Below are 72089 nucleotides of genomic sequence, written 5' to 3'. Positions count from 1 at the left end.
GGTGAGTTGAACAGTCCTAGAGAAGCAATCAATTTGGGCATGATGAGCTGACATCCAGTCCATACCCAGAATGATATTAATATCTGAAGATTTAAGGGCTATCAAAGACGCAAGGAAAACAAGTCTGTCGACTTGGATCTCATTTCCATAACTTACCCTAGAGGTCTGCCATCTAGACCCAGGGGTAGAGATTTCCATAGTGGACGGCAAGTCACAGAATGCAACGTTATGCAAATGAGCATAATTTTCAGATATAAAGGAATGAGAGGCTCCTGTATCGAAAAGAACAGATGCCGGGTGGCAATTAACAAGAAGCGTCCCGAGGACGACGTTGGGATCCTCTTGAGCTTCTTCGGCAGAGACACAGTTGACATGGCCACGTGAAGCGGTGACCGGCTTAGCATGAAACACTTTCCCTGTCGGCTTGCCACGGCCAACAACTTTAGCAGATTGATTGGGGTTGGTCTGGGGACACTCACGCATATAGTGACCAGATTCCCCACATTTGAAACAAGTCACGGAACTGGTACGTGGAGGAGCATTATTGGTTGGACCCCCATAGGGCTTGGCTGGAGCAGACTGTTGAGCGGGGCGAGGCGCCAGGAAAGATGGCCTCGGTGTGAACCTGGGTGGCAGGGCGGTGTTGGGTACCCACACGCGGCGCTTCTGAGGACCAGCACCGGACGAGGAACCCATGTCACGTCCATGCTTGCGTGTTGCGTCATAGTCAGTCTGACCAGTTTCAGCACTGATGGCTTTGTTGACAAGTTTCGAAAAAGATGTGCACTCATGCAGACGGAGGTCGCGGCGAAGCTCAGGACTAAGGCCCTTACGGAACCTTGCTTGCTTCTTGGCGTCAGTAGACACTTCCTCAGTTGCATATCGGGCGAGCTTACCAAACTCCCTGCTATAGGCATCCACAGAAAGTCGGACTTGGATGAAATTGCAAAATTCTTCACGTTTACGGTCCATGAGACCCTCCGGAATGTGATGTTCACGGAAAGCCTCGCTGAACTCAGCCCAAGTGGTGACATGGCCCGCTGGGCGCATAGCTCCATAATTCTCCCACCATAGACTGGCGGGGCCTTCAAGATGATATGCAGCAAAGGTGACCTTGTCAGCCTCCGCTACCAGCGCGGAACGCAGTTTGTGAGAGATACTGCGAAGCCAGTCATCAGCGTCGAGAGGCTCGACGGAGTGGTGGAACGTGGGTGGATGCAATTTGATAAAATCACTGAGTGACACCACGTTAGCCCTCTGATGGTGTGCTGTATTCTGTTCAATACGCTCCAACAAACGGTTTGTCTCCCGCTTGTTTCTCTCAGCTTCCATCATCACCTCGGCTAGTGAAGGAGGATGAGGCAGATTTTCATTCCTGGCTTCACTGCCTTCGGCCTGCTCTTGGGAAGCAGGGTTAGCGCGCGTGTTGACCATCCTAGGTAACAAGACAATGATTTAGTCAGAATGGTAAAATTCCGACATAGGATATAGAAGGTAAGGAATAACTCGAAATGCAAGATGATCATCCGTATGACATGGTAGATACAGAAACTGCTTCTTTTATTCCATCGTCATACACACCATACAGGGTTTAGTACAAGACCAAACAAGTACTATTACGGTGAAAAGAGGATTACATCTCATCGGAGGCATTCCAAGCTCCTATACATTATTTTTCTACACCTCCGGAAGAGTACAACTAAGTCATATCCCACGAGTCACGCGGGACGATAGACGACACAACTAGTGTGAACTAGTGATACTACTACTAACTCAGACCGATCCGTAGTAGTCCTCGTAGAAGTCACCTCCATAGCCTGGAAGTTCAACATGATCATCCGGAAACAGACGGTCTCGCGGAGCTTGTGGACCATAGGGGCTAGGATGAGGCCTTGGACCAGCAAACGGTGGCCTGCGGGGACCGCGAGGTGGGGTGATGCCTCCTACATCACGCCAAACCATCACGTCTGGCAGAGCAGATCTCACAGGATAGAGATCGCGCCTATCTGAATATCCAGCTTGCACCGCCGGTGCGAACCGAGTCAAAGTGGCCCAGTGGTCAGCACGGGTATTGAAGAGCTCTAACCTTAAGGCCCGATTTTCACGGTCCTTATCCTCGAGCATCTCAGCAGTGGTGCGAGTCCGTGAATCCTCCTGAGTGGAGTCAGCATAGATAGCCTGGAGATACCCTTGTGCTCCCGGAAGTGATCCTGGCATATACCGGAAGTCAGAGTCCCGAAATAGACCAGATCTGACTCGCATAATGGTCATCATAGAGTAGGCGGCATCCTGCACAGCCATCTCGATAGTAACCCCGAGTCCATAGGAGCAGTGAAGAGGCTCAGTGGATCCAGGATAAGATGGAAATATCCTGACAGTGCAGAGATACTGGCTTTGATTAAAATCTCGGAATTGTTCTTCGACCGTGTACTCAGGATACCAGCGGTATCCAGCCTCAGTCATTACCCTGACCAACTTAGCAGTATGGCCGGGTACATCTAGGCATCGAGTCAGGCGAACCACTTGATTGAGGTCGCGAGTGGCCATCTGAAAGCACAATTATAATGCAAAGGCATTAGAATTTCTAGCAAAATTTCGGCAGCATAACAGCTGTAAATGCTCAAAAAGGATTTTGAGACATTTGACAAAGGATTTCGTACACACTCAACATCATCATATCAAGTTCTGAAACCATTCCAACAACATAAGGTGGTAGTAGAACTGAACTAGGCTGATAACCATCCAACTTATAAGGTACTACGGATTAGTAACACGTGATCCTGATAGAAAGAATAGATCCTAATTCCTTATCCCCCGGTGGAAGAATGGACTGACTCAGATCAGAAAGTCATAAGGTATAAGGAGTAAAAAGAGCCTTACGTTCCAACCCACAAACAATTCCCCTACATATAACTAAGAATTTCTAGACTCAACATCGACCAGTTTGGCTTGGAGAACCTACAGGCAGTCCGGCTCTGATGCCAACGCTGTCAGGACCCCGACTCGATGTCACATCGATCTAGCTGGTAACACCTCATATCACTTTGCGGCCTCACGCACGGTATCCCCACGGGTGTCGTCTTACCTTTTCCCGGGACCGTTTGCGCCTTTTGGCTCACGTATATGATAGTGTCGCTAGCATCCATATGATAAAGAGCCCGGGCTGACATGACTAGTCGTAAACCCAAAGTGGCACAGACTTACAGGGACAGGCATCCATGACCCAGCTTCGAACGTGTCGGTCATCAGCAAGTGGGTCCGGGCTGTAGCACTGGGCTAGCAGGACTCCGGTAAACCGGGCTGTAGCGGGCTAACAGGACTCCGGTACTCAAAGCGTGACATTTCCCCGAAGGGACAGACACAGGAACGAAGAAGGACACATGCCGGCCAGCCTAAGTGTTCCAGAGCAGTAGCAAGCTACCATGGCTCAGCGGTAACACTAGGAGACATTTCCCGGTAAGAGAGGCTACTAAAGATAAACAACTAGATAGTCAGATCCCACACATACCAAGCATTTCAATCATACACACAATATGCTCGATATGTGCAAATACAACGAAGCATCACAACATGACTCTATGACACAAGTACTTTATTTAAGGCTCAGTGAGCCATACATAACATACACAAAGGTACGGGTCTCACGACCCCACATACAAGTCATACAGTCATACAAACCAGCAGCGGAAGTAACTTGTCTGAGTACAGACAACTAGTAAAATAAAAGAGGCTTGGAAAGCCTAGCTATACTACGTGGTCCTTCACAAGCTCAGGGTCACCACCTGGGTCTTTAGCCTACTCGTTGATGTCAACGTCTACATAGAACCCATCAGAAGGGGTTGCAGCGTCTTCTGTAAAAATGTAGATTATAGCAACATGAGTACAAAGGTACTCAGCAAGACTTACATCAGATCCTACATACATGCATAGTATCAAGAAGGGTTGGTGGAGTTATTGCAGCAAGCCAGCTTTGACTCTTGGCTAGACTATCCTACGATACTCCAACTTGAAATGGTTTTGCGCACACGAGTCCACTACTCACCACTTCAATACACTACCGAGGATCCACCTCCGTCTTCCTACGGAAGAGCCATCCTCGGCACTCACACTTATCTTGAGGCTTTTAGTAGTTTCCATTTACTTGTCTATGAACTGTATAGGCAACCAAGTAGTCCTTTACCGCGGACGCGGCTATTCGAATAGATCATGTTAACCCTGCAGGGGGTACTTCTTCATACACGCTCTCACCACTTACCGTCGTTTACACGACATGTACTCGGCAACCTTCAAGCGGAAGCCCAACGTGGGTGTCGGCCACGACCTACCTAATCACCTAAGCCTCCAGTCCAGGTTTATCGCCTATTCAGGTTCCATCCGCAGGGAGTCCGGCCGAGGTTTCCCATACGGCCCCGAACGATGTGAACAGGGTTCCCGAGATACCTAACGGGTATTCGGTACACCCGGCCACGTACCTACCGCATCACAGCCCACCCCTACGGTCAGCGCTGTCCACGGCCTCCAGTAGGCTACAAACACCAGAAACTACTTGCAACTCCTGGACGGAGAACTAGGGTGAATAAGAAGCCGAGAGGGTCCATTGGTTTCGGGCCCAATGCATGGTAGTAGCTGATTCTTAAATCACACATACAGATCTCAGTGCTTAAGGTCGGCTTCAATGAAACAACCCACCATGTACTCCTACATGGCCTCTCATCGATACCTTTACCAAATCGTGTTCACCACACCACTCTCATTACCAACATAATCATTCCACTCCAGCCCATCACCCCGATGAACCAGACCTGACACGACTCTAAGCATAGCAGGCATAGCAAGGTAGGAACAACACATACATATGGCTCAATCAACTCCTACACATGCTAGTGGGTTTCATCTAGTTACTGTGGCAATGACAGGTCATGCAGAGGAAATGGGTTCAACTACCGTAGCACACAGCAGTTTGAATCGCGTTGTCTTAATGCAGTAAAAGAGAGCAGGAGCGAGAACATGGGATTGTATCGATATGATCAAATGGTTGGTTGCTTGCCTGATGGTTCGATGCACGGATACGGTTCTTCGTTAGGGTAATCACGGTACTCCTCGGGGACAGAACCTGTCGCAAAGGACATCGATACACAAGCATCACCAAACAATGTGCAACAATATGATGCATGCATGAAACATGGCAATATGAGTGTGTTGGGCTAATGCAACTAAAGCCAGAAGGGTTTGAACAAATTTGAATCAAGGATTCAAATTTCAAATTCAAATATGGCCTTTTAAAGTGCCTTTTCTTGTTCTGCTTAAAACATCAATTTAACTTGTTTGATCATGCATGAAAATGGTACAGATGGATAGATTGGATTTTTCTGATCATTTTTCATATATAATTTGTCCAATTTGGAGTTACAGAATAAAAGTTATGAATTTTTGAAGTTTAATTAATATTCTGGAATTTCCTGATTTAATTTAAATCCAGAAATTCAATTACTGCGTCAGCCTGACGTCAGTGTGACGTCAGCAGGTCAACGGAACAGGTCTGGGTCAAACCTGACAGTGGGTCCCGCATGTCAGGGTGATTATTTTAATTAAAACTTAATTAAAACTAATCCTGTTTAATTAACAGGGCTGGGCCCCACCTGTCATTGACTCAGGGGAGTCAACCAGGGCCCACCCGTGGTCAAAGTCAGTGTCGGCTGCCGGCGTTTAGTCGCCGGCGAGCCCGACACGGCGGCGGAAGTGATTTTGGTCGTTTCGGCCACCAAATGGACCGCGGAGGCCACCGGAGTGGAGCTGAGGACAACCCGCAGCTCTTGGCGGAGCCCGTTGGGGTCGGGGTGGCTGGAGTCGACGGCGGCGAGCTCGGCTGCGGCCGCCGGGGTTCGGTCGTGCACGGGAACGGTGCTGGAGCTCGAAGTCGAGCAAAGCGAGGCGCTAGGGATGCTCTACGGGGTTCTGTGAACTCGTTGGACTCGCCGGGGTGACCAAATGGTCACCGGAGCTGCGTCGACGGCGAGCTCGGCGACGGCGGAGGTTCGGCCGTGGTGGGGAGGAAGCTACGGTGAGGGAACGAGGGGAAGGAGAGGGGGAAACGGTGGCGTAGCTCACCGCGGTTGCAGTGGGCGTCGAAGCGGGCTCGGGGACGCGCTGGAGACGGCGAATTCGACGGCGGCGGTGGTCGGAGCCCGAAGAGGGGAACGGCGACGTGGCGGCGATGCAGGGCTTCCGGGGAGCTGTGGAGCGGTGGGGAGGAAGAGGGAGTCGAGGCGGAGCTCCTGAGCTAGTCGGGGGAGCGAGGGGTGGCCGGAGACGGCTGCTGTGGCGAACGGCGGCGACGGTGGTGTTCGGCCGTGTGAGAGAGAGAGCGAGGGAGAGCCGGGGGAGAGTGAGAGAGAGCAGGGAGGAGGCGTGGTGTCGTCCAGGGACACCGAGGCGAGGAGGGGAGGGCAGGCAGGCAGGGAGAGAGGTGGCGTGGCGCGGTGGCCGTGCGCGCGCGCCGGCCACACGCCTGGCCGACTGGCGCCAGGAGGACGACGGCGGTGGTGGGCTGGGCTGGCTAGCTGGGCCGGCCAGCTGGCTGGGCCGCACAGGTAAGTTTTCCCCTTTTTTTCTATTTCTGTTTTTATTTAATATATCTGCAACTTTGTTGAATTAAATAAAATACCTAGGCAACTCCAAAAATCACCAAACTACTCCTGGTCCATAGTTGGATTATTTCCAACATGAAACATTTTAGTTTGGAGATATTTGAGCATTTAAATATTTTATATTATTTTAAATGCCCAAATTCAAATATTTATGATTTAAATCAAAAACCTTAGGATGGCCTAGGAAAATGTGCACCACTTTTGGCAGAGGTTCTGAACCAAGGCAAAAATGATGGGCATTTTAGAAGGGCATTTCAGGTTCATTGAAAAATTATTTTAGTAACCCTAGTTGGTTTCAGAGGGGACTGGGGGTTCTGTCATCCCCATTTCAAGTTTCTGATGAAAGAGTAAACATGATGCAACACTCTAATGCATGACTAGCTAGGGTGTGACATTACCATCCCTGATGTCGGATGTGCCCGGGTCGCTGCTGCCTCTGCGGGCCAACCAGCTGTCTTCACCCGTGCAGAAGCGGGTCATAAGGCTTGTTAAGGCTGTCATTGTCCTCGGCTTTTATTGGCCGAGGTGTCTGGTGAGCCACTTGTCTCGGATACTATGCTTGAAGGGTGCTAGGGATTCGGCATCCGGACAATCGACAATTTGATTTTTCTAGTGAGGAATCTATTCCAAAGCTTGCGTGCGGACTCTCCGGGCTGTTGTATTATGTGACTTAAATCATCAGCGTCCGGAGGTCGGACATAGGTCCCTTTAAAGTTGGCCCTGAAAGCGTCCTCAAGTTCCTCCCAACTTCCGATCGAATTTTCGGGGAGGCTTTGCAACCAGTGCCGAGCTGGTCCCTTCAACTTGAGGTGAAGGTATTTGATGGCGTGGAGGTCGTCCCCACGAGCCATGTGGACATGAAGTATAAAATCCTCAATCCAGACCCCAGGGTCTGTCATTCCATCGTATGCCTCTATGTTCACGGGTTTGAATCCCTGTGGAAATTCGTGATCCAGTACCTCTTCGGTGAAGCACACAGGGTCCGCAGCCCCTCTGTATCTGGACATGTTGTGGTATGCTGTCGACTTTTGTTGTGTCCGGTGTTGATTCCGAACTGGTATTCGATCAATCTAATTGTTTTGGTGACCATAATCCTGCGCCGGAGCATATCCTCTAGATCCATTGATGGACCTGGTCGCGCCAGCCTTTTTGTCCAGGAGCTCACGTAAATCATGTGTGGTGTCAGTAGCTGCTCTATTGCGGTCATGGAGTGGTTGGTATGGCCTACTGTCCATATTGTTCTTTGGCGGAATGGCCTCATCGTCGAATTCTGGTAGCAGCTTGCGCTTTGGGTAGCTCTTCATGTGGCGATCGTCGCCATATCTTTCTTCAGTGTCTAGCACTTTATTCCATCTACGATTGAGCGTTTCCTGCGTGGCCTTAAGCCTTTGCTTCTGCTTCTTTAGGCTTCTCGCAGTGGCCATAAGCCTTCTGTGGAGGTTATCTCATTCCGGACATTTTTCCGGGAGGATGAATGCATCGTCGTCCGGACTGTGCTCTTCTCCCGAGGAAGGTTGATGAGTTCGACCCTCGTGATTGCTGTGATTGGGTGTCTTCTATGGACTGTGTTCAGCGTGGCCTGGCTCTTCCTGATCCATCGCTTGGTCCATATGGTCGTTGTTGTCTTTGGAGTTGACTGGGGTGTCGATTTCTCTAGCGCTGTTATCGCTATTTTTACTGTGGCTGAACTTAGAGCAGCGTCTGCGCCGTCGTTTTGCCTTTTGTCCCAGGGTTTTATCCTCCGTTGTGTCCTTTTTGTCGCCACTGTCCTCCTTAGGCGTGTCCACAATGTATATATCATATGATGAGGTGGCCATCCAGCGCCCCGTGGGCGGTGGTTCCAAATCATCCCCTGCGCCAACGTCCATACCGTCGGTATCGTCGGAGTCGAAGTCAAGCATGTCTGTTACGTCATTGACAGTGGCTATGAAGTGGGTGGTGGGTGGGCGACTAATTTCTTCATCGCCTGCTTCCCACTCGAGATGGACATAGTTCGGCCAAGAGTCTCCTGACAAAGAGAGAGACTTTAATGAATTCAGCATGTTGCCAAAAGGCGAGTGCTGGAAGATATCCGCAGCGGTGAACACCATTACCAGAGCCCAACCAGATTCAGTGGGCTCGAGGGTGCGCGGTCTGGAACCTACAGCCGGATACAAGTCCGCGGGTCCAGTGACACAGACTTCCTTGGGGATGGAGTCCGTGTTCGGCTCTACCGCCAGTGAGTATGCGGCCTCCGGGGCGGGGTCCATCCACCCGTCCTCGGACGACCCGATATGCCGCGGATTTAGGTCCAGAGCTCTTGCAGGTGCGACATCCCGAGTATTGTCCGGCAACAGATCTAAGCCGTGCTCATCGTGACTGTTCGGCGCTCCTGGCGTAGGCCCTAATCCGTCGAAGATCAAGTCTCCGCGGATATCGGCCGTGTAGTTCAGGTTTCCAAACCTGACCTGATGGCCAGGGGCGTAGCTGTCGATCTGCTCCAGAATGCCAAGCGAATTGGCCCGCAGTGCGAAGCCCCCGAACATGAAGATCTGTCCGGAAAGAAAAGTCTCACCCTGGACCGCGTTGTTGTTGATGATTGAAGGAGCCATCGAGCCTTCCAGCGACGACACAGAGGAACTCTCAAGGAAAGCACCAATGTCGGTGTCAAAATCGGTGGATCTCAGGTAGCGTGTCCCGAACTGTGCGTCTAAGGCTAATAGTAACAGGAGGCAAGGGACACGATGTTTTACCCAGGTTCGGGCCCTCTCGATGGAGGTAATACAACTTCCTGCTTGATTAATCTTGATGATATGTGTATTACAAGAGTAGATCTACCACGAGATCGTAGAGGCTAAACTCTAGAAGCTAGCCTATGATTCTAATTGTTGTCGTCCTACGGACTAAACCCTCCGGTTTATATAGACACCGGAGGGGCTAGGGTGACACAGAGTTGATAACAAAGAAGGAGATCTAACATCCGAATTGCCAAGCTTGTCTTCCACGCAAAGGAGAGTCCCATCCGGACATGAGTCTTGTATCTTCACGGTCCAACAGTCCGACCAAAGTATATAGTCCGGCTGTCCGGATACCCCCTTATCCAGGACTCTCACAGCAGGGCCCGACCCCGCGCATGCCTCAGCCGCCGTTGGGTCGTCCGGATTACCAGGATGAGCCCAAGGGGTGAGGGCATACATGGCCAGTTAAGCTCCTAAGACGCGATGCTCAGGAGTCCCCCTTGACGTACGAACTGACCATCATACCTTCTCCTCGCCGAGCTCTCGCTTGGGAGGGGTGCGTGAAGACCAGACCCGTGAGGCTTGACAAGGTGGGGTACGCCTGGTGTGACTTGAGCGTAACCCCTATGCCCAGCTCCCTCGCGCTACCCTCCTAAGGGAGGGTGGCGCGGTGAGGCAGGTCATTGAGCCCGGAGGCTCCCTGAGTTTAATGCGGCTGCAAGGCCACCCAAAGTTGTTTATCACCAGCACGGAGCATAGCGCTTCCACTCTTGCACGGGCATAGCCGCTCCTCAGCAGTGTCAACAGCCTGCACAGAGCATGGTGCTTGCACTGGTGCGTGGGAGGGGGCTCCCTCTAAGGAGAACCCCCGGGGAGTGTACACCCCGCCCTGACACGTGGCTTGCATGGCAGGGCTGGAGGAGGTGTGTATGGGTACCCATGAGCCAGAGCAGGACTCACGAGGCCCTACCTCAAGGTGGGTTGCGCCTAGTCTTGATTTGGGATGCTTGTGTTAATCCTGCGAGATGGTTAGGCAACCTGCGCCGAATGAGTCTCCTGAGGTTATTGCATGAGAAGGCCAGACACCTATGACCCCAGGAGGTGATGTGAACAGGGCCGGCCCAACATACAGAGCTCAACCATTTGGTTTATCGATGCTGCAGGGACGGACTGATGCACATACGCCGTGCCAAGTCTTCTCATGAAAAGATAGTGAAGAAAAACAACCAGCGCACGGTTCTTGTGGCCACTTGGGCACCAGGTCGCGCACCCTTACTCCTCGGCCCGTGATTAGCTCATGCGAGAACAAGGCACCAAGTTCCATGGGAGGTGACGTACACGGGGACTGGCCCATGAGCTAGAGCTCAGCCTCTTTGATTTAGCGATGCTACAGGGACGGACCCGAGCACAGACGTCGTGCCAGTCCTTAATCATGAGGCGGTCGCAGGAGGGTTCATAAGGGCGCGAGGCGTTCTTAGCGACGAAGCATCGGTCAGGCAGTTAATAACTTAAAAGTACCTTGCGAGGGATTGTAAACTTGTTATGATAGATGCAGAAGGAATACATGCCATAGGGACGGACCCACACGACCTGGGGATGATGCAGCCCGAGGGGCGCCCCAAGACTGAACGAACTAGAGAGATGTCACCTGCTATCGTCGCTGAAGAGGTGTTGAAGTAGCCAAAAAATGTGCGCCGCCGGAGTCGTTCCTCAGGAGCCGCTCTCATGTCGAGCCTCAAGAGGCCAAGAGGGACCGGGAGGCTCCTGGAGGTGCTCCTCCATCTCCACAAGGATCGCCTGATGCCTAGCCTCGCAAGCCATCAGGCCGTCCCTCATGCAGCGTTGGAACACCTCAGCCGCGCCCGGCAGGACGAAGGGCATGCGAACGTAGCTGTGAGGTGGACCCTCGCACAGGCCGACACGAGACGACTAGAGGAGCTTCCAAGACACGGCCCTGTTGAGCCCGGGGATGTCGATGCAGACACGGAACCCCTTACCCTCACCGGGGCAGTGAGTTGCGGCTCGCGGCAGGCGATGATAGCCTTGCGGAACCCTTGCTTCTTGAATCTTCTCGATTGCCTTGCTGATGAACTCCTAAATGAATGGTGCCTCACGCCTGCTACCTTCTCCTGGGAAGCATGCTCTGAAGAGCACTTCCACATGGTGCCCGAGCACCCCCCCCTCGTGACCCTGGCTAGGTCTGAGGCCCTCCCGAGGAGAGCCCCCGAGCCCAGCCTGAGAGGGATGCCGAGGGCGACTTCCTATGTGATGGGTGAAGGTGCCGCGTCCGAGGACATGAGGCTCAATGCCACGTCCTCGAGTGATGCTACTTCATGAGACCCCTGTCCTAGATGCAATATCTTCATCTTGGGGGCGACCTCAGGAGGGAGGTCGCCACCCTCGTCTTCAGGGTTCTCGACCGCTGCAGCCTGGAAGGTGCGCTCAAGGGAGCACACCGCATCCGTCTCTTGGCACGCGACCGTGATGACGCCACCGCTTCCTGGCATCGTCAGGATGTTGTAGCCGTGGTGCGTAGCTGCCATGAACTTGGCCAGTGCTGGGTACCCTAGGATGGCATTGTAGGGCAGATGGATGTCGGCGACGTTGAAGTCGATGAGCTCGGTGCGGTAGTTGTTGCGCTCGCCGAAGGTGACAGGGAGGCGGACCTGCCCTATCGGGTGTGTAGAACCGTCGGTAACTCCTTAAAATGGCTTGGTTGGGTGAAGCTGGTAGTATGGCACTTGGAGCCCGTCGAACGTCTGAACAGACAGGACATTGAGTCCTGCTCCGCCATCGATGATAGTCTTGGTGACGACCACGTTGCTGATAATGGGGGAGCAGAGCATAGGGAGCGCACAAGCAATGGCTGCACACTTGAGCTAGTCTGAGGAGCTGAAGGTGATGGCGCACTTGGACCACCTGAGAGGGCGAGTTGCTTCGGGCTTGGGGAGCACCGTGTTCACCTCGCGCGCGAACTGCTTGAAGATGCGATGGGAAGCTGGGGCTTGTGAGCTGCCCAAGATTTAGACGATGGCTCAAGGCTCTTGGAAGTCCCCAGCCCCCTCGTCCTGGTGGTGATCTTCATTCCTTCTTGGTGGTGGAGGTAGAGGAGGCAGAGCCGCGTTAACCTGAGGGCGCTCCTCACAAGGTTGCTCCCTCCAGGCACCCTCGCGAGGCTGGCCCTGCCATTGGTCTTCACGAGGCTGGTCGCGCCACTCCTGACGATGGGCGCGTTCGTCCTAGCGTCCTCCACCTCGGCCGCCTCCACGACCATAGGGTGTCGATCGAGGCGCCCGTCACGGAGGGCCCAGAGCTCCTGACCGTCGTTGGTGTTGTGGTTATGAACGTTGTGGAAGACGCAGAACAGCCGGTTGCTCTTGGATGACTTGAGGTGGTCACAGCCATGCTTCGTGTCTGGTTCAACCCCAAGCATGGTTGGCCCCTTGCGCTTCACGTCCTTGTTCTTGGCCTTCTTGTCTTCTAGATCAGCATCGGGGAGCTCGAGGAGGGAGAGGCGTCCCTCCTCAGCCCTTGCGCACTTGTTCGCAATGTTGAACATCTCCAGAGCTGTGTAGAGATCCTCGTGGATGGCGAGCTTCTCCTTCATCTTGACATCGCAGACGCCATCAGTGAACGCTGAAATGATGGCCTCGTCCGACACCTTGGGGATCTTGAGGTGAATGTTATTGATGCGTTGGATATACTTCTGCAGGGTCTCTCCAGATTGATGCTTGATGCGACGCAGGTCACCCGCGGTCGGCGGACGGTCGTGAGTACCCTGGAAGTTGGCAATGAAGCGGCCACGCATCTCCTCCCAAGAAGAAACTGACCCCTCGGGTAGGTTCAAGAGCCAAGAACGCGCGCCATCCTTGAGGGCCATTGGGAACCAGTTTGCCATGATCTCCTCGTTGCCGCTGGCCGCCTCAGTGCTCAACTAGTAGATCTGCAAGCACTCGGCCGGGTCGGCGGTGCCATCGTAGTGCGGAGGCAGGTCAGGCATGAACTTTCTTGGCCAAACGACATTGCAGAGCTCCGGGGTGAACGCATGGCACCCTGCCATGGCCAATGGTGGTCGTTGAGGGGGTGGAAAAAGGTCCTGGTGCACGCGCACCGCCACCTCCTATGGCGGTACGCGGGCCTGGTGCTGGGGTGCTGGAAGCACACACACTTCTCCTTGAGATCGCTGCAACACCTGGCAGCTCACATCCTCCCGAGCCAGTGCAGGGAGAGGCGGGTCGCACCGTGGCGCCACACGCCTTGGCACGATGATGACGCCCTGTGCCGGAGGCGGTGGAGGAGCCCCGTGCGCCATATCGCCCGCGGCAGGTGGCTCTTGAGGTAGCGAGCGAGCCGGATCGGTGGAGCCCCCGTGCGCCATGCTGACGAGCTCAGCGATCCGCTCGAGCCACTCCTCGTAGAGGTCAGCGACTGGGCGGTACCGAAGGATCTCTCACGCCATGAGCAGAGCGGCCTGCACGTCCGCCTGGCCGCGATGTCCGTGGGATGACGAAGCTGCTAGGGTTAGTGATGGAGTAATGGTGCGCCCGTCGTGACGCATCGACGGGTGCAGTGATGAAGCTTGTTGTTCATGGCCGGTAGGGCCCGTGGCTGCGTTGGCCACCGGAGACGGAGCGTGATGGGCACAACCATCACCTGCCAGAGCCGGCTGAGCGACGCGGGCGGCGACTGCGGCCCGACGCTCTGCGCGAGCTTGGCGTGCATCGGCCATGGAGGTGTCAGAGTAGCAGGAGACACCCTTGAGAGGTTCGAACTCTGAGGTGCGTGCAGAGATCTCAACCTACCCAGCCTGCCTACAGGAGGTCGGGCCACCTAGCGTTGTAATACCCTACTCCAGTGTTTTGGTGGATTACCTCGAGGGCTGAGGATGAACTAGTATAGTGCACAAACTAGCCTCAGGAGGTGAGGTGTTCTTGAGATCAAGGGAGCTGGTGTGGTGTGAGCTAGTTCGACTTGACTTGTCCTTATGGCGGAGGCTAGTCCTATTTATAGTGGCCTTGGTCCTCTTCCCAAATGTTGGCGGGAAGGGATCCCACAATAGCCGGATTTCAAAGGGGACAAGTAGTACAGCTTATCCTGACAAAAGTAGTCTTCGCCTGCGAAAAGTCTCTGGTCGTGACGCAGAGGTGGGCTCATCGATGACCTCCATCCTACCATCCTGGCGGTCTTGGTCTCGTTGCACTAGAATGGAAACCTTTGGCTGATCCCTCGGCACTCCGCGCTTGTGGCTTGCCTCCTTTGCACTGAAGAGGAAACCCGCGCTCTGCGCCCACCTAGCGCCCGCCTGGCCTTGGTCGTCATGGCTCATGTCAGCCGAGCCTCATGAGGAAAACCTTGAATAGAACTCTCCGCCCCTCGGGATCCATCCCGAGGAGGCCGATCCCCTCTGGGGTGTTGACATCGTCCGCTTGGCGGGGCTTGGCCCCTCGTGAGGGTCTTGAGTTGTTGATGTTGGAGCTGGGCCATACCAAGCCGTCGATGGAGCCACGTGGTGGGCCACATGCAGGCAGGGCTGGATACCCCCATATCCAGGACGCAGACAGCTGATGGTTACAACCATGTACGTGACTCATGCTAATGTTTTATGTTCTCCTGTGTACTGAAGAAAGATGCATGCCTTATGTAAACTTATTGTACTCATGAACTAGAACTGTCATATTTATTTGCAAGTAAGGAAGGTGGGAATGAACTTCAGTAGCCTGTCATTTTTTCCCCGTACTTTGTAATGATGCGTGCTCTTATTTTAAGGTGAACTTATTGTAGCAAGAAAGTCGAACTAGTGTGTTTCTTACAAGTTTGGGCAGTGGATATAAACTTGAGTCCCTTCTTTTGTACTGAGTTGCTTACTCAATTAGAACTTATGATTGTCTTATCTGTTTGGACTTCTCTATTTCAATTTTGTCCCTTTTATTTATGGTTTTGGAGGCTTAATATTTTTGTTTCATTATAATTCTTGAATTCGTTTTTCTTCGGCGATTTTTTTGTCAGCTTATTTTCCCTACTTTTGATCTGCCGTCATTTGTGGGTGCCATGAAGCCTGGTGAACATGCTGGTCATTGGTGCTTCGTTGTTGTGAATTTGAGGTTCTGTCATTTCGAGTGTCTTGATTCACTCCGTGATGAAACCAAGAGTGATGCAGTTAGATTCTTAAGGACTATGACAAATAATATAAAGAAGCATTGGAGGGAGTCCAGTGTAGACATGGCCAAACCATTCTCATTAGTGCATGTTGATGGTTTCTCTTGCGAGTTTGTGCATGTGCCGCAGCAGGAAAAAATGTGAGTATATGTTTTTAATGAATTTATTAGTTGTTTTTGTTGCTGGAATGCGTTGTTTTCAATTTTTTTGTTCTATTCATGTATTTTGAATTTGTAATGTACCCTTTGTTTTTTCTTTTGTTAACAAGCATGATTGTGGCTTCTTTATCCTAAAACCTTCAAGACCTATCATTGCCGGAAGGATAGTGTGATTGAAATGTTGGATTACAGCCATGAAGACATTCTTGACATTAGAAAGACTTTGTTCTACACATGCGCGACTAGTGATGTGTTTGATGTTGACTTCCGAGATTTGTTTAGCATCGAACCCTATACGTATGCATGAACTTTCGTATTTCTTTCCAGCTTGGACTTCTTGACTTGTACTGTCATGAATTACGTATTTGAAGTTACCCTTTTTGCACTCCTCCTTTTTTATTGCAGGTGAGTGGCTAGATCTTGGTGAGCCTGACAACATGATCTTTCGCAGCCAGTTCTTTGAGCTCGAGCGTGTTGCTATTGATTTGAGCCAGGGGTGTTCTCCCGAAAAGATAAGATCTGGTGTAATGAAGGGGCGGTCGGGAGCTCTCAAAGGTTCTACAGCTGCTTGTGCAGAGAGCCCCTCTACACCCAAGAAACCCATTGTGCAATTGATAGACAGTGACAATGACATGGTTGACAAGATCGCTGACATGGGAAGAGTCACAAGGAGTTCTGCTGCCAAGGGTGTATCTCCCCTTGCTGTAATAGTGGGCCGTAGAGCTGGTGTTGCTAGGAAGGATCCTGGTTTGAAGTCTGGAAATGTTGCAAGCACGAAGCGGGCACCCAGAGGTCCGATTAAGTTTTGCTCCCCTGTGCAGCAGCTTTACCCTCATAAATTCCTTCACCTAGACAAGGCTCGGAAGTTATATAATCTGTTGATTAGGGATGAAGGTCATGAGAAGTACGCAAAGTGAGTATCTCTCATTTGTGTTTCCTCTTCTTTTGTTTTGGTTGTTTCCAACTGCTAGATAAATATGATCTGCAAGATTCCGGATGTTGACATGTGAGTCCCCTGCTTATGTTTCATGGATCAGGATAAGCTTTCCGATCTGGCTAATATAGATTTCATAAGAAGAGGCAATGCAGATCCAAGTACTTGGGTGTTTGGGAAGCTTCTAGTGAGTTTTATTTCTGTCCTGTCTTGCGAACCTTTTATTTTTTTAGGTTTTTTAGGAATGAACATGTGTACTGTAGAGTTAGTTGTTTAGATTTGTCTATTCTTAAGCTTGTGAGATTCTATGTATGATCTTTAGTATAGTTGTGTCATATGTGGTTGAACTGAATCTCTTGTTCATCTGACATGTTTGAAAATTGGCACTAACAATGAAAGCTTGTTAGTACTGAGGATTTAAATATGTTAATTTAATGTTATTTTTCCCTTTGTGTTGCATTGATTAATTAACTCTTTTCCCCTTGTTCATAGTGGAAAACTCAAGAGGAAGTTGTCTTTTTCTGGGTGTATAAACGTCTAGTCATGGAGATGCCATCTCAAGTTCCCAAGATTTCATCTCGGCAGGATAAGTTGAGAGATGGTCGTAGTGTTGAGTCTGCTGGTTATGTTCCCCTGGCCTTAGTAAGGTTAGTACCTCACAGAGGTAGGATTTTGGTATTGATGTAGTTGTTTCTGTGTTGGAGCGCACTGAGCATATTTTTATTAATGTGCGTTCTGAGCTAGAAAAGGTCCCAACGACAATTGAGCGTCTAAGGTGTATTACTTGTATCCTTCCTAACGGTCATCAATTTAATGCTGAGGAAGTAGTGGACTATATTGATATGGAGAGAAGTATAATTAGTGATATGTGTGATGTTGCTGCTTAACTAACTCAGAGCTCGGTGCGTCTATTGAACAACATGAAGCGTTTCAAAACTTTGCAAGGCTGTTGTTGCAAGCCATATGAAGAAGGTGCCAATGTTGTTATCAAGTAGATGGAGCAGGATGAGGCTGCTACCACTGCCAGCAGGGCTGGTGATGGTACTGAGGCTAATGTTTCTGAACACCATACGAATGATGTCGGTTTGGAGCCCCCTGTGCTTGAGGTGAGTTAGACCTTGATCTTTACATTTTTGCTATGTTCTTCTACTGTCAGCATTGTAGTTGAACTTGCTCATGTTCATTTGTTATTACTATTTTTTAATGCAGGAGACCAGTCATGGTGTTGAGGTAGCTGTTGACTGTGGAGTTAATGATCCATTTACTGATAAGAGCAAGGTTATTTTTATTTGTTTATTGTGTTTTTATATATTCTTGAATTTTTCATAGGCACCACTATGCCTTACATGTTCATTTTTCTATCCCACACCATTAAGAATTGTATGTGATATCTACCTTTTGTCAGTGTAGTTTAACTTTTTGTGTGTTGTTGCTAATAAGAGCATTGTTTTTGCTTCATTACTATGAATCAGGATCCTGTTGTTGGTGATGAGCCTTTTTCTGTCGGATTAAGGGTTAATTAAACAAACCCTTGAGAGGTTGGAACTCTGGGGTGCGTGCGGAGATCTCGACCTGCCCAGCCTGCCTACTCGCGATCCTCCTAGGCCTAGCGCGTCAAGCTCGAAAGGACAAAGAGATGCAATAGTTTATACTGGTTCGGGCCACCGTTGTGGTGTAATACCCTAATCCATTGTGGCGTGGTGGATTGCCACAAATGGCTGAGGATAAACTAGTACAATGGTTGAACAAGCCTTAAGAGGTGAGGTGTGTCTTGAGCTGGTGTGGTGTATGCTAGTTCTGCTTGTCTTTGTCTTGTTGTTTCGCCCCCTCCTATGGTGGTGGCTAGTCCTATTTATAGTGGCCTTGGTCCTCTTCCCAAATATGAGCGGGAAGGGATCTCACAATGGCCAGATTTGAAAGGGGACAAGTAGTACAGCCTATCCTGACAAAAGTAGTCTTCGCCTGCGAAAAGCCTCTAGTCATGACGCTTCGGTGGGCTCGTTGATGACCTCCGTCCTGCCGTCCTGGTGGTCTTGGTCTTGTTGCAACAGAATGGAAATCTTTGGCGTATTTCTCGGGACTCCGCCCCTGTGGCTTGCCTCCTTTACACCGAAGAGGAAACCTGCGCTTTGTGACCGCCTAGCGCCCACCTGGCCTTGGTCGTCATGGCTCACGTCAGCTGAGCCCGGTGAGGTAACCTGCATAGAACTCTCCGCCCCTCAGGAGCCCTCCTAAGGAGGCCGATTCCTTTGGGGGTCTTGGGGTCGGCAGCCTCGCGAGGCATGGCCCCTCACGTGGGTCTCGCGGTGTTGGTGTTGAAGCTGGGCCGTACCAGGCCATCGATAAAGCCATGTGGTGGGCCGTAGGTAGGCACGGCTAGATACCCCCAAATCCAGGACACCGATAGTAGCCCCTGGGCCCAAGGCGCACTCGGACTTGGATTCCACGCAAAGCCAAACGGCATGTGCGGAGCACCACGGGCCCTAACAGCCTGTGACCTTGATGACGCATGGCGATTGATAGGACGTGGGCGACTCCGCTTGCCCATGCTATGTCGGCAATTTCTTGACTTGACTGGTCGATGCGGCATGCAGAAGGTCTTGATGGTGCAAGGTCGTGGAGGCCGGCGGTTGGCCTCTCTTGGCTATAAATGTGAGCCCCTCACCCATCTTTCCTTTGTCTTGCTCCCGCCTGCTTTTCTCCTCTCGGTCTTGCTCCGATGGCGTCGCCGAAGAGGTTTTCAGCGGATGAGAAGGGGAAGGCCTCCAAGGAGGGGCCAGCCTCTCCTCCTCCCAAGAGGGGTCGTGGCCATACCCGCAAGCACCCCGCGGTCCCTCCGGCAGCTTCCAGAGGGCACGGGCATGCGCCCCCTAGAGGCAACGTTGCTCTAGGTGCCCGCAATGGCACCTCTTCCCGTGGCGGGGGTCACCGGCTTCGGAGCAGCCCCCATGATGAAGGGAGGCGCGCTGTGATCGTGCGCCCGCGTCGGCCGTGTTTTTCCTCACTAGACGTGCTCCTTGAGTTCATGGTGTGGTCGGAGAGCCCAGCTGGCACCTCGCTCTAGCTCCCACGCTTCTTCTCCGGCGAGCTTCCTTCTTTGGGGCTTGATGGCCTCTGGCTATAGGCTAACGGGTGTTGCAGCAGAGCTTCGTGGGCTGGTACCGAGGTCACCGCCTCCAGCAGCGTGGTCCTGACTCACGGCTGGCAGACCTTCGCCCGCGGGCGTGGCTAGGGCGGACGGTGCACCCTCCACTTCAAGTACGATGGCCTTGCGACAGTCTACGTGAGGGTGTTCAGGGAGGACGGCCGTCGTGTGGGGTGCTGCCCGGAGGATGGCAGCGACGACGATGGTGGCGACGGCGAGCTTGGTCTCGACGGCGCGCGCTCCTCCTCCCGCGAGGACAGCTCTTCCTCGGACGAGAGCTCGAGCAGCAGTGGCTATGACCGGCTTCCATGTCGTCGTGCTCGTGTCGAGGACGATGGTGGTTCACCCTGCCATGGTGCCATAGTGAAGCTCGAGAGGAGCCAAGCGTGAGGCTGGGGGCTGGCAAACTTGGGCTCAAGGAAAGCACCTTGAGGCGCTACTTGAGGATGCGGCGCTGGTGCCGGGTTCGCACGCTTTCGAGGCCCCCTTGTTTAGCTTTTCCTTTCTCCTGTAATTCAAAATTAGAAGATGGTGTACCCCACAGGAGTGTGTAAAGAATCGTGGCAGGTATGCCCTTATGCTATGCTTGTTGCCTTAATGATGCGTCGCAATGTTTGTGCTCTGGGTATGCAAGGGTAGGATGAGTTAGCTTGGTATGTACATAGTAGTTAGCGGCCTCACGAGGCTTGGCCTCAGGCACTCGACGGGGACCCCTTGTCGTGGGGTCTCGAGAGCTGCTGTGGAGCCGCTGCAGGGCTGCTCTCGAAGAAAAAGAAAAAGCTATCGAGTGGCTCACTCCCTCTTACCCGAGGCCCCTGTCATAGATTACCTTGAGCTTGACGCACCGCATCACGCTGCATGATAGGCACGGATATGAGGGGTGTTGGTGCCCGTGAGCTTGATCGAGGGCTCCTTGAGAGGACGAGGCCGAAACACAAGGGTTCGGCGCGGTGCGTAAGCGCGAAGGCGTGCCTGAGGCGCACACACCTGCCTAGCCCCACGCGCGAGGTGCGCGAGAGGAAACGACAAGTGACTGCCGCCTCCTTCATGCCCTCATGTAGAAACAACTCAGGAAGAAAGCAACTCGAGGAGCTAGAGTTCAAGAATACGTAATCCATTGAAAGATTACTAAAAAACTGCAAGCAACTTCAGAAAGCAAACGAATAGCCGCGTCCGGCACCTAATCTAGTCTTCTCACTAGTGCTGAGCTAAGTGCTACCAGTAGTTCGTGGGAGGGAGCCCCCATGAGGCCCCAGGGCGGCTCTCAGGAGACTCTGGGGCGTGTACAACCCCACTCGCGGAGAGTGTCACGCGCGGAGACCTTCACAGGCTGGAGCCTTTCTTCAGGGGTAGAACTACCGGAGGTGCTGGATGTTCCAGGCGTTGAGGATGGGGACCCCGTCCTGTGTCTCCAGGCATGCGGCGCCAGGCCTAGAGACATGGGCAATCCTAAACGGGCCTTCCCACATGGGAGAGAGGTTGTGCGGCCCCTCCCTAGAGAGCACCCGCCTCAGGACGAGATCGCCCACCTCTAACGTCCTGGAGCGGACGCTGCAGCAGTGGTACCGCCGCAGCGCCTGCTGGTACCACTACAAAAAAAAGACACATCCGTGACATTTTGGGCCGAACGATTTTTTTTCTATCATACATATGACACTTCTATGACGATAATTGTGACAAAACCCGGTATCATCATAGATGTGGTGGGCTCCTACTTCTATGACAAAAAATCATGACAGAAAATGGGCTTTTCTTCCTGGGCGGGCCTGAAACGCAGCTGCATGCCATTCTTTGGGCCGTACATGACTGAAAAAACCGTGGTACAAGCGAGGGGGAGGAAAATTTCGGGGAGTTGCCGGTTACGGTGGGAGGTCGGGGGCCAAGCGAGGCACGTTTCTCTCGTACAGGTACAGGCATGTGTGCGAGGTGTTGGCTCTAACTTAACCGAAGCGAGACATTGGGCTCTAACTGAACCCGAGCGATTACACTGCAGGCTACGTGTTACTGAACCCGAGCGATCGATCGATGGTTGTTAACTGAACCCGATCGAGCAATTCCTTCTCTACTGCTGCTAACTAAAGCCGATCGATTGGATGAACAGTGAGCGTTGCGGGGGGGTTTTGATGAACAGTGAGCGGTGGCGTTGCCTCTGGATGAACAGGACCCTGTGGTCTGGAGGGCTGGATGAACAGTAGATGGTGGAGGGGTGCCCATGAAGGGGTGGTTGAACAGGACCCCGTGGTGTGGAGGGCTGGATGAACAGTAGATGGTGGAGGGGTGGTTGAACAGTAGCCGGTGGAGTAGTGCGCAATGGAGGCTGGATGAATAGGAGCCCGTGGAGGCTGGAGGAGGTCGGCGGTGGAGATGAACAGTATCCCGTGGAGTCCCGTTTTGCCGTACGCCACACCCTCCCGATGATTAGGACCCCCGTTTCGACCGTAGCGCTCCAACACAAGTCCATTTCGTCCGTTTTGTGGTACGCCACACCCCTCCCGATTAACAGGACCCCCGTTTTGACCGTAGGAGGTCCGTTTCCTACGTTTTGCGGTACTCCACACCCCTCCCAATCAACAGGACATCCGTTTTGACCATAGGAGGTCCGTTTCCTTCGTTTTGCGGTACGTCACACCCCTCCCGATCAACAGGACCCCCATTTTGACCGTAGGAGGTCCGTTTCCTCCGTTTTGCGGTACGCCAGACCTCATTTCCGTCACCTGTTCCGTCCAAGCCCTCCCGATGAACATGACCAGCCGGTTTGCTCCCACGCGTTCCATTGCCTCTCGATGAACATGACGCATTCCGTTGCCTCTCCATGAACACGACGCATTCCCTTTCCCCCCATGAACACGAGCCCTCACCGTACGTATGCGCGAGTAGGCGTTCGAGACCCCGCCCGTATGTACACATACGTGGTCGTATTTTCTTTCTTGCACCTTGGCCGCTGTACATAGGTGTACATGCTACGTGCGCGCCTCTACTACAACACGTGCACGCCTCTACATCCACCAGTATATATGTACGTACATGTTCGCGACCAGAATGACAACGCTATGTACGCTTCGACCAGGTGGGTCCGGACTGTCAGGCACTTCCTTGCGTGCGAAGATGTAGCTGGTGGGTCCCAGCAGTCAGGGGGGCGAATCGTTTTTTTTTTGCCCGGACGCACTTCCTTGCGTGCGAAGATGTAGCTGGTGGGTCCCAGCAGTCAGGGGGGCGAATCGTTTTTTTTGCTCGGACGCACTTCGTAGCATGCGAAGGTGTAGCTGGTGGGTCCCAGCAGTCTGGGGGGCGAATCATTTTTTTGCCCGGATGCACTTCCTTGCATGCGAAGATGTAGTGGTGGGTCCCAGCAGTCAGGGGGAATGTTTTTTTCGTGAAATACGGGGGCCCTTCTGGTGGGTCACCGCTGTCAGGAGGAGGAATAATTATTTTACGCGTAATAAGGAGGCACTTCCTTGCTGCGTCCGTGGACCCAGCTCAGCCTCTCCACGTATAGTCCACGTCCGATGGAAGTCATTCCTTGACCACGTTGACCATGCCGCGTCGAGAGCACCAGGGCGGTAGACGACAGCGAGGCCTAGGAAGGGGACGACATGGAGCCGGGGAAGATGCGGCAGCGGAAGCCCGCGGAGAGGAGTACGAGCGTTCACTGGTTCGGCTGTGATGTGAGGCTGCCGTCGCCGCAGGGCCTAGCCACCGGTGGGAATAGTAGGGGGCGGTGAGGCCTCCGTGGCAGCACATCCGGCTACGGGAGGCAGGAGCATGTGGCATGACCGGCGCTGCTTTGGGCAGTTGGAGCAAGAAGACTAGAGGTTGAAGAAGCACCACGCCCATTGGTTGGACATCGTACGGTCACTAGCTCTAGAATCATTTATGTTGACTAAGTTGACAAAGCCCTCCGTCCACGTCAACTTAGTAGGCCCACAAGTCAACCTCCCACCAAGGTGGGTCCCAGCTAGCAGGGGGGTGTTCTTTTTTTTGTACGTAATAAGGAGGCACTTCCGGTGGGTCTGAGCTGATAGCAGGGGGAACGTTTTTTTCATGAAATACGGTGGCCCGTTGGGTGGGTCCCAGTAGTCAGGGGCAAACGTTTTTTCCGCTAAATACTGGTGGTCCGTCCAGTGGGTCCCTGCTGTTAGGTGGAGGAATAATTATTTTCCGCGTAATAAGGATGCACTTCCTTGCGGCTGCCGTGGACCCAGCTGTCAGCCTCTCCACGTACAGTATTCTTCTGATGGAATTCGATCGTTGTCCACATTGAGCACGCCGCACCGAGAGCACCACGGCGGTGGACGACGGCGAGGCCTAGGAAGGGGACGACGCGGAGCCGGGGAAGACGCGGAAGTGGATGCCCGGGTTCACTGGTTCGGCTGCGCTGCCGTTGCCGCAGAATAACAAGGGGTGTGGGTGAGTGGAGTTGAGGGATGGCCTGGCCAGCGGTGGGAGTAGTATGGGGGCGGTGAGGCCTCCGCGGCAGCACAGCCGGCCATGGGAGGCAGGAACAGGCAGCACGACCGGCGCTGCTTTGGGCGGTTGGAGCAAGAAGACGAGAGGTTGAAGAAGCACTACGGCCGTTGGATGGACATCGTACGGTCAGTCGAGCTAGAATCGTGCATATTGACTAAGTTGACAAAGCCCTTCGTCCCCGTCAACTTCGTAGGCCCACTATACTGGATCCCAGTTAGCAGGGGAGTATTCATTTTTTGTGTGTAATAAGGAGGCACTTCCTTGCGTGCGAAGATATAGCTGGTGAGTCCGAGCTGTCAGCGGCGGTAACGTTTTTTTGCAAAATGCAGAGGCCCTTTTGGTGGGTCCCAGATGTCAGGTGGAAGAATCATTATTTTGCGCGTAATAAGGAGGCATTTCCTTGCGTGTGGCCGTGGACCTAGCTGTCGGCCTCTCCACGTACAGTCCACTTCAGATGCGTGTCGGTCGTTGACCACGTTGACCAGACCGCGCCGAGATCACCAGGGCGGTGGACGATGACGAGGCCTAGGAAGGGAAAGACACGGAGGCAGGGAAGACTCGGCAGTTGTTTCCCACACGGAGGGGAGTACGACTATACGAGGGTTTACTGGTTCATCTGCCGTCGCCGGAGAATAACAGCAGGTGTGGGACTGTGGGTGAGTAGAGGGATGGCTAGGCCAGCGATGGGAGTACAGTGGGGCGGTGAGGCCTGCGCGGCAGCACAACCGGCCGTGGGGAGGAGGGAGCAGGCAGTCCCGCCGGCGCTTGTTTGAGCGGCTGGAGCAGGAAGAGCAGAGATTGAAGAAGCACGACGGCCGTTGGATGGACATCCAACAATATACATGCCATCTGTGGAAAACAGCATATATAGCCCATCTGCCATTATTTCAAATAATTTACAGCCCATTTGCTAATTCTTACTGGTTTTTTTGGAGCCCATATTCTTTTTGTTAGCATTACAGCCCATATTGTGGCCATGGTTAAAAACTTATACGAATTTTTGCATATGTCGGTGTGGTCTGAACAGTTTTTAATCCAAGAATTTCGAGTCACATTCAGACTGATTTTAAAAATAAATGTATATCGATATAAAATCCAATAAATTGTCCATGCATAAAAATCAATGCAATTTAAAATCTCAAAATGAAAAAAAGATATTTTAAACTAATTGCCGGTTTGATGTGTTTTAAAAATGTACAACCCATTTCTCATTACTGATAGGCCACTTTCTCGGCCAGCCGAATGAAGCTCTCCTAGTCTTGAAATATTTGCAGCCCAACAGGCCTGATAAAGCGACTTACTTGACAAATTACAAAAAAACTGGGCTAGCATTTTCAGAAAGAAAAAAAACTACTGGGCTCGTCTGTGGTAAACATAAAAGAAAAGGCTGTCTAGATAGGCCAGAGTGTCGTGCACAGCCCAGTGGACACCCTACTTCCGTCTCAAAAACAAATTAGATAAATGCCACTCCAATTATGGCGATTCATAAAAATGCCACTGCAATTTCCAAACTTCGAAAAATTCCACTGTAATTTTTGCAAACTTTGAAAAATGCCACTACAGTTTGCAAACTTTGAAAAACGCCACTCCAGACTTCAAAAAATGCCATTAGAAATGGCATGAAATGGCTTTTTTCAAAGTTTGTAAATTGCAGTGGCATTTCTTGGATACACGAGATTTGGAGTGGCATTTATCAAATTAACCCAAAACAAAAATAACTAGGCGAGCTGCTGGGTCCTTGGTGTCAGCGGCTTGTTGTAGAATTCTCTCGTTTATTGACTACGTTGACAATGGCATGGGACCCAGATGTCAGAAATCGACTAGGAGAATCCATTTTCTTTATTGGCTTGAAAGAAGGAGGCACTTGCTTGCGTACTGCCATGACCTTGGTGGGTCCCTGCTGTCATCCTCTCCACATACAATAATCTCCTGATTGTGTACGCGTCAACTTGCTAGGCCCACAAGTCAGCCTCTAAACCCGTGGAGGACAAATACAACCCATTTAAAAAAATAACAGCCCATTCCATACGTTCAAACGGAAAGTTCAACATTCAGAGCAAAGTAACAGGTCCGATCCACATAAAGAGTACTGAACTTCCACGTTGACAACCATCATAGCCAAGTTAACTATCTACTCCCACTAATACTCTAGTAGCGTACAAGTACTAATTTACTCTTAGATAACTAGACGATGTCGGCCGCCATCTGTGGTACACGCTAAATGCCGGCACCGGCGTCCTGCGCCTCGCCTCGGACTTGCCAGAGGTGCGATAGGGCGCGTTGCTCACGCGCGTTGGCCCTTTCCATGCCGACATGGTCCACCGAAGCTTCGGCTTCCAAGCGGGAAACCCACTTGACGAGCTGGTAGTAAGAATCGGCATCGTGAACGCGTGCATGCCCGACAGCCTCCAGGGCTATTTGCCGGGCGCCGGCCTCCATGTAGTCGGCCCAGTTGCGGGAGCTCTACTCGCGACTCAGAGCATCGGGGCGCTGCTGCTCCATGTCCCGCTGGCGGTGCAAATCGGCGATACGCTGCTCCTCCACCAGGCGGTCGCGCTCCAACAACTCCTGCTCCTCCGCCATGCGGTCGCGCTCCAACAACTCCTCGATCTGTGCATTGCCATCTAAAGACATATAGAATGCCTCCCTCCCTCCATCTGCCTTCCGGTGAAAAATCGAACACTAGTTCCGGAGGTGACCGCCTCCGGCGTCGCCTACCGCGGACGGGCGGGGGCATGGCGGACGTGGCGAGCAACGTCGGGCCAGTGGGGGCTTATGAGGATATGGCGACTTGGGTCACGGTGGCACCGGAGAAGGCCGGGAAACAGTACTTATAGGGGGAAGGTAGCGCGACGGTCATCGGAATTCAATGCATAATGGCTTAGCACGCCAGCTTGCCATGGAAAACTAGGGAAACTGAAATTATGACTGTGTCGTCCCGTCCCGTCTAGGTCCCACGCCGGCATGGCGGTCAAACGAGTACACTCGAATCATCTCCCTCCTTGTCAATAATGATTCCACGGATTTAAAAAGCCCTTAACAATTAAAGCATATCTTTTTTCACATCAGTTAGCTGCCTTAATTACGGCCGACTGCATGCAGACACTCAGAATCGCTCGCAGGCACTACGTGAAGCAACGTGCAACGAGTCGCAGCCGAGGGCACGCATGCAGCCACCTAAATAGCTAGAATTAATTAGGCTTAAACTTCTGCATGCCATTAATTATTGCCATGCCTTGGTCTTCCTGCTTTGCTCACAGGACTAATAAACCCGGACGGAGGGAGTACCTTGGTTGGTGAGAGGTTTGAATTAAGCCCTGCAAACCGGAAAGGAGGTACTAGTAATGTCAGTTTTTTGTGTAGGATTATCCTATCCTTTCATTACTGTAATGTCGGTGATTACGTGTCTTATAACTGGGTCTTTATTTTATGAATGAGAAACATATTACCTCGCAAAAAAAGGAAAGAAGGTACTAGTACGTGTGTGGTCCGCTATTTATTCGTGTAGGATCGAGTAGGTCGTTTCTTGAATTGAGCCCTGCAAATCAGAAAGGAGGTAGTACGTGCGTGATCCGCTATTTATCCGTGTAGGATCGATAGTGTAGCTTGTTAGTTTCTTCAGATGTAGGCATTTTTATCCATGTAGGATTGATAGTGTAGCTTGTCAGTTTCTTCAGAGGTAGGCATTTCTATTCAAAAAAACTATCACTTCGCATCTTGCGTCGCAAATAAAACTGCCAGGAGCGCATTTGTAGGCTAGCTAGTGATCGATCAGTAACTTGTAAACACTGAGCGAATAGAAATAAGTAACTATTAATGCATCTCAATGATTCACAGATCATATACAAATATGTAGCTCCAAAAGCAAAGATCAGCCACTTCGCATCTTGCGTCGCAACTAGAACTAACTAGTACGATTGCCATACGTAAGATCAACATGTTAATGCATCTCAATGATTCACATATCATATAAAAATATGTAGCTCCGAAAGCAAAGATCTAGAAAAAACAACTGTTCTTCCTACTAACATGGATGCTTCTCTTGGTCAACATTCAGTACAGACTGAAAGACAAATTTGTTTGTGAAGTCTACAATTCCTCTTGCAAACGTAAGTGCTTTCACGAATAGCTGGAACCATGAGAATGAACCACACATGATGGAGGAACATCCACTGCAATATGATTTGGTCTTCTCTCGATCACACCGCGAGAATTTTTCGGAATACAAACTTTAACTTAGGGAAAATGATGCCCATTGTATAATCAGACCAAAGCAATGAAGCACCTAGTGTTGGCCAGTAAATAGTACAATACTACTTTTCTGCAGTCCATGAGGTGACTATCCAATCTTTGTGTCTATTTTCAAATGGCACTGCATGTATTGACTATACTATTCTCTTGTGCAGTTCAACCAAAATTGCGGACACTTTGTTTGTTTGCCAAATAGCAACGGGCATACATCTCTGTCTGCACAAATATCAAGCAGCTAGTAAACATATACCACACCATGTTCGCAGTTATAGAAGAGGTGAAATCGATACAACCGAAATTAAGCATCCAATCATTGAATCCTGTCCTGCACCTCCAATGTAGGTCCACCCTGCCAATAAATTCACATGCAAACCACTAGTATTACTATCTAATGACAGTACAAAAAGACTAGCAAGATAGTAGCAAACCATGTACCTTCCTAATGAACAGCCCATAGTGCCACCAATTGGATATAAAGGTTTGGAAAAAACATGCTCCTAATGTTGAACCAGTTGGACTTTTTGTGCAGTTCCACTAAAATTGAGCATCCCTGTTTGCATAGATATTGAAAGTGTGATTACCATAAAAGTGGCACTAGTTGAAGCATAGATTCACAAATATAAGCTTTCCAATTTCTTAATGGGAAAAGGTAGCAAGACTATTTCTAACCACTTGTTTGAAGGAATAAATAAAGCAACAACGGCTGATGTCAGGAAGGCATACATAGTTTTTTCTGGAAAACTAAGCCATTCCTGACCTTTCCTCTTCTTTTAAGCAAATTTTGTGTAGTTCTACTAAAATAAAATGCCATCACCGCCTTGACAATTCAGTTACACTGTACAAAAGGAAATGACTTAACATTACATCATGATGTCAGGTATGTAGTCGACAGACATTAGAGACAAACATACAGACCTCCTCCGATAACATAATGAACATTAATTTTAACAAAGGTGTGACTAGGTTTACCGGGATAATTTGAGTGAACTCTACACCCTCTGTTCCTTAATATAAGACGTTTTCGCGGTTCAATTTAAAGTACCCAAACATCTAGTATTTAGAAAAACAGGTAGTAGTTTTCTTGAACGTATCTGGGAAAGCTGGCCACACTTTATTTATGTCCATACGCTAATGCAACACCATTCGAATACTAAAAATATACACTAATCCAGTGGCTAGTGCAATAGTAGAGTAGTTAGTTTATTATAGGGTACAATACAATGGTTTTACTGAACAGATTTGAATAAACTCTAGCACTGGAAGGTTTCTATAAGAATTAACAATACAAAATGTAAAGGTAACAAGTTTCAGCATTGGTATACTAGTTGTGCATGAGAGTTAGACCAAATACAGAAGTCCGAAGGTAACTGGCATTATTAACTAATGGCAGTATGAAAAAATTGCAAACCATGTACCTCCAAGGTAAATATCATTTCGAAGTCGGGGGGACCTTAAAAATTGCTATCCCAATCTTGATAATTGATCAAACATAAAAACTTGATCGAATGAATCTAGAGAACAGCCGGAGGAGGAGGTGCCCACTCTTGACCTTTCCTCTTGTCTTCATAATTGTCTGTGCAATTTAACCAAAATAAAATGACATCAGCGCCTTGGCATTTTGGTGACACTGTACAAAAAAATTAACTTATCTCATGAAAGTGAGGTATGTAATCTATAAGCATTAACAGTGCAGAAATCTTAAGGTAGTAACAAGTTTCATCGTTGGTATACTGGCTGTGCTACAGCATTAGAAAGCCTTAGCTGAAAAATCTTTAATACATCCACAATCAACAGCTAACCCTAAAATAATCCAGTGACATTAAATGGCATTGCTTAAATTTATCGGTGGCATTAGAATGAGAGCGGCATTAGTTAAATGTGGCATCACTTCAGCAGTAGCATTGCTTGACTTGATTGCTAGCGTTATACTTACAGCAAAAAAAGTGGCAATAAGAGCATGGGAGGCCCATTCGGATAGTGGGCGCACCAGTACGATGTACCTCCACGAAAGCAGAGTGGTGAGGGAGGTATGGTTGCCCAGAGCAACAAATATCAAGGCAGCATATGTGGATTACGTCCCATTTTTGTTCTCTTTAGCCACCTTTTTCCTATGTGAGGACAACAAACCGATCGACCTGGTCATTCTCTATTGCGTTGTCATGCCTTTGTACCCTTGTTCAACCAAGAGACACGAGACTCATTCCTTAGCTACTGATTTTCCCCTTTTCAACCTAGATGTGGGTTCGATGCCTACTCTCTTGGACAGTACAATCTCCCTTCCTTTCCTTATTCAACCCAGACATGGATTAGTCTGCATGAAGTAGGGTTTCCTTTAATAGTGCAAATTATGGTTTTCGTCTGCATGGCCAGTAGAGGAAAGGATAGCAAATTGGGAACATGGTGGAGTGGAAAAAGATCCACATGCAACGACGTGCCAGATGGGGCAATAGAACAAGGGTATGGTTCGAAAAGAGGTAGCATAGCTGAGGGTCGGGGAGAAGTGGCTTCGCTCGTGGTCGTCTTCCTCCGCACACACTACGGCAGCGAGCTTGGGGATGGAGGCCATCCCGCGCGGGCGCTAGGTCTGAGAGGACGGCCTTGTCGTCAGTGCGTGACCTCGCTCGCCGACGACGAGTGTGTCAACACTGCACGTCCTTTTCTTCCCCGGTGGATCTGTGATCACCGGTGAGGAGGGAGAGAGGGGCCATCCTTTTTAGATCTAGAGAGAGGGTGGTAGTGTGAGAAGCAAGTGGGCAGCCCTTGGCAAGAAAGCACTAAAGCTCCAGCCTATATATCTTTTTTATACTACTAGTACTGGAGGTGGAGTAGTGGTAGAGTAGTTTATATTTTCTCTGTGTACAATACCAGTTAGTCGTGCTTCAAAAATAAACGGCACGCCATTAAAATAATAAAGGTTGATAACTAATGCGGCACCTCGGGCCAACACGGCCAGATCACATTTTGCACGAGAAATTACACACCATGTTTCGTTGACATGTGGTCCCATTCCAACATATCAGTGAGACGATGGCGAGTAGTAGGAGTATTTGCAAACCGATGTGTAGGCCGGGGCACCCCTTCGTGAACCGTGGCAAACTGGCAACCGTCCATCGACTCTTCGCCTTAACCTCTTGATTTTGAACTGCTGTCACATGCTCTTCCTCTCCCTCCTCCATTTTCCTTCAGCCCTTCACCCTTTCTTCTGCCATTGTTCGATTGTCTTCTCCATGGAGGGAACAGGACGGAAACGACCCCGTTATTCTTGCCACGATCTGAAAGATGACGTGGTGGAGGAACTCACTGATCGGTGCGACGTCATCACCTCGGCTAGCATGGCAGGTTCGTTCAAGCCCATTCTTGACTCAACTAATAACATCATTACAAGGAACCCAAGAGTCAAGGAGCGGTTAGATCTCCCCTATCTTCTTCGCCATGACCCTGATGACTGGCACCGTCACGACGGAGGCCTCGCCCTGTGCAAGTTGATGCCGCTTAATAATGATACGTATGATGTTAAGATGCCATCACTTGAGGGAAAGGCTTGGGCAGGCGCAAATGGAGATTGGGTTGTTTAATTGGGTCCAACTGCGAGTGCGAACTTGTGAATGTGTACACGCATGACCGGGTTCCACTTCGAGAAATCTCAGCAGACTGCCCAAAGGTTGAGCACACTGGTATTGTACGCACGTTCAAATACAATCATGGTGACTGTGTTCTACGGAAGATAGCAATTTGTCGAGTTCCCAACCGCTCTTGGAATTACAACAACTATGAAGTTGTTGCTATCTTCGACAAGCTTGTTGCCGTCCTTGGTGGTTTGACTGGATGGATATTGCTCAAAAATCAGTTTCTGTACATGGATGAGTACTGTGATGCAATTCAATACGAGGGCCTTGTGTTTGCAACCACCACTCGTGGCACTGTTTTTGCATGGCATCCTCGTAGTTTCGGTACGTTTGTCTTCCACCGTAATTATAATTGTTTCATCCACATGCATGCGGGTTAGCAAGTTTCCCTTTACTAATTAACCTTCTTCTTGTGTTTCGAATGTCCTGTGAACATTCCACCACCTATACTTGAAAATTTTTATAACCAAGGGGGAGATGACGATGGTGATGATCACGAGCATGAGGACGAGCAGCGCCCATATACTCTTTGGCGCCTGGCAACTAATTCCGATGGATCACCTCTTCTCGTGTGTATATAGCCCACTGATGATGTTACTGCTAAGGAAGCAGGTGTAGTCTCCCATAGTCGCACTCTCCGGACCTATTCCAACACCCGTTGCATGGTATTCGGGATGGAAACTAGTGTGCTAGCGCCAAATCCTTCTCCCTGGTACATAATTGATAGTCTTGGAGAAAACTCACTCTTCCTTGGACAAAACTGTCCAATGATGGTGAAAGGCGATCCAACTGCTGTTGACACAACGTTACTACCATTTATGAGAAGCAACTGTGTCTATAACTCGGACATTTGGGTGGTTCCCTACCCTGGTACTGATATAGTAGGCCGCTTCATCCTGGATGATCAGTCTTGCTTTGGTCTCCAGATCGACAATGGATGGTCCGTCCCAGAGAATCACTTGTGATTTAAAGCAAGTGTTTCCAACACCGAGGAATGGTTGAGTTGAAGTTCATTTCATTGCTTGTTATATGTTGTGTGGTGAAAACTTTAGTATTTATAACGTATCCTCATTGTCGATGTGGGTTGATGACATATTGTATGTAAGAAAATGATATGCCTGTGATAAACTTACTAAATTTATGAATGGCTTTCGAGTCGCTTCTGTGAGTGAGTCGTGCGACGAGGCAAAAAAATATTTTCCGAATACATAATTGTACGTGCATTGTAACAGGTTATCGGATGAGGCCAATCAACAATAGTAGCACACTATTTGTACTAGCTTCACATGCTTCGCGCGTTGTGCGGGTGTTTTTACTGTAGCCATATTGTACTACGTAACTAGCACCTCGAATCCTCGATACTAGTAGTACTATATAGTAAGTAGTAGGAGTAGTAGGGTGGCATGGGCCAGAACAAGCATTGACGTCGAGGAGTAGGGCACACGTCACCAGCACGACTTCCATCTGACACCATATTTCTTGGAGTCCATGCTAAAGCAATCTCTTCAACCTCATCGTTTCTCTAACTCAGCCATTGCACGGCGGGCGAGGTGGGGGTTTGCCGATAGTCGGTTTACTTAACTGCGGTCCCACTTGTAAGGACAACTGCAACGCACGACCCCAAATGGACCTCCGTTTTGCATGAACCCCAACGATAATTTTGACTAGAAAAGCAAGACCAAAGAAAACAAGAACCATAAGAATACATTTTACTACTTCTGTAAGTTGGATTAGTGCCTTCTTGATGCATTCATTGTTGATCTGGGGAGGCTCGGTCTTGCATGCTTCTTTCTTCTTCGAGTGTAAAGAAGAAGTCGTTGCTTCCTCGCATCTAGTCTCAACAAGTGCACTAATCTCAACTCTAGCCTCTATGCTAGCTAAAAGTGATAGAACATCTACTAAATTGCGCTCTATCAATATATGGATGTACTCTTCTTCCCAATACAAAAACTTTCCTACATTCTACTCCCTCCGTTGCACAATACATGCCTTCTATTTTTCAAAATATATATGTATCTAGACATGTTTTAGTATATAGGTACATCCATTTTTGGAAAAATGGAAGTCAAGTATTTTGGAACTGAGGGAGTACACAATAAAATTTTTAAGTTAGCACAACTAGTCTAATCCGAGAGCACAACCGAAGATTTGGTCGGGTTCTTCCTCCTTTTGCCGACACGTGGGACATCCAGCATCTAGGTCGTGTCATGAAAGAAAATAGAGTGGTAGTTGAAGCCACGAAATGTGCTTCTTGGGTTAAACTGTAAATAGAATCTTACTACTCTTGAGTAACTCCAAAAGCAACCACCGAAGATCTTTCTTGGATTTGTTTTTCATCAACAGCACGTCGAGGTGAAAGATGTGCAGGTTCAGTAGGTCCGCTTGCATTTTCACTGACATGTGGGACCGCATGTGAGCAAACAGACGATGGGCTCCGCGCGTCCGCTGGCTGGTTGAGAACAGAGATAGAGGAGGGCTGAGCACGGACTACAGGAAATTTGTTCTACGTACCTCGATATAGGCTCAATATAGTGGGGTGGCATGGGCCATACCTAGCATTCACGTCTAGCAGTACGGCACACGCCACCCACACGAGTCCCATCCGACACCAATTTTCTTGGAGTCCGTGCTACAACCATCTCTTCTCCCTCATGTTTTCTCAGCCATTGCGCGGTGGGCGGGGTGGGGGTTTGTCGATTGTCGGTTTGCTCAATTGCGGTCCCAGTTGTAAGTGAAGATGCAACACCGCACGCATTCCCGCTTGAGTGGCGTGCCGGACCAACCGTGTGGGGGTGCAACGCACACGGCAGGCTTTTCCTTTTGAACTCGTAACTTGTAAATTTTGGTTCTGCTCCATGGCGCGATCGACAGATAGAAAATAACGATTTTGCCTAGAGTAATGAGAAGTTTGGTTCTGGCGCCGTTCATGCAAGGAGTACGTTCAAAAATTATGAAGTTGATGTGAAAGGTAAGATAATTACTGTAGTATCATATACTACTACATGGATTTGACGGAAAGATAAAAATACATACGGATCCATCAACGACATCCTCACGCCCTAGTGCACCGGGTCACCAACCGACGTGTGAGGAGCAGCGGCGTTGGCGGCGAGCTCAACATGCTTCTGAACAGTGCCGTCCAAGGTTGCCCTGCGGTCCAAGAAGGCCAACATCCTATCGTCCTCGTCTTGCATCTAGTAGTCCTTGTGGACGATTTGCACATAGATGTGGGTGATTATGCCGATGGTGTCTTGCTACGCCAGGCGCTGCGCGGAGAGCGCGACCTCGAGGTGGACATTCTCCAGCGCGACGGCGGGTAGTCGCAGGGCCACCAGTGCGTCGAATAGGTTGTCACCATAGTGGCTGTTGAGGGTGGTGGGCATCGGAGAGCTTGGGCGCGTCGGCTGGAGGCTTACGTCAAAGTCGTCTGCGAGCTTCTTGACGACGATGAACTTGTCGAGGAAACCGACAAGGACCTCGTTGAACAAGGAGACGAAGCTGTCGTCCATGCGGCCCCTCTCCCTGGCGGCCTCAAGCAATACTACCTGGAGACGTTCCTCGTTGCCGGGCCGCAGGCCAGCGTCGTGGAACATCTGGCACAGCCGGCTAATGCTCGCGCTCATCGCCTCCATGGATCTAGCTTAGCTTCTAGTAAACTGATCTTGTGATTCGAGTGATCACTGTTGCCCTTGGTTAGCGTGCATAGGCGCGTAGGATTTTGTACTACCCCTCGGCCCTCTACTACACCTGCCTTTGGCTGTATGATAGGTGGGCCAGCCACCCCCTGGGCCCACATGTCATTCACAGAAAGGCAGTTGCCGTAAGTCAATGAAGCTGCGTCCCCCCCCCCCCGTGCCAGTGCAGTATAGTCATCTCACCGGACCTCTAGTTGGGGCCAAACAAGAGAAGTTTGATGTTTACTGGTTTATTGGTCCCCTTTGCATTTTGCGCCAAGTTTTGACCTTTGATTTAACTAATAAAATGTTAATGCATGTAAACAAAAATGTTGTGTAAGTCACATTACGAAAACCAAATTATCCCAAAACAATTAGGCACGATGCATTAACTCCCTCCTTGTTGCTTATTTCGTGACATATCAACCAATGAGAGATGTGGGCCGTGCATGCTTTCAATGACTTGAGACTACCAAACATGACATGCAGTGTTTAGTTCATTGCATGTAATCCTATTAGTACTCTAGTTAGCAAAAAAACATTAAGTTCTCTCGCCGATAGGAATAAAACACCATGTATTTATTTACAGAGGGAGTAGTACATTTTTTGTGACATGCATTACTAGATATTGCTAGTCAAATACTAAAATCCAGATGGACGTAGTAGTAGTCCTAAATCCAGAGGTGGTGCTACTAGTACTAGTAGTAGTACTACCAATGTAGTAGTAGGAGTACTAGAACTGTACTACCCGTTGGTCAAATTATTACGTGCTGCTCCTCACAGTGAAGTGACAAGACCCTGCGCCGGGGATGACACCTGAGTATAGGCACCGTGTTCGGCATACCATAGTCAGCGTCACCCTCTGTAGTCACTATCATCATGGCTGTAGAGCTAGCCTGCTTACAACTAGCCCTGTTCGACATAATTTCCCATGCGTAGATGCCCGTGCATTGCACGGAACACAAAGATTGGGGGTGGACAGCTACGACAGCGGCCATCGCGCCAAATTTTTCCACGGCCTTCTAGGTGTGGTGGGGAGGAGATAAGGCTGATTGTGAGAGACAAGGAGTTGTTTGTAAATAGGGAACAAGTGTGGGCATCTTTTTGCAAAAATGGAGAAGCTTGGTTTGTATGCGTCAGATGTAGATCCGATGAGTATTTGTGAAAGATGGGAGGCACAACATCATCACCAACTTAGGACCTGTTTGATTCACATGATTTTGAAAACGCAGGAATAGGACACGACAATATTACAAGTTTCAAAATGATATTACAAATGTTAGGAGTAATGCTGCACCTACGAAGAGGGAATTACTAGGAAGTTTACGTAAGAACTTTCGTTACTTTAGGTGGATGCAACATTATTGTACAAACTAAAATCCACTGCCCTGACAAGTCACTAATGGGCAAATAAGCTTTCGAGTCTTTGGCCAGTTGATGTTTCAAAAATAAATTCAGCTTCTAAGGAGACTTTGTCATTTAGTCTTAGACGCTTGCAGTGATCAACACGCCATTCATTGTTGCCCCAAAGAATGCCAAACCTCATTACCTTGAGCACACTTGCCTCCAGAATGAAGAACCTGGCCAATTTAATCTCAGATGTGCTACCTCAGTAGTCGATCAAATCAATTTCTGGAAGATGGAGATCAAGGCATTCGATGATATTCTTATAGTGCAGTACATTTTTCACTTTCGGGTCTTTTTTTATGTGCAAAAGAAGAGAACATATTAGAGCAGTTGGCTGCATAAGATTGTCGTGTCATCAAGAGGTACCAATATCATTCGCTCATACGATAGGGTTGGATGGCTAGTGATATTTTTTCATTCTCTCTCTCTCTCCCTTTCTGTTTCCTCACATTTTACTAGGACTCTAGGAGCACGTGAAGAGCTTGGGAATTTGTTGCCTTCCACTATGTGGCCGATGCCATATTTTGCAAAAGTATGCCACATAATACACATCGATGTCAAATCGAAAGATTTTGGCACCGCTCTCGCGATGTGAGAGAGCTGGCACTGCTATGCACACAGACCCACATGTATAAACAAATCAATCAAACCAACTACACCAGCCTCTCACACTCCCAAACAAGTGTTTTTTTATTGCCTCAGTCCTCTATCTCTCCCATGAAGTGTTTTTTCATGGTGTGAGTTAATTTGGTACCGGAGCAAAGTAGGTGATCCAGATTGGGGCACCAGGTGAGCAATGGAGGGGCATCGATGCCAAATGCATCACAAGTGAATTTGGCACATGTTTTGGCCTACATATCCCACTTTTGTAATCCCTCCGTCCCAAAATTCTTGTCTTAAATTTGTCTAAATACGGATGTATCTAGTTACATTTTAGTGTTAGATACATCAGTATCTAAACAAATGTAAGACAAGAATTTTGGGACGGAGGGAATACTACCTCGTATTTAGTATAAAATTTTGACCATAGATTTACCTAAGAAATGCCAATGCATGTCACTAAAAATTACACCATTTGAAATTATGTTCAAATACGAATCCAACGATATAGTTTTTAGTGACATGCATTAACATTTTGTCAGTTAAATCTATGCTCAAATTTTGATACTACAAAATTGGAAGAGTAAACCAGGACGGAGGTAGTACTTGCTCTTAGGGTAACCATAGAGTTACTGGAGTAGTTTAAGTTACTTTCCACTATGACTAGCCTAGGCTACTATAGTAGTACAGCATAAAAACGATATATGTGATCACGTGAGAAAAAATACTAAAAACATTCTTTCGGTGCAGTGCGTAGATGCAGTTTTGAACACTACACTTGTCATCGTAATTTGGGAAAATTACGAAAAAATTGAGCTACGTTGTGATTACCGTTTACTTATAGGAAAGAAGTTTCACCTCGATGAGTAGCTTCTCCGTGCATGGAAAGCATGTAAGGAATCCAACAACTTGATCCAGATTGGGGCCGATAGATTTTAGTGCTCAGATCTTCACTGTGCGCATGGACTGGGTCAAGCTTGTGGGAATCATTTTCTGGAAGACGGTCGTAAATACATCAAGAAGAAATTTAAAAATGTGAATTTCAAGAAGACAAAGAAGAAGATGAGTGTTGTACTTGAACGATTATGGATCCAGTAAACAGTTCGGAGAATTTGGCATACGACTACACCAACGCTGTCAATTTCGGTGCGTCAATGACCCTGATTTTTGTTGGACCTTCTAGATCCGATACAAGCAATCTCTCAAGGAAAGGCGCATTCTCAATGACCATAACGTGGAACAGCTGGAGTGATCTATTCCCAATTGATGTCCTGTTGCGGGGCCAGCAAGACACATAAATCCATCGGAGATTCGTCGAGGCAATGTGGAGGCTAATGAACCCGTGGATCTGCTCAAGACGAAGGTACTCGAGCGCAATACAGCTGCGGAGCAGGTGCTCCGTAGCCTTCTTCGAGATGACAACGTCGAAGAGGTCGAGCTGCTTGAGTTGAGGGAGAAGAAGGGCGGGCGCCCATTAATCTGGGGAAGATAGCAGGAGCTGAAGCTGGCGCGGCGCAACGTTGGCGTGAGGCGGAGCGCGGATGGCGGCAGAGAGCCACATCATCCAGCTTCAAAGATGAGCTCCTCGAGCTGATCTAGGGCGGGGATAAGAACCACTCGTCGAACTTGGGTTGGACCTTGCAGTTGGTACTGAACATGCGGATGTCAAGGCGTCTGGCTGGCCCAGGGTGCGATGAAAGTATCTTGGAGACTGCGGCCATGCGTTTGCAATCCCAGTCGTAGAGGCAGTTGTCGATGGTGAGGTTGAGGGGGACGCAGCGCCAGAGGGGGTACCACCACCGGGAGAGCAGGGCGGCCCGCACGGCAGATTTGGTGGGGAGGAGGCCGATGATGACGAGCAGCATGTCATCGGGGAGGCTGCTGATGAAGTCCAGGCTCGCCGGATGTGGTTTTGGCTCGAGCCGCCTCTGCTTGTTGGCTGCCTCACCGTCCATCTCAATCGGCAGCGACGCCGGTGTACAAGTGTGTTGGTGTGTGTTGTGTGCTGGGTGTGCGCGAGTGCGTCCTTCTGTGCATGCCACTGCGCAGTGGTGAATTGTGCGCAAGTGCGTCCTTCATGCGCAAGAAGTTCGTCCTCAATGTGCCCTCAATTTACTAGCGTGCGGGGTGCTACCCCGAGTGGTTTCAACTTTGTTTACTTCACCGCGTGTCAGATGGGCCTCTAGTTTACTTATTTTCACCCACTGCCACATGGGCCAGCACACCGAGATACAGAACACGAGCTGACAAGGCAGCATGTTCATTGGTTGACCGGTCAACTACACAATATACGGAGCTATACGCTGACACAGTGAGCGTATAATCCGTCGGTATAGAGAGTTCGAGTGAGAGGGGAGGCCCATGAGAGATAGCAGAGAGAGAGAGAAAGAGCTACTCCCTCCGTTCGATAATGTAGTTCCAACATATTTTTAAGTCAAACTTTTGAAACTTTGACCAAGTTTATAAACAAATTACTTATATCTACAATACCAAAGATAAATGATAGTATGAAGTAAGTACATGTTGTGATGAATCTAATGATCGTTCCAGATGTAAATGTTTTTCTCCACATATACCTAGTCAAACTTTTCTGAGGTTTGACTTTTCAAAACATCCATTTGCTTATGGACGTGACAGAGTCCCTAACGAGAGAGAGAGAGAGAGAGAGAGAGAGAGAGAGAGAGAGAGAGAAAGTGTGTGTGCATGTGTGAAAGAGACATGGACAACACACGATAAAAGTAGAGAAAAAGCATGCGTGTCTTATGCAAACATATCACACATGCATCTTCGATAACGGAGGCAAGGTGAGGAGATAGTGTGTGGTTGTTTGGAACCGAGAGAGCAAGAACCCTAGCACGTGGCCAAGAGGGGTCTGACAAACAAGGGAGAGAGGTTGAGAGAGATGTATGGAGAAAATGCAGACATGTGGAGGAGAGAGTGTATGTTTGTCATAGAGAGATCCCTTGGAGATCGTGATGGGACTACATGGTTGGGAGATCGAGTGACAAGGTGTGTGCGCAATAGAAGATGCCCCGAGAGATATCGAGATAGACGTATGGATGGAAGGAGACAATACATGTGTTCCTGATGGCTAGTAAGAGATAATCATACTTAGGAGGGGGGGGAGTGCTTGCGCCTATGGCCCTGTTTGGATACTCCAACTCAGTAAGAGGTTAGAGTTAGATTCTAACCCTGAACTATGTCTAAGTAAAGAGGTGTTTGGATGGCAGGGTTAGATGGAGAGCGGATACGGCGAGGCACCTTCACGGGCGGTGCGAGAGGGAGGAAGGGAGAGGACGAGAAGCTTCGAGGAAGTGGGGTGGGATATGCTGTAGGGAGAGTGAGAGAAAAAAGTGTTTATTAGTGGTCCTGAGAAGAACTAACGCAAATAAGCACCTCTTGGATGGGTTAGATGCATCCAACCCAATCTAACCGTCCTAGTTGGATCTTTTTGGGTTAGTTCACTCCAGAATAACCCAAACTAACTCTAACCCATGGATCCAAACAGAGGTTATGATGGAGTGAGGGATTATGGTACTCAGGGGGGTGCGTTTCACATGGAAAGAGAACAAGGAAGGAGTGTTGGATGGGTCAACATGTATAGCGCCAGCGAGACATGTGTATGTGTGAACCAGGGAGATATAAGGCCAGTTTGTCTTGCGTCCTGAGCATCTTTTGTGTGGCCTGGAGTTGTGGCTGGATTTCATGCACGCTTGTTTGGTTGCTACCCTGTGAAAAAGAAAGCCCGCCTGGCCCAAGTGACCAATTTCGTATGCCTGGCCATGCCTGGTCGTGCGGCCACAAGGCTAACAGCAACATGGATGCATATTAGCATTAAATAATTGATGCATGGATTGATTGATGGGACGTTGATGCTTTGCCTGGCCCAGGCATGAACCAAACGCTTCAGCACCACACAAGCCTGGCCAGGTAGAAATATGTTACATCTCACATCCACACCAGGCAGTACTGGCCATCAAGGCATGAGGGTCAGGTCACGAACCAAACTGACCAATAAATTTTGAGAGAGATTGAGGAGCCCCGATAAGGCTGAGTGGTGCGTCAAATAGCTGAGAGGGGGAAAGAGATATTCCATCCGCTCGATAATGCAGTGCATGTAACTTTTTTAGAAGTCAAACTTTGGAAACTTTGATCAGGTTTACGCAAATGTTATTTATATCTACAATACCAAAGATACATCATACAAAACTACATATCATGGTGAATCTAATGGTATATGTTTGCCGTACTAGATGTAATTCTTTTTCTCCACGTACATGGTCAAACTTTGTGATGTTTGACTTTTCAATAAATCTATATGCTATGGACGGAGGAGAGTGCCTTAGTCGAGACAGATCAAGTGCGTGTGAAGGAGAATGAGTAAGTGTGCAAAAAGAGTATGTGTGTGAAAGAGAAAGTGACAACAAACGATAAATTAGAGAGAGAGTGTGTTTTTTCGTTTATTATGCGAACATATCACGCATGCATCTCCGAGATGGAAAAGCGAGGCGAGGAGATACACGAAGATAGCTAGTGTGTGATTGTTTGCAACGGAGAGAGATACCCCTGTAGCACATTCCAATAGAGGTCTAGCCAACAAGGAAAAAAGGTCGAGAGGGACACATGGATGGCATGGACGCATTGGGAGGGAGAGAGGGTGTGTTTGTGATAGAGAGATCCCCTCGAGATCGTGAGGGGACTATATGGGTTGGAGCTCGAGGGTGTGCGTGCACGATAGAAAGATGCCCCGAGAGAAATCGAGATAGACCATGCACATGTTTGTGATGGAAACTAAGATTAGCTAGTCATATACATATAGGGGGGACTGCGTGTGCCTACAATTGAGTGAGAGACCATCATACTTGGCTAGCTGGGCATGAGATTGTGTGTGTGTGTGCGTGTGAGATGGAGAGAGAACGAGGGAGAGAGATAGAGTTTTAGATGTGCCTATCGGGTGCGAGTGAGATATGCATGTGTATGTGTGACCCAGGTGGATGGAGAGTTTGAGAGAGGGGGGATGAGCTCCGAGACGACATAGTGGTGCGTGCGAGACTTACGGGCAAAGACCCAAGGAATTTGTGTGCGTACGCTGAGTGCACCCAAGATATCTAGCTTGGACTAGCTAGAGTATCATACATAGTGTGCGAGAGAGACCTATAGGTGGTGTATATATGCATGCGAACTAGAAAGACCCCCCCCCACACACACACAAAGAGAGAGAGAGAGAGAGAGAGAGAGAGATGGAGAGAAAGGGAGAGGGACCACCATAGTTTTTGTGTCGGATGTATGCGACATAATTGAAGATTGTTGGCGAGAGAGAGTGTCGGGGGTTGGGTGCGACATATGCCAAAGGATGGGTTATCATGGTGGGGGCGAGTAGACCGTCGCCGGTGCCTGGAAACGGGATGAGGCGAAGGCATGCATGCCGGCGAATCTTACCCAGCTTCAGGGCTCTCAGTGGAGATAACACCCCTACTGCTGCTCTGCGGGGTCTCCGCATGATCACTATGGCAAAGTGACTACAAGGTTGCTCCTTGAGCTGTTTCCTGGAGGTAGGAGAAGGCAAGGCTAGGTCCCTCCTTCCTATATGATCTAGTCTAGTGCTAAAGAAGCGATCCCCCTTGCATGGGTGCCCCAGGGGGCTTATATAGGCCCGCCCCCCAGGGATACAATGGTAATCCGGCTAGGTGTGGGTCCGAGCCGTCTGTCTCTTAGGCCGCTGTTTTCTCCGGTAGTGTAGCCGTGCTTCTAATGACGCTGGCTTGGTCATGGGGTCGTGGCAACAGTGCCGCCGCCTGACGAACGATCACTGTTGCCATTCCCAGTCTTGTCTGGTTAATGGCGTGTGGGGCCCGTGGGAGGGGCTGGCCGACTCCCAATGGGTCCGTCTTGTGGCGCTCTTGCCGTCTTCTGTACCCCCACTGACTGGTGGGACCCGCCATCTCTGGGCCGTACAGGCAGGCCGTCGTGGGCACAGTGCGCCACCCATGGGGGCTGAGGTCAGGGCAGGCATGGCAACAGTGTCGCGCCGGATGGAGATCTCCATCGATACGGCACACTGTAGCCATGCCGGCCCTTCATAAGCGAGAGGGGGATGGGCCACGCGGTGGCCGTACCCCGTCCCGTCCATCGTAGCCAAGGCAGGAGGTGGTCGAAGTCGCGGGCCGACTCCCTATAGCCGGCTTCTCTTGAAGCCGCCAATAGGAGTCGGCTTATCTTGAAGTCGTCCCTGGGACTCGGCCGTGAGGGACAGTCGGCGGCCTTGCCGCCGACTCCCGGAGGGCGGCTCCTTATCGCGGAGTCTTGAGGGGCGCAATCTGCCCCGATCTTTTGAAAGGTTCAGGGGCTCGGGTTAGCCTACCCGTGGCCCATTACTCCGACAGTATTCCCTGAAGCTGGTGAGGCGCCAAGGGTGATATATCGAGGAGTCTCAACAGTTTCTTCCTTCTGGTGGACTCTGGACCATGCTCGCCGTCTCCCTCTAGGCCGACTAGCTGGAGCCGGACTCACAGAAGGCCGTCTTGCCCCTTAAAGAGTTTGAGGGTCGTAGCGGGATTCAGGCAGCGTGCTTGATAAGCTTCCGGGCGGCCGCCCGTTGCGGATCTGTCACGTGGCGCCACGTGGCAGGGTCAGTCTGCCCACCCACGCGCGCGACGGGACACGGCCTCAGGCGGGGCCCACCACTACCGCACCTCGGCACGCGAACGGATCCGTTGCGGCCGGGCGGACAGTTTGGATTCCCACGTCGTAACTGGGCGCAGTTACTCTGTGTGGTAAATCATGGGGGGCGTGGGGTCCTGTGCACAGTTAATCCCATGCCCGCCCCATCGGCTTCTCAGCCCATGAGCCTATAAGTAGGCGGGAGGAGGGGGGCAGCGGAGTACGCGCGCCCATTTGCCCTACTCCCCTTGCTTTCCTCTTGCTTCTTCTTTCTCTTGCCGCCGCCGCGTCGAACCACGCCACGCCCGCGGCGATGAGCTCTTCCTCTGCCACCGCACCTCCTGCCGTGCGCTCCGGCGTATGGGATGGCTCCGAGGTGGACGACGACCTCATTGAGTTCCTCCGCAAGAAGCGCCGCCTCCCCGGCGTGGACCTAGTGCGAGCCCGCGCCGCGCTGGAGAGGGAAGTATCACCGGCGCCGGAGGAGGGCGAGCGGGTCGTATTCCGCTCGCACCTCATGCGCGGCCTGGGGCTGGTGGCGAGCAGTTTCTTCCGCTCCTTCTTGGAGTTTCACGGGCTCCAGCCGGCACCACCTTACCCCAAACACGGTGGTGCTGCTGGCCGCCTTCGCCACCTTGTGCGAAGGCTTCCTCGGCGTTCTCCCCACAATCAAGCTGTGGGGGGAGTTCTTTCAGTCCAAGCTCGGCACACACGTCGCCAGTGTGCCGGCCCAGTGTGGTGCCTTCATCGTGATGCGGAGATCGGTGACCGACAACCCGTTTCCCACCATCCCGCTGATTAAGTCGGTGAAGATGTGGCAACGGTCTTATTTTTACGTGAAGAACGTCGCCCCAGATGGCGACTGGGTCAACCTGCCGCCCTACGCAGCCGACGCACCGGCTGGGAGGATTCCCAGCTGGTCCCACCGGGTCAAGACACTGACTCCTGCTGGCGCCGCCACCGTCGTGCGACTCCGAGTGCTGACGCAGTCGGAGGGTTTGACCGGGGCCGACCTGCTGGCCGCCTTCGTGGCGCGCCGAGTCCTCCTGCTCCAAGGCCGACCTCATCTGATCTGTCAGATGAGCGGCCACCGGGACCCGAGTCGGCTGCGCTCCAAGGACATGCCCCACGCGGAGGTGGTGGACACGGTGAATTACATTGCAAACTGCAATCTCGCGGCAGATTGACGGTTCAGCAAGGAGTCGTACTCATGCGCCAACCCACCACCTGCTGTAAGTCATCTCTCTTTTTGTTCCGTCTTCTTTTGCAGCCGAGTCCGACTTCTGATCTTCTTGGTTTTCCTTGAGTCAGAATCCCCTCATCCAGCCTTCAGCCGGCACCGCGGGCCCGGCCCGTCAGTTCGTCCCTGACCGAGCGGAGAGCGACATCGACGACCCTGACTTGGGGGCCGCGGCGATGGAGGCCGACGCCGAAGGAGGAGGAGCAGGGAGAGGGGGAGGCTTCAGGCCCTCGGCCACCTTTGCCGACTGGCCTGATGACGACGTAGAGGGGGAAGTCGCCCCGCCCCGTTCCTCCGCCGGCTAGGATGGTCTAGGCGGCGTGAAGAGGCGTCGGGCCGGGCCGAGCTTGCTTGGCGGCCGGTCGAAGAAGTTCAAGGGGGCGGCTGCCACGACCAAGCGGGAAGAGGCGATCGCGAAGGCCAACCGCTTCCGTAAGGAAGTGAAGAAGCCGCCACTAGTCTCCATGTAAGTTCTTCCGCCTTTTGTCTTGTTTTCTACCGGTGAATCTTGTCCAAATATTTTACATGCCTTCCTCGCTTCAGGGCTCCTCTTACCTTCGAGAGGGTCGCCGCCACCTCCGTCATGGGGTCGGCAGAGACATCCGCCACTACTCGTTGCATTGACCCTGCCGCTGACCTCCGGGAGGCGATAGAGTGGAACACGTGGGAGAAGTGCGACAAGGACGAGGCCGTCCGCTTGGAGAAGTCGGAGGCCAAGAAGGCGGCGGCCTCCGCCCAGAGGAAGTTGGAAGAGGCCGAAGACGCTGTTGCGGCAAGGCGGCAAGCTGAGGAGGTCGCGCACCGCCAATCGGCGTTGCTCGTCATCCCGCTGAACTCCGCACTGATGCCCCCGGAGTTCACCGGGCAGACTGGGGAAGCCGACGGCGAGAACCCCATCATGGAGAGGGAAAGCGGCGAGGCCTCCATGTCGGACACGGCCGTGCCGCCACCGCCGCCTCCGCCACCGTCCGGGAGTGTGCGGGGTAAACAGCCGGCAGGCCCGCCGGTGCCGCCGACTGAGGACGAGTCCGTGGCGAGGCTGCTCCTCCAAGTCGCCTCGCCAGTGCGCCGCCGCCTTGAGAAGGCGACTTCGGCGCCACGCCCCCTGGAGACCGGCGCCGCCAGCTCGGCCATCCCAGACGCCGAGGCGATGAGTGCCACGCCCGTTGGGTGGGTGCGAGGAGGCGGCACGGGCCCGCTGAACCAGGCGCTTCTGGATGTTCAGGCGAAACTGCGAGCCGAGGGCGACGCCATCCAGACCTGGACGAAGGCGCATCTGGCGACGCGAGCAGCCGTCCGGGTATGCTTTCATTTTTAACTTTGTTTTTCCTTGTTCTTCTCAGTGTGGGCGCACCAGCGCACCCACTGGGTGTAGTCCGTGAGTTTCGGGCCGGCTGCTGAGCAGGCGGCTCGGAACTCCTTCTGGCGAGTTCCAATACTTATCTTTGTCTAAAATTCTCATCACATGAGTATCACAACCTCCACGTCAATGCCTTCAACCGCAATGTCGAGGAGCTGGGCAGGCGGACTGCCGACTTGTCGGATTGTCGGAGTGAGTCCTCCTTCTTTCCGGGGGCGCGCTAGCGCACCCGCGGGCTGTAGTCCCCGAGATTCAGGGCGACTGCTGAGCAGTCGGGCCGGATCTTCCCGGCGACCTTCTTTGATGACGACTTAACGTCGTTTCCTTTTTATTCTTCAGAGGCCAACTCCACTCTCCAGCAGCAGCTGGGCGAGGCCAACACCGCCTTGCGTGCCAAGGGGGAGGAGTGCAGCAAACTCACCGCAGAGCGTGACCTGCTGGCCGCGCAGCTGGCCGAGCAGAGGGAGCTGCTCAAGAAGGCGCAATACGAGGTAGAGAAGAGAGAGACTGCTCTCCTGGCCGAGTTCGAAAGCGAGCGCTCCTCCTGAACCGACAAGGAGGCATAGGTGACCTCCGGCTTCCATGAGATTGAGGACATCGTCGACGATGAGTTTCTTTGTTTCCTTTCTTTCTTTGAGCCTCCGACTATGGGTCGGGCTGACTCCTGATTTTTTGACTTGCTTCTTTTTCGTCTTGGCAGACTTCTTCCCTGGCCACTCGCAGGTGACCACCTAAGCCATCGAGGCTGATCGCGAGGCACGGAGGGCAGATGGTGCGGAGATTGCCGCCAACGCCCCCCGGACCCTCGATGAGCAGCTTTTGAGCATTGAGGCTCGTCTGCGGCCGGCCCATCGGATGTTGCGTGGGCTTCAACATGTCGGCGCCCAGGCGATTGCTACCCTGTGGCCAGACATGCCGGTTCTGCGCACTCCTAGTCGGACTGCCGACTAGCTGGAGGTCGCGGCTGGTCGTCTTGAGGCTTGGAAGGGTTCCTCGGCCCAGGCTGGAGCGCGCCGGGCCTTGGAATTCGTCAAGGCGTGGTATGCAGGGCTGGACCTGGACCAACTGGCCGCGTTCCGGTCAGAGGCCCAGGCGGAGCTCGTAGCTGTGGAAGACGCCCTCGTCGCGCGTGTTGCGGCGATCGCCGACTATGCAGACACCAGCATCTTCGTCCCTGATTGGGCTGAAGACGGCCGAGAGGCGCCGCCGGAGTGGTTCGGGATGAACCAGGATTACGACGAGGACTCGGCGGAGGTGATTGGTTGCAGCGCTGAGGAGGATGGTGAGGCGGGGGACGGAGGTGAGACGGAGGCGCCAGAAGACGGAGTGGGCGACCAGCCTCAGCTCGACCGCGCCTCTAGCAACGAGCCGCGCCCGACCGAGCCGGCTGCCGCCGGAGACGATCAAGCCGAGACCGTCCAGCCGGCCGCCCCGGCGCCTGACACCGCCGTCTCTTCCGACCTTCCGAACCCGTCTGCCGCTTCCTAGGCTGCCGTCTTGCCTTCATTTTATCTGCTTAGTAGTCTTTGAAGAACTTGTTAATTCGAACAATTCCACCCGCGGGGTGTATTTTAAACTTCTGCTTGAAGATTCGACCAAGGGCCTATGTTATGTAAATATTTATCCGAGTTCTATCTTTACTTGCTCATTGCTCTTTTGGCTTTTTCCTTTCCCGCCTTCCCTTAGTCGCCGCCTTGCCAGTCGGACGGCCGCTCTGCGGACCGCCTCTAGATCAAATGCTTGGCTATTTTGAGAAGGCAAGTACTTGGTAATTTTTTAGTCTTTTAACAAGTTGGATAGAAAGCGGCAAGCCGACTGCTCAAGAGTCAGCTTTGCTAAGAGAGGCTGGAAGCCGGCTTAGTCTATGCTTATGCTTTGAGTCCTTAGCCATTTTTCATGTGGGCGCCCATTCTTCCTTACTCCTACCCACCAATCAGTCGCTCTGCGAGCTGCGGCTTCTGACAGGAGACGGCTTAGGCACCGCAGACTACTTGTCCGACTGCAGGAAGCATTTCATAGCGCAAGGCGGCGAGTCCCCGGGCCGACTAGTCGAGCGCGGTACCAAGCGGCATAATAAAGAGTAGTATACTCGAAGGCATAATTCTTATCATACAGATAACAAAAAGGGCAGTCCCCGAGCTCGTCTCGGGGGGCCCGAAGTATTGGTACTTTAATACAAAGGGTAGCGTGATACATACTGCATCAACTGTAAAATCTTCGGAGAAGATTTGCATTCCATGGGCGTTCCATCTCTTTGCCGGAGTCGTCCCTCTTGCATGCTCGGGGCTTCTGAGCGTCGATCAGTTAGTAGGAGTCGTTGCCCAGCACTTTGCTGATAATGAAGGGGCCTTCCAAGGTGTTGACAGCTTGTGTTGGTCGGCTGTTCGCTGGATCAGTCGGAGCACAAGGTCGCCCTCTTGGAAAGATCTCGGCCTGACCTTCCTGTTGTAGTATCGGCGCAGGCTCTGCTGGTAGATGCTGGACCGGCTGCGCACCAATAGCCGGCCCTCTTCCAGTAGATCGACACCGTCTTGGCGTGTTTCTTCTGCTTCCTCCTCGGTGTACATGGTGACTCACGGGGAGTCGAACTCTATGTCCGTCGGGATGACGGCTTCAGCACAGTAAACGAGGAAGAAAGGTGTGAAGCCGGTTGACTTGTTTGGAGTTGTGCGCAGACTCTAGAGGACGGCTGGCAACTCGTCAAGCCAACAGCGGGCCGAACGCTCCAGTGGTTCGACCAGCCAAGGCTTGATGCCGGACAGGATGAGGCCGTTTGCTCGCTCTACCTGGCCGTTTGACTGCGGATGGGCAATGGACGCTAAGTCCAGTCGGATGCCCTGTATCGCGCAGAAATGGGCCAAGGCACCTTTGGCGAAATTTGTGCCATTGTCGGTGATGATGCTGTGTGGTATGCGGTACCGAGTCATGATGTCGGCGATGAAAGTCACTGCAGTCGGACCATTCAGCTTCTTGATGTGCTTTACTTCTATCCACTTGGTGAACTTGTCCATCGCTACAAGTAAGTGAGTTAGGCCGCCTCGTGCTGTTTTGAATGGTCCCACCATGTCTAGGCCCCAAACCGCAAAGGGCCAGGCAATGGGGATAGTCTTGAGTGCGAAAGCCGGCTAATGTGGCTTGGAGCGGAACTTCTGGCACCCTTTGCACTTTTGGACCAATTCTTTGGCCTTATCTAAGGCGGTTGGCCAGAAGAAACCGTGTCAAAAGGCTTTGGCGACGAGTGCTCTTGAAGCCGCATGGTGGCCGCACTTGCCTTAATGGATGTCTTTGAGAATTGCTTGGCCTTGCTCTGGCTCAACGCAATGCTGGTAGACACCAGTGACGCTGTGCCTGACCAACTCTCTGTTGACTATGGTGTAAGCTGCCGCTCGGCGTTGTACTTGCCGAGCTAGGATTTCATCAGTTGGCAGCTCTTTGCTCACTAGAAACTTCAGGATGGGCTGGGCCCAAGAGGGTGCTGCTATTTCTTCAACCGTCAGTACTGCGACTTGGACGAGGGCGACTGGGCTGGGAGGCGGCAGGCTGGAGTTCGCCGCCGCTTGCTGGACTGGTGAAGTCCCCGGGCCGACTAGCGCAGTCCCCGGGCCGAGTTCTGGAGTCTTCGGACTGGTCGCCGTAGTCCCCGGGCCGGGTTCTGAAGTCCCTGGGCCGACTTCGACTGCGGCGTTCTTGGAGTCATTTGCAAGAATTCTCGTGCCGCCTACTGGGGATCTTGAGTCGGATCCGACTTCTTCGGGGGGAGCCAGCACAAAGATGGAGTCTGATTCTGGTGAAGGCTTGACAGACGGCTTGAGGAGGCGCCAAAGGGCAACGCCAGATGGTATTGCTTGGCGGGTGGAGCCGATTCATGCCAGGGCGTCTGCTTGGTCGTTGTCATTTCTTGGCACGTGAAGGAAATCGGACCCCTCAAAATATCCACTTAGTTGCTGTACAAGGAAACGGTAGATCGCCATGTTTGCATCCTTGGCGTCCCAGTCACCATATGACTGCTGGACCACCAAGTCGGAGTCGCCATAACACAGGATCCGGCGAATGCCAAGTTCTTTGGCAAGCCGGAGCTCGTGAATGAGCGCCTCGTATTCAGCGACATTATTGGAGGCGGCGAAATGGATTTTGTTGGGGAACGTAGCAGAAATTCAAAATTTTCCTATGTGTCACCAAGATCTATCTATGGAGAGACTAGCAACGAGGGGAAGGAGAGTGCATCTACATACCCTTGTAGATCTCTAAGCGGAAGCGTTCAAGTGAACGGGGTTGATGGAGTCGTACTCGCCGTGATTCAAATCACCGATGATCCTAGTGCCGAACGGACGGCACCTCCGTGTTCAACACACATATAGCTCGACGATGTCTCCCACGCCTTGATCCAGCAAGGAGAGAGGGAGAGGTTGAGGAAGACTCCATCCAGCAGCAGCACAACGGCGTGGTGGTGATGGAGGAGCGTGGCAATCCTGCAGGGCTTCGCCAAGCACCTACGGGAGAGGAGGAGGTGTCACGGGAGGGAGGGAGGCGCCAAGGGCTCAGGTCTGGATGCCCTCCCTCCCCTCCACTATATATAGGGGCAGGGGAGAGGGGGGAGGCGCAGCCTTGCCCCTTCCTCCAAGGAAGGGGTGCGGCTAAGAGGGGGGAGGAGTCCATCCTCCCCAAGGCACCTCGGAGGCGCCTTCCCCCTTTAGGACTCTCCCCTTTTTCCTATATCTTGGCGCATGGGCCTCTAGGGGCTGGTGCCCTTGGCCCATGTAGGCCAAGGCGCACCCCCTACAGCCCATGTGCCCCCCGGGGCAGGTGGCCCCACCCGGTGGGCCCCCGGGACCCTTCCGGTGGTCCCGATACAATACCGATGACCCCGAAACTTGTCCCGATGGCCGAAACAGGACTTCCTATATATAAATCTTTACCTCCGGACCATTCCGGAACTCCTCGTGACGTCCGGGATCTCATCCGGGACTCCGAACAACATTCGGTAACCACATACAAGCTTCCTTTATAACCCTAGCATCATCGAACCTTAAGTGTGTAGACCCTACGGGTTCGGGAGACATGCAGACATGACCGAGATGTTCTCCAGTCAATAACCAACAGCGGGATCTGGATACCCATGTTGGCTCCCACATGTTCCACGATGATCTCATCGGATGAACCACGATGTCAAGGACTCAATCGATCCCGTATACAATTCCCTTTGTCTAGCGGTATGGTACTTGCCCGAGATTCGATCGTCGGTATACCGATACCTTGTTCAATCTCGTTACCGGCAAGTCTCTTTACTCGTTCCGTAACACATCATCCCGTGATCAACCCCTTGGTCACATTGTGCACATTATGATGATGTCCTACCGAGTGGGCCCAGAGATACCTCTCCGTTTACACGGAGTGACAAAATCCCAATCTCGATTCGTGCCAACCCAACAGACACTTTCAGAGATACCCGTAGTGTACCTTTATAGCCACCCAGTTACGTTGTGACGTTTGGCACACCCAAAGCACTCCTACGGTATCCGGGAGTTGCACAATCTCATGGTCTAAGGAAATGATACTTGACATTAGAAAAGCTTTAGCATACGAACTACATGATCTTGTGCTAGGCTTAGGATTGGATCTTGTCCATCACATCATTCTCCTAATGATGTGATCCCGTTATCAACGACATCCAATGTCCATGGTCAGGAAACCGTAACCATCTATTGATTAACGAGCTAGTCAACTAGAGGCTTACTAGGGACATGGTGTTGTCTATGTATCCACACATGTATCTGAGTTTCCTATCAATACAATTCTAGCATGGATAATAAACGATTATCATGAACAAGGAAATATAATAATAATCAATTTATTATTGCCTCTAGGGCATATTTCCAACAGTCTCCCACTTGCACTAGAGTCAATAATCTAGTTCACATCGATATGTGATTAACACTCAAGGTCACATCCCCATGTGACTAACACCCAAAGAGTTTACTAGAGTCAATAATCTAGTTCACATTTACCATGTGATTAACACTCGATGAGTTCTGGGTTTGATCATGTTATGCTTGTGAGAGAGGTTATAGTCAACGGGTCTGAAGCTTTCAGATCCGTGTGTGCTTTACAAATCTCTATGTCATCTCCTAGATGCAGCTACCACGTTCTATTTGGAGCTATTCCAAATAACTGTTCTACTTGGAGCTATTCTAAATTGTTGCTCCATTATACGTATCCGGTATCTCTACTCAGAGCTATCCGGATAGGTGTTAAGCTTGCATCGACGTAACCCTTTACGACGAACTCTTTTACCACCTCCATAATTGAGAAAATTCCTTAGTCCACTAGTTACTAAGGATAACTTTGACCGCTGTCCTGTGATCCATTCTTGGATCACTCTTGTACCCCTTGACTGACTCATGGTAAAGCACACTTCAGGTGCGGTACACAGCATAGCATACTGTAGAGCCTATGTCTTAAGCATAGGGGACGACCTTCGTTCCTTTCTCTCTATTCTGCCATGGTCGAGCTTTAAGTCTTAACTTCATACCTTACAACTCAGGCAAGAACTCCTTCTTTGACTGATCCATCTTGAACACCTTCAAGATCACGTCAAGGCATGTGCTCACGTCAAGATCACGTCGGTATACCGATACCTTGTTCAATCTCGTTACCGGCAAGTCTCTTTACTCGTTCCGTAACACATCATCCCGTGATCAACCCCTTGGTCACATTGTGCACATTATGATGATGTCCTACCGAGTGGGCCCAGAGATACCTCTCCGTTTACACGGAGTGACAAAATCCCAATCTCGATTCGTGCCAACCCAACAGACACTTTCAGAGATACCCGTAGTGTACCTTTATAGCCACCCAGTTACGTTGTGACGTTTGGCACACCCAAAGCACTCCTACGGTATCCGGGAGTTGCACAATCTCATGGTCTAAGGAAATGATACTTGACATTAGAAAAGCTTTAGCATACGAACTACATGATCTTGTGCTAGGCTTAGGATTGGGTCTTGTCCATCACATCATTCTCCTAATGATGTGATCCCGTTATCAACGACATCCAATGTCCATGGTCAGGAAACCGTAACCATCTATTGATTAACGAGCTAGTCAACTAGAGGCTTACTAGGGACATGGTGTTGTCTATGTATCCACACATGTATCTGAGTTTCCTATCAATACAATTCTAGCATGGATAATAAATGATTATCATGAACAAGGAAATATAATAATAATCAATTTATTATTGCCTCTAGGGCATATTTCCAACAGTCTCCCACTTGCACTAGAGTCAATAATCTAGTTCACATCGATATGTGATTAACACTCAAGGTCACATCCCCATGTGACTAACAACCAAAGAGTTTACTAGAGTCAATAATCTAGTTCACATTCACCATGTGATTAACACTCGATGAGTTCTGGGTTTGATCATGTTATGCTTGTGAGAGAGGTTATAGTCAATGGGTCTGAACCTTTCAGATCCGTGTGTGCTTTACAAATCTCTATGTCATCTCCTAGATGCAGCTACCACGTTCTATTTGGAGCTATTCCAAATAACTGTTCTACTTGGAGCTATTCTAAACTGTTGCTCCATTATACGTATCCGGTATCTCTACTCAGAGTTATCCGGATAGGTGTTAAGCTTGCATCGACGTAACCCTTTACGACGAACTCTTTTACCACCTCCATAATTGAGAAAATTCCTTAGTCCACTAGTTACTAAGGATAACTTTGACCGCTGTCCTGTGATCCATTCTTGGATCACTTTTGTACCCCTTGACTGACTCATGGTAAAGCACACTTCAGGTGCGGTACACAGCATAGCATACTGTAGAGCCTATGTCTTAAGCATAGGGGACGACCTTCGTTCCTTTCTCTCTATTCTGCCATGGTCGAGCTTTAAGTCTTAACTTCATACCTTACAACTCAGGCAAGAACTCCTTCTTTGACTGATCCATCTTGAACACCTTCAAGATCACGTCAAGGCATGTGCTCATTTGAAAGTACTATTAAGCGTTTTGATCTATCCTTATAGATCTTGATGCTCAATGTTCAAGTAGCTTAATCCAGGTTTTCCATTGAAAACACTTTCCAAATAACCCTTTATGCTTTCCAGAAATTCTACGTCATTTCTGATCATTAATATGTCAACAACATATACTCATCAGAAATTCTATAGTGCTCCCACTCACTTCTTTGGAAATACAAGTTTCTCATAAACTTTGTATACACCCAAAATCTTTGATCATCATCAAAGCATACATTCCAACTCCGAGATGCTCACTCCATTCCTCAGAAGGATTGCTGGAGCTTTGCATACTTATTAGCATATTTCAGGATGGACAAAACCTTCCGGTTGTATCACATACAACCTTTCCTCAAAAATCGTCGAGGAAACAATGTTTTGACATCCTATCTGCAAGATTTCATAAATAATGCAGTAATTGCTAATATAATTCCAACAGACTCTTAGCATCGCTACGAGTGAGAAAGTCTCATCGTAGTCAACTCCTTGAACTTGTCGAAAACATCTTAACGACAAGTCGAGCTTTCTCAATGGACTGCAGCTCGTCGAGCCAGCCCCTGCCATAGGCCTCGAGCTTCTTCTTGAAGGTCCGGGTCTTGAGGCCCCTCAGGACTTCTGCATTGGCCCTCTCAGCCTGTCCATTCCTCTGTGGGTGTGCTACTGAGGCGTAGCAGATCCGCGTTCCAAGGTTAGCAAAGTATGTTTTGAAAAGGTTGCTGGTGAACTGCGAGCCGTTGTCGGTGATGATGCGATTGGGGACCCCAAAGCGGCTCATGATTCCCTTGATGAACTTGACGGTCGACCCAGCTGGGATGGTGCGCACGGCTTCTACCTCCACCCACTTTGTGAACTTGTCAATGGTGACGTAGAGGTATCGGTAGCCCCCTCGCGCCCGAGGGAACGATCCCAAGATGTCCAACCCCTAGACCGCGAACGGCCACGTGAGCGGGATCGTCTGGAGGCCCTGCACGGGCTGTTGGATCTTCTTGGCGTGAAACTAGCATGATTCACAAGAGCGCCCCAGCTCTTTAGCATCGTTGAGTGTGGTGGCCCAGTAGAAGCCGCTGCGGAATGCCTTGCCCACCAGAGTGCATGGCGAGGAATGATATCCGCAGTCCCCACTATGTATGTCCGCTAGCAGCTCGAGCCCCTGTTCCCTTGAGATGCACCGCAATGAAACGTCATTGGGCCTCCTGCAATACAACTCACCATCTTTGATGCAGTACGCGGTGGCTTGACGGGCCACGCACTCGGCGTCCTCCTCCTTCTCTGGCAGGGTCCCTTGAAGCAAGTACACCTTGAACTCTTCGGTCCAGCACCCCTCCTGAGGCTCGAGCGCGAGTAGCAGGCGGGCTTCTGATGGGTGACCATAGGCTGGGGCGCCCGTCTCGGGTGCGTGGGGTAAGTCCTCCTGAGGTGGTACTGAAGCTGTGATGTGTGGGGTCGCGGACAGCTTGAAGAGCGGCTCCTCAAACACCCCCGGCTCCTGAGGGATCCTGCGAGAGTCTCTTTTTGCGATGTCATTTGCTTCCTTGTTCGTCTCGCGCGGCACGTGCTGTAGCTCCACGCCCATGAACCGCTTCTCCATTTTGCGCACCTCCTCTAGGTACGCCTCCATGTGCTCGTCCTTAGGCGTGTATTCCTTGATGGAGAAGTTGACGAGTAGTTGGGAGTCGCCCTTGATGGTGAGGTGCTTTACTCACAGCACGGCTGTGGCCCTTAGTCCACCCAGCAAGCCTTCGAATTCTACGATGTTGTTGGAGACCTTCTCGCCCTGCTGAAAGTAGCATTGCACTGCGTAACAGAGCTTGTCCCGGTAGGTGAGATGAGGATGGCCCCCGCCCCTGCGCCTTGTCGCGCAAACACCCCGTCGAAGTACCTAGTCCATCCATTCGGCTCCTCGTCTCCTGGTAGGAGGGAGCAGTCCTCGCCTACTCCGTGGTTGGGAGCGTCAGGCCACTCGACCACAAAGTCCGCGAGGGCCGCGGCCTTGATGACACTAGTGGTGTTGAACCCGAGATTGAATGCCTGAAGCTCAATGTTCCATTAGGCGACTCGCCCAGCTACGTTCGGGCTCCGGAGCACCTTCTCCAGCGGGTACGCTACAACAACCTTGATGGGGTGGCCTTGAAAGTAGTGGCGTAGTTTCCTGGAGGCAACTAGGAGCGCGAGCAAGAGCTTCTGGGCATGGGGTAAAGTGCCCGGGATTCCCTCAGCACCGTACTGACGATGTAGATAGGATGCTCGATGATGGGGGAGGTATCAGCGGAATCTTGTTCTTCACGAGGGCACAGGTCCTCCATGGCCTCACGAGGCCGGTCCTCAGGAGCCTTGACAGCCACGGGATCAACCATGGCCTCAGGAGAAATGTTGACCACTGCGCCGGCTGAGACTTCAGATGCCTTGCCCCGGGTGTGATGCGCCTTGCTTGACGGTTGTGCATCCTGCTGCGGTTTCTTGATCAGGCATTCCTTCCTTAGCGCCACCAGGGCGGCGCTGGCCGAGTGAGGGGTTGCTGCCAGATAAAGTACCAAGGGCTCGAGAGGGTGTTGTGCCACCATCATTGGCGGACTAGTCCAATATCTCTTGAGGTCCTGGAAGGCTGCGTCTGCCTCATGGGTCCACTTGAATGGCCCCTTCCTCTTCATCGACTTGAAAAATGGGAGGGCGCGCTCCCCCAACTTGGAAATGAAACGCCCAAGTGAGGTTACACAGCCAGCCAGCTTCTGGATCTCCTTCAAGGTCTGTGGGGGGTTCACATCCTCTATCGCCTTGACCTTCTCCTGGTTGGCCTCGATCCCTCTGTGTGACACCAAGAAGCCGAACACCTTGCCGGAAGGGACCCCAAACACACACTTCTCGGGGTTAAGCCAAAGATCCACCGTGCGCAGGGTGGCGAACGTCTCCTCCAAGTCATCTATCAGAGTCCTGGTCTCCCGAGACTTCACCACTATATCGTCAAAATAGGCCTCTGTGTTCCTCCCGAGCTGAGAACACAGGGCGATGTGCATCAATCACTGGAAGGTTGCCCCGACATTACGCAGCCCGAAAGGCATGCAGGTGTAACAGTACACCCCGCACAGGGTGAGGAATGTCGTCTTCTCCACATCCTCCACGGCCATCTTGATCTGGTGGTAGACGGAGAAGGCATATAGGAAGCAAAACAAGTCACACTCGGTGGTGGAGTCGACGATCTGGTCGATGCGAGGGAGCGGGAAGGGATCTTGTGGGCAGGCCTTGCTGAGGTTGGTGAAGCCAACACACATGCGCTCCTTCCCTCCTTTTTTGGGGACGATGACGGGATAGGGCAGCCACTCTAGGTACCGTACCTCTCTGATGACTCCTGCGGCTTGTATCTTATTGGTTTCCTGGACGATGAAGGTCTGCTTCTCGGTGGACTGACGGCGAGCCTTCTGCTTTACTGGCCGCACATTTGGACATACCCTCAGGTGGTGCTCGATTATCCTCCTTGGGACCCCAGCCAGGTGTTTGGGTTCCCAAGCGAATACATCCTTGTTGGCTCTCAAAAAGTTGATCAACGCTTCCTCTTGATCGCAAGGGAGGACAACCCCTATGGTGAAGGTTGCGCTGGCCGTCCCATCCTCGCCCCGGCACTTGCTTCGTCTTGGCTCGGTCTTGGGAGAACAACTGCTTCTTCTTGGCCGGCGCTGCTTCTAGGCCTCCTGACACTTCTTCTCGCCAGGCAGCGCGGATGCGGCTGTCCTAAAGGCGAGCTTGAGGGCCTGCAGCGCGCCTTTGGTGTCCCCCGCCACCGTGAGGACACCGTTGCTGCCAGGCATCTTCATGAGGTTGTACGCGGGGTGGGTCGCAGCCATAAACTGAGCCAAGGCCGGGTATCCCAGAATAGCATTGTACGGCAGGTTGATCTTGGCGATGTCGTAGTCGATGAGCTCAGTGCGGTAGTTGTCGTGGGTCCCGAAGGTGACAGGGAGATGGCTGCCCAGGGGCCTGGTGGAGCCGCCGCCGAGCATAGAAAAAGGCTTGGAGGGGCGGAGTCGGCTGGGCGGCATGTGGAGTAGGCCGAACGCCTTTGGGGAGAGCACGTTGAGGCCGGCTCCGCCATCGATGAGGGTCCTGGTGATCGCCATGTGGCAGACGGTAGGGGTGCAGAGCATTGGGAGCGCGCCTGCTCCTGTCATGGCGATGGGGTGATCCTTGGGGCTGAAGGCGAGGTCAGCATGGGGCGTCGCCCAGCCCGAGGGAGCCCCCGAGCTCACCTAAGTGGCGCCTGCCCGCTGGTAGAAATGCTTGATGTGGCGGTCGGAAGGTGGTGCCTGTGAGCCACCTAGGAGAGCTGCGACGACCGGGGGCGCCGGTGCAGCACAGTAGGCAAGGAAGAGGTCGCAGAGCTCCTCCCAGGAGGCCATAGAAGATGCTGGAAGGTTAAGCAACCAGGCGTATGGCGTGTCTACAAGGGCCATGTGCAGCCAGTTGGCCTTCACCTTGTCGTCTCTGGCGGCCGCCCAAACTGCCTCCTCGTATGCTTGAAGAAAGGCGGCCGGATCTGCCGCGCCGTCGTAGCGTGGCGGCATCTGTTGTCGGAACTTGGGTGGCCACTGCACCTGCCGTAGGGAGAGGGTGAAGCAGCGCAGCCCCGACACATCTTCGGGCACGCGCGTCGACCAGGACGACGGAGGAGCTCCCGCCATAGGAGTTGGTGGCATGATCTAGAGGTCGAGGAAGAAGATTTCTATGCACCCCTACCTGGCGCACCAAATGTCGGATTAAGGGAGCCACAAACCCTTGAGAGGTTCGAACTCTGGGGTGCATACGGAGATCTCAAGCTGCCCAGCCTGCCTACTCGCGATCCTCCTAGGCCTAGTGTGTCGAGCTCGAAAGGACAAAGAGACGCACCAGTTTATACTGGTTCGGGCCACCGTTGTGGTGTAATACCCTAATCCATTGTGGTGTGGTGGATTGCCTCGAAGGGCTGAGGATGAACTAATACAGCGGACGAACAAGCCTCAGGAGGTGAGGTATTCTTGAGCTGGTGTGGCGTATGCTAGTTCTCCTTGTCTTTGTCTTGTTGTTCCGTCCCCTCCTATGGTGGTGGGTAGTCCTATTTAGAGTGGCCTTGGTCCTCTTCCCAAATATGAGCCACAATGGCCGGATTTGAAAGGGGACAAGTAGTACAGTCTATCCTAAGAAAATTAGTCTTCGACTGCGAAAAGCCTCTGGTCGTGATGCTGCGGTGGGCTCGTTGATGACCTCCATCCTGCCATCCTGGTGGTCTTGGTCTTGTTGCACCAGAATGGGAACCTTTGGCGGATTCCTTGGGACTCCGCGCCTGTGGCTTGCCTTCTTTGCACTGAAGAGGAAACCTGCGCTCTGCGCCCGCCTGGCCTTAGTCATCATGGCTCACGTTAGCTGAGCCTCGTGAGGTAACCTGCATAGAACTCTCCGCCCCTCAAGAGCCCTCCCGAGGAGGCTGATTCCTTCGGGGTCTTGGCGTTGCCCGCCTCGCGATGCTTGGCCCCTCGCAAGGGTCTCACGGTGTTGGTGTTGAAGCTGGGCTGTACCAGGCCGTCGATGAAGCCATGTGGTGGGCCGTAGGCAGGCAGGGCTGGATACCCCCAAATCCAGGACGCCGACATGTTCGACCATTGATGATGTTCTTTTAAATGTTATGATGTAGGGTGGAACCCTATGCGGAGATCTTTCATGAATTGGAGGATGAATCCCCAGGAACAAGATGAACAAAAGAGGGAAAACAAGAGGAACACTCAAGAACAAGTCAAATCACACATCCACTAGACAATCAAACACATAAGATCCACGAGGTACATGAACAATCAAAGGGAAATAAGATACATGGTAGAGTTCAGCCCAAATCCTATGAAGGAGATGAGGGCTTGATGATCCAGATAGATCCTTCCCTCAAGGGGGTGTTCATCCACTAGGGATCTTCTCCAATGGAGGCCTTGAACTCCAATGGAGTGTCTCTCTCCCAAGAGGAATCCCACAAGGGGAGGTACATGAGCAAAGCTCTAGTGTTTAGATATAATCTTAGCCAAGTCTAAATGGAGGAGGAAGGGGAGTATATATAGGTCCAAGGGATGAAGGGGTAAATAGGGACGAAATGGGGATACAAGGGTCAAGCCCAACAGCCACGCACAGGGGGCCCCGTGTGCATGGGGTAAGTGGAGCCCGTGCGCACGGGGTATCCAGAGACCCGACGCATGAGCCCGTGGGCACGGGGTTCGGGAGGCCTGTGGACACAGGGTCCCGTGTGCATGGTACATGCCCGTGCACATTTGATCTTCAGGACCGCCACCCTGGGAGGCCCGTGGGCACGGGGTCGGAGGGGCCCGTGTGCACGGGGTTGCCTGGGAGCTGCTGCCTTCTTCTTGGCGCTTCCTTCGCGCTTCCAGGCTTCCGTCTTGGATGGTGTAGTTGTTCTCTTTCGCTTGGACTCCTCCATGATGAATGTGTAGCTCCGCCCACACCTAAGTATGCACACGAGAGAGGGGTTAAGTAGTATACCATCCTCGAAGGGTACAAGTGAACACATGTAAAGGAGATGATTCACCTTTGTATGTGTGAAGTAGATGTGGCACGTGTCACTTGCCAAATGGACTCTTGACATGGTGATGTCCATAGGATGCTCCGCATCATCCCCTCCGCCTTGGGAAAGATCCGATCTCGGATCGAAATCCAAATCACCATGGGAAAGAGATGATGGCGTCATGTAGAAGTGGACGATCGCCAAGCATTCGTCATCTTGTAGTTCCAAATGGGCAGTCTGCAATGTCGCACCTTCTTGTAATTCCTTCAAAAGGAGCAAAGATAACAAGCACTTGGAAAAACAAATGTGGTTGTCGTAAGAGCAAAACCAAGCATTCAAGAGGTGATTCACCCAACAAGTGTTATCATCAAGCATAGCATATGGTTTGACAAACAAGTGTGGCATGGCATTTGAGCATATAAGTTGGGCATAATCAAGTACATCATGGGAACACGCATGCAAATGGGAGGTCAAGATGCAAATATATGTGATAAGTGAACAAGCATCTACCTCAAGGTCATAGCAAGCATGCATAAAGTGCTCAATGAACGGTCTATGGTAGGCATAAGAGTCATTCACAACACCAAATATAGTGAAATGTCGAAACACATGGGGCAAGTGCAAGACAATCCAAGCATAACGTGCATAGGGTGTAGTGAAGATATCGTGGCACTCAACACAATGGAAATAGCAATTGTTCAACATGTGTGTGGCAATCAAGTCAAGCATGTGATAAGCAAAGGGACATGGCATATGTGAAGAAATAGATGCAACACACAGGGCATATATAGCATGTGCCATGGCAATGTGGTAATGATAAGTCGAAGCAAGATCGCTAGCATGTGTGCAAAGTGTCATGGAGCAAGCAACACATGAAGTATGATCCACAATATGCATGCTCATGGTTTGGGTGTTCTCGAGATAGAAGGATATCACCTTGAAAGCATGTCCTTGTGCGTTCTTCACAATGTCGAAGTGGTAGGAAATGTGGTGTAGAAGCGAGTCATGGTCGAATGTATGAGGCTCGCTCTCAAGAGCTCGAATGGTCCACTCATATGAAGTGGATGTTGACACGAAGTCCAAGTATCCTACACATGCACACAACAAAACAAAGAGCGTATGTGCATGGTAGATAAACACATCATCCATCATGATGGTTCTCTTCTCTTGCACATAACCATTAGAAGCACAAGTGCATAAATAATATGATGCAACAATGGCGATATTCACAAGAATGATGCAACAATGGCGATATTCATGGCACTAGGTATATGCGAGAATGCTATGAGGGCAATCTTATGAGCAATACGAGAATCATTGTTGCACTTAATACATGGCAAATCAACTAGCACGAGGGAGGCAACACATGGAGATATGTGACAAGAAGCAATATGAATCATGTGCAAAGCATATACATGGTTGTCATCAACCGCATGAAATGAGCAAGTACGAGTCATTGGTGATGCAACATAAGCAAGCATATCAATCAAGTCGTGTAAACTAGTGGAGCAAAGATGCAACACACTAGAGTAAATCATGGCAATCATGTCATGTGAGTAAATAGTGGATATAGGCAATGCACATGACATATCGCAAGCACGAACACAAAGCAAGATCACAGTATCATCATAGGAATGGCTCATAGATGGAACATGGCAATAATAAGCAATATCTCCACCAAGCTTGCAAATACACATACAAGTACTAGAACCAATCATCATGTGTAATGCGAAGCATGGGTCACAAATGCATGACAAAGGCATAGGAATGAGCATATCATGCAAAGTGAACATGGCAATATGGGCATAAAGGAAGAAGTGATATATAACCCATAACCATGTGAGGGCCATGTACAAGAGATGTGAAAAGTCTTTGCGCGAAGGGAGCTATGGGAAAGACAATCCATGTGATCCCAAGTCATCATTGCTCTCTAGAGCTCGTTTTGTCAACTCATGGGATTGTGAGGTTGACAAGTATTCATGGGTACCTACACAAAATAGACACAAATGAAAGAAATTGTGTGTGTGGTAAATGTACACATCATCCATCATGATGTGTTTGTGCACGTGTGAGTTAGCACAAGATAAGCAATGCTCAAAGAAATTTGAGGCATGGTATATGAACATGTCATCCGTCAAGCAATGATAGTTATTGTGTTCAACATGATTAGGATGCAATTTATATCAAGTGGGAGGCACAACAATAGCATTTTTATTCATGGGGAGCATATGGTGCACACAATCATGGGAATCATGTAAATCATAGGATGGATCAAAATCTCCTAATAGGTATGCGAAAACTATGGGGGTCTCCTCATGAGAAATATCGGAAGCATAATATGGAGAAAATGGACAACATCCAGAACAATGCATATCCGAAGCTAGGTGGTCATGGCATGGCCAAGTAGATAATTGATGCAAAGGGAGCATATCAATATCATCACAGGAAAAACAAATGCCAATAATCCTGGGCTTGTCATCTATGCCATATGTGCAAATTGGGTTTATGTTAATGGCATATGCATAGTCACTACAATGAGATTGCAAATATGACATACGGGAGATCTCATGCATAGCATATGACAAGTCAAGCGGATCATCAAACATGATGTGACCAAGAGAATTATCACAAGAAATCCTATGTAACATGGCATCACAACTACTGGACTCCTCATGGGAATCATCAAACTCGTCATAAATGGGCAAATCATCGCATGGGGAAATCATACTAGAATGAAGCATGGTAATAGGTGGATCAACATCATGCAAGCAATCAATGTCAAGAATGTCCACTAGTGGGAGAAGAGCATCACCTTCACCTATGTTACCTTTGTCGTTCCACTCAAGTGGTGTAAGTGACGTGGGGAAGACCAAATCGTATTCATCTTCATCGTGATGGAACCATGTGGGGGTGCATCATAGTCCACCATGGCCATCGTCATGTCCAAAGGAAGGACAAAGTCATCAAGGATCGGCGCGTCATCATATATGGGACCTAGCACCAAATGAGAAGACGCAATAGATGTAGAGGTTAAGTTGTTAGAAACCGAAATGGCCTCATATGCCTCATCAACTATCTCACTCTCTAGATGTGGCGGTGGCTCACTCACTCCCTCAAGGTAGGTGCACTTAATGTCGCATATGGTGGAGGCACTCAAATCACTCAAATGGTGGTGGTGGTGGCTCTCCTCACATGGGAATTGGGGAAGCTCATCATATATGGGGCTAGTGGTGAAGTCACTCTCACTCTCAATATGGTGGCAAAAGTCACTCAAGTCATCATACGTCGCCGTGGTTGAAGGGAGAATCCCATGCTCAACCATCTCGTAGTCGTCGCCGTGGATGAAGGCCGAAGATGGCACAGCATCACTCTCGTCATGAATGAAGGCCGAAGATGGCACATCATCACTCTCGTAGTCTTGTAGCATGGCCGTTGCGAAGTTTGCTCGGGGTCGAGTAGACTTGGCCTTCTTGAGTTCTTGCTCCGCCTTGAGAGCACCAGAGTAGTTGTCGTCAAGGGACTTGTAGTTCTCGAGGAAGATAGTCTTGAAGATGTCGTTGTTCAATCCCACCATGAAGTAGAACTTCATCCAAATGGGTTCGTCCATGCCGGCACGTTGCAAGGCATCCTTCATGTTCTTGAAGTACTCGTCGAGGGACTAGGATCCTTGTATGGTGTTCTCCAATTGGCGTTGAAGATGTTCCGTGTAGGTTGGAGGCACAAACTCTCACCGCATCACTTTCTTCATCTTGGAACAACTCATCTCGTGGCTCTTCGAAGGTGTGTGAAGCCACCATGTCGAGGCGTAGTCGTGGAAGTTCCTTGTGGCGCACTTCACTTGATCTTCGGAAGGGACTTGATGTAGCTTGAGGTAGTCATCCATCAAACGCTTCCACTCGAGGTACTCCTCGGGTTCTTGAGTCCCATAGAAAGGAATTGCTTGGTCGATGTCGAGGTCGTAGTAGCTTGAGGGAGTAGTGGACTTGAGCTCGTGGAGTAGGCGAAGATGTCGTACGTCCGAAGGCGAAGATGCCTTGAAGTCACTTGGCGAAGATGCCAAAGCTGTTGAAGAAGCCGTAGTCTTGTAGTTGATGTCGCAGTTCTGTAGAGCCCGTGTGCACGGGGGTGGAGGAGGCCGTGTGCACGGGGACCCATGTGCACGGGGGTCGAGGGCCCGTGTGCACAGGGTTGGCAGAGAAGCCAACTCTCGTCCAGGAGATCGCTCTTCATGGTCCTGTCGATGTCGATGCTTGTGTGTACTTGCCGGAGATGGTAGCTCGGGAGTCTTTGCACTTGAGTGTCTTCTCGAAGATGAGGAAGACCGCTTGCGGTTCTTGATGAGGGCATTGAGCTCCTCCATGCGCTTGTCCATCTTGGTGTCGATGAAGTTCTTCATAGCATCAAACTCGACGTCGTTGTTGTAGACGGGAGATGATGTGCTTTGCCTATCCATCACAATAGTCGAGCAAAGGTGAGTAGGAAATGAGATAAACAATACCAAGCTACCTTTTCCCAAAGTTGAGGATGTATCTTGTATCACTCAATGTGAAATGAAAGAATGGTGGAATTGGTACCGGACTTTTTCACTCACACCTACAAAGTAAAGCTTATCGAGTGGCTTGGTTAGGACAAGTGGCACAAATTTCATGCAAATTGAAGTCCAAGATATTGTAAATGTTGAAATAAATCCAAAGGACTCAAAATGCAAAGCAAGTGATCACAAATATAGAGGAGGGCAGTAAAGAAACACACACGGTGGGATAATGGGGCTTGTGCAACTATAGGGATGAGCAATACAAAATTGCCTAAAGAAGACGAAGCTCGTGTTGCACAAACACTAGGAGAGCACTAGCTTGATTGCACACTTGGGCACGATTCACTACTTGGCACCTACCTATATGTATGCAACAAGAATGTTTCCTATTCCATGTATCCTCATGCACAAGTATCTCTTTTCATGCTCAACTCTTTGCTTATAAGCTTATGATCATTCTCTTTCTTGCTTAAAATCTTTTTTTTTTGACTTTCCTCTTCCTTTCCACTATGCTTGATGAGCCTCAACCACAAATATGGGACAAGTATGACAAGATATGCACGGGAGTAAACAATGGCACAATATGATATATCTAATGATGCAACAATATGATATCGTATCACTATGGTGCACAAGTTTTCGCGAAGCCCGGCAATACTCGGATAGCTAGTCTCAATGGGTATGAAGGTATTCGCAAAGATGGTGGGGCTATCAAGATGTAATGGAAAGGAAGGAGAAGTTTATGACGGAATGGATACCTTTGTCACACTTAACCTCTCATGAAGTCAGGGGTAACCGGCCTTGATTCCGGTTGAAGATGGTCTCAAAGGATGGATGGTCGTCGTCGATGTGGAAGCTCTTGGTGGATGTAGTTGATGGACCGATACAAGTCACCGGTGGTGGATGAAGATGCAACCGTCCCTAAGTAGCCGAAACACCTTAGTAGACTCAAATCACAACTCAAACAACCACAAATACCAAAGGAACCAAAATGGGTTAGTTTGTGGAAGTTTTATGCGGTGGTTTTGCGGATGATATGGTGGATGGCCTAGGCATAGATGCCAAAATGGGAAAATTTTGATGAAGTCAAATGGTGGTAAAACCAAGATGAGCAGCTCGGGCACGTCACTAGCTTTTCAACGAGCCAAAGAACACCCAAATCGGAGTTTGGGAGTGGAAGTTACGGCCAAAACGGTGAAGTCCGGGCGGCTGTTGTAGGGGGGCCGTGCGCACGGGGTCCAGGGGCCGTGCGCACGGGGTCCAGGGCCCGTGGACATGGGGACCCGTGCGCACGGTACACGTACCAAGGACACGGGGTCTCCAGGGACTTCGCGGGGGCCCGTGGGCATGGGGTCGGGAGCCCGTGGGCACGGGGTAGGCGGAAATTTTGCGATTTTCTTGTCAAATTCGAAGGGGGGAAGAAAAATTGGGGTATAGGGACGCAAGAGGGGGTAGATCTACTTGCTATACATCAGATCCATGGATCAAAATCAACAAAAACTCACAAAAACTTCAAATCACAAAAAAAATTGGTATGGCTCTTTTTGTGGGGAAATTTTCGAAATTGGGCAAGAACAAGCAAAGGGGGCTCCAATTTCGTGAGAAACCATGGCTCTACCAAGATGATGTAGGGTGGAACCCTATGGGGAGATATTTCACGAATTGGAGGGGGAATCCCCAAGAACAAGATGAACAAAAGAGGGAAAACAAGAGGAACACTCAAGAACAAGTCAAATCAGACATCCACTAGACAATCAAACACATAAGATCCACAAGGTACATGAACAATCAAAGGGATATAAGATACATGGTAGAGTTCATCCCAAATCATATGAAGGAGATGAGGGCTTGATGATCTAGATAGATCCTTCCCTCAAGGGGGTCTTCATCCACTAGGGATCTTCTCCCATGGAGGCCTTGAACTCCAATGGAGTGTCTCTCTCTCAAGTGGAATCCCACAAGGGGAGGTACATGAGCTAATCTCTAGTGTATAGATCTAATCTTAGACAAGTCTAAATGGAGGAGGAAGGGGAGTATATATAGGTCCAGGGGATGAAGGGGTAAAGAGGGACGAGATGGGGATACAAGGGCAAGCCCAACAGCCACGCACAGGGGGCCCCGTGTGCACGAGGTAAGTGGAGCCCGTGCGCACGGGGTATCCAGAGACCCAACGCATGAGCCCGTGCGCACGGGGTTCGGGAGGCCCGTGGACACGGGGATCCCGTGGGCATGGTACATGCCCGTGCGCACGGGATCTTCAGGACTACCAGGCTGGGAGCCCCGTGGGCACAGGGTCGGAGGGGCCCGTGCGCAAGGGGTCGCCTGGGAGCTGTTGCCTTCTTCTTGGCGCTTCCTTCTCCGCTTCCAAGCTTCCGTCTTGGATGGTGTAGTTATTCTCTTGCGCTTGGACTACTCCATGATGAATGTGTAGCTCCGCTCACACCTAAGTATGCACACGAGAGAGGGGTCAAATCTTATACCATCCTCGAAGGGTACAAGTGAACACGTGTAAAGGAGATGATTCACCGTTGTGTGCATGAAGTAGATGTGGCACGTGTCACTTGCCAAATGGACTCTTGACATGGTGATGTCCATAGGATGCTCTGAATCATGTTAACAGCAGCAACATCGGTGATGTTGCTCTAGATGCTTCTAAGGTTTTTTTTCTGTGCTTGCATTTAGTTCATATGCAATTTTCGCTGCTATTTCTTGTAGATGTAAAAGTTAGCATGTACACCTCTTGCTGGGTTTTTTGATTGTTAGTGTCGGTGTACAAAAGTAGGGGCTCTGCTTTTGACCCCTTTACTTGTGCATGGGTAGTCAGAGCCTCCCACCACGGCCACGCATAACATGGCAGGAAAGGGGAGCTGGAGAGAAGCCGAAGCCACAAGGACGGTCGAAGAAACAACAAGGAACAAGGCTACAAAGATCAGATAGGCGTAGTGTCAGGACCCCGATCCTAAGTCACACCGATCTAGCATGTAACACATCATATCACTTTGCAGCCTCACGCACGGTATTCCCATGGGTGCCACCTTACCTTTGCCCAGGACCGTTTGCGACTTTTGGCTCACGTATATGATAGTGTCGCTAGCATCCATATGACAAAGGACCCGGGCTGACATGGCTAGTCGTAAACCCAAAGTGGCACAGACTTACAGGGACAGGCATCCATGACCCAGCATCGAACGTGTCGGTCATCAGCGAGTGAATCCAGGCTGTAGCACTGGGCTAGCAGGACTCCGGTGAACCAGGCTATAGCGGGCTAACAGGACTCCGGTATTCATCGCGTGACATTTCCCCGAAGGGACAGACACAGGAACGAAGAAGGACACATGCCGGCCAGCCTAAGTGTTCCGGAGCAGTAGCAAGCTACCATGGCTCGGTGGAAACACTAGGAGGCATTTCCCCGTAAGAGAGGCTACTAAAGATAAACAACTAGATGGTCAGATCCCACACATACCAAGCATTTCAATAACATACACACAATATGCTCGATATGTGCAATACAACATGGCATCAAAAAATGACTCTACGACTCAAGTAAATATTCAATAGGCTCCGGGGAGCGAGATATTACAAACATGGGTCTCATGACCCAACAATCAGAGCATACAAGTCAAAGCACAAGCGGAAGCTATCATGTCTGAGTACAGACATCTATAAATGAAAAGGGCTGAGAAGCCTGACTATTTATCAGATCCTGCCGAGGGCACAAGATCGTAGCTGAGGTAACAAGCTAAACGTCGAAGTCCACGTGGAACTACTAGTGAGACCGAAGTCTCTCTGCAAAACATAAAATAGGCAAACGTGAGTACAAATGTACCCAGCAAGACTTACATCAGAACTAACTACATATGCATCATTATCAACAAGGGGTGGTGGAGTTTAACTGCAGCAAGCCACCTTTGACTCGGTGGCTATCCTAAACTACGACTGTGAGTAACTCTTTTGAGGTGGCGCACACGAGTCCACATATTCACCATATCAATACACCACTACGGATCCGCTCTCGTTCCCCTACGAGAACGCCATCCATAGCACTCACGCTTATCTTGCGTATTTTAGAGTATCCACTTTCACTTGTCTATGAACTGATATAAGCAACCCAGAAGTCATTTACCGCGGACACGGCTATTCGAATAGATGATATTAACCCTGCAGGGGTGTACTTCTTCATACATGTTTCCACCACTTAGCGTCTGCACACGACATGTGCTCGGCAGACTTCAAGCGAAAGCCGACGTGGGTGTAGACCACGACCTACCTAAACACTCAAGTTTCTAGTCCTGGTTTATCGCCTATTCGAGTTCCATCCATGAGGAGATCCGGCCGAAGTTTTGCTCACAGCCCCAAACGATGTGAACATGGTTCCGTGACACCAAACGGGCGCCCGGTATACCCGGCCACGTGCCTACCGCATCACAGCCCACCCCTATGGTCAGCGCTGTCCACGGCCTCCAGCATACTACAAACACCAGAAACTACTTGCAACTCCTGGACAGAGGACAAGGGTGAATAAGAAGTCGAGCGGGGTCATATTTCAGGGCCCAATGTATGGTAGTAGCTGAATCATGGATCACAAACACAGAACTCAGTTCCTAAGGACGGCTACAATGAGACAACCCACCATGTACTCCTACATGGCCTCTCACCGACACCTTTTACCAAATCGTGTTCGCACACTTAGCTCACACACAGCAGGACATGTTCACACACCTCTGATTCATTCCCGATGAATCAGACCTGACTCAACTCTAAGCAGTAGCAGGCATGACAAACAAACATGAATGAGTAGGCACAACAGGGCTCAAACAACTCCTACTCATGCTAGTGGGTTTCATCTATTTACTGTGGCAATGACAGGTCATGCAAAGGATAAAGGGGTTCAGCTACCGCAGCAAGTAATAGATGAATCGATGTTGTCCTAATGCAGTAAAAGAGAGCAGGAGCGAGAGAGTAGGATTGTATCGGAATGAACAAGGGGGTTTTGCTTGCCTGGCACTTCTGAAGATAACATTGAGTCTTCATCAGTGTCAACAATCACATCATCGGTATCACGTCTATCGAGAGGGGACAAATACCGGCAACACAGAAGGGAACACAATCAATGCAATGCACAATATGATGCATGATCATGACATGGCAAAATGAATGTGTTTTGAACTAATGCAACCAAAACCCGATTAAATGAAGTTGGTTTGAATCCAAGATTCAAATTCAAACTCCATATGTGGATATTTAAATGCCATTTAATTGATTTGTGCTAAACAACATCTATAAGTTGTTCTAGCATGCATGAAAATGGTACAGATGGATTCCTTGAATTTTTCTGATAATTTTTCATATATAAATTATTTAATTTGGAGTTACGGTTGAATTTTCTATGATTTATTGAAGTTTTAGCTATTTTCTGGAATTATAAATCATTTCCTAATTTATTTTAATTCCAGAAAGGAATTATTGCGTCAGCATGACCTCATGCTAACCTCAGCAGGTCACCGGGCGCCGTCCAGGTCAAACCTGACGTGTGGGGGCCACACGTCAGTGACACAGGGCTGTTTAGCTCACTAACAGGTGGGACCAGGTCAACGGCCACGTCAGCGTAGTCAACACTGACGCGTGGGCCCACCGGGGTTAGTTAAACTAAGCAGAAAATGTAATTTGTGTTAATTAGGGCGTGGGGCCCATTAGTTAGTGGCCTAGGGGGTTGGTTAGTGTGTGTGGGGGGGGTTATCCGCTAATGATGCCCACGTCATCATCGCCGGACTTACGCCGGCGGCGACCAAAATGGCGGCGACAACGCGCCGGACTTGCGCTAAAGGTGACGGAGACGGCGGTTGAGGGCACCGGGGCGTAGCCCGGGCTCTCCCGCATCTGATGGGGTAGGTGGGGGGCTGCGGGAACGCCGGGGCTCGCCGGAACGGAGCTCGCGGCGGCGCCGGAGTTTGGGTGGTAACGGGCGCG

The sequence above is a fragment of the Triticum aestivum genome, chromosome 4B (genome assembly GCF_018294505.1).
Source record: "Triticum aestivum cultivar Chinese Spring chromosome 4B, IWGSC CS RefSeq v2.1, whole genome shotgun sequence".
Lineage (NCBI taxonomy): Eukaryota > Viridiplantae > Streptophyta > Magnoliopsida > Poales > Poaceae > Triticum > Triticum aestivum.
Note: the sequence above shows the minus strand (reverse complement) of the source record.